Genomic DNA, 60,948 nt, shown 5'->3' with positions numbered 1-60,948 from the left:
GTTTTGTAACATGTATCAGTGATATTGCCACGCGCGTTGCCGAGCAAACGCGTGGCCGCACTTGGCTCTCGCGCGGAGGCTCCGGGTTTGATTCCAGGGAGCGGACTCCTCTTTTATTTATTCTTTCAACTTGACATTCTAGTTACGTCGAAAACCTTGTCGTCTGATTGAGTTACGAATGTTTTGCGCGCCGAACATTCTAAGCCTAATGTTCCAGAAGCCCACGCGGGTACAAAAGGTGCTCCGAGTGGCGGTCCGAAGTCACTCTCGAGTATCGCCCCAGCGCTCGATCCTGGTGTTTCGCCAACATCGACGCCTGCGACGCTAGCCTTGCTCTATTTCGTTTTGGCTACAAGTTTGCCCCATTGAACGTTCAGTTTCTTCAATTATTCGCCGCCTAATCATTTGTCATTCGTTACAATATCCTGCTCCTTATAGTTGGACTGCATAAAAAAGCCCTACGATAATTCCCCCCCCCCCCCCTTTTTGTATTGTTGCATGTTAATAAACCATTCGGATAAGCCAGGTTTGCGCAGCCGTATAATTGTCCTTGTGTCTGACGTCAATGAAAACTACGCAATTCGGAAGTATCCGCAAAAGTAATTGAGTTACATTTCTAAGTATTTGTACTCGACTCAAGATACTTTACAGTGAAAGTAAGTTGGGTAGTATTTTAAATACTTCATGGCGCAGGTATTTAGTAACTTAACTTAAATACTTTTATCGAGTATTTTGTCCAAACTGCATGAAACGCACCCTTGTATCCCAAATATTGGTCACTTAAATGATACAAAAAATTAATCTTTGCCTCTCCCCTTGTCCCCAACCTTCAAACAGAACAACGAATCTTCACTTCACGGAGAAGGACTTGTATTTTTCAAGACTAACCTTCGAAGGTCATACCCTCTTCTTTACTTGCTCGTCTTGCGGACGCCAACATCGAGAAGCAACCGTTGTTAAGTTCGAACAAGGGTCTTTGTTAGATTGAAACGTGTGAGGTTGTTGAAAAAAAGGTCGTGCAATGTGGGCTAACAGTACAGTTGGCTTCTATGAATCGCCCATCCCAAACAGGAATGTGGTAAAACGCTGAGATTTGAAGAGGTGAATATTTCAACAAAAAGAACTCTGCTGTCGTGTGTCTTCGTCTCCTGTTGCCCTGCCATCACTGCATTCAAATTCTGTGCTGGCGTTTAATGGGATAGATTAAAAAAATAAAGCTTTGCTTGATCTAACTAATTATGGTAATCAGAAAAAAATGCGAATGTAACGTATATGTAACGATACGTTTCATTTTTTGAACTGCAACGGGAACGAGTTCCTTTTTCAGAGATGGAACTTGTAACGGGAACGCGTTCCAAAAATCAGAAGGAACGAGGAACGAGCTTTCGTTCCTTTTTTTCAGGAACGTGTACAACACTGGGTGGAACCATAGTTCATCCGAAGTGACTCATCGGCTTGCGACTCCAACCGCGGCCCCCTCCCCGATGTGTACGCGAACTTGCTTAAGTTCGCGTACACATCGCGAACTTAAGCAAGTTCGCGATGTGTACGCTGTTACTGTTTTAGAGTGCAGCTCTTAGGCGCCCGTTTCCAGCCTAAGCGGCGTCGCCGTCGCCGTCAGTGTAACCGAGGTCACCCCCAGGGTCACGTGACCCTCCAAGGTCACCACAAGGTCACGCGACCCCCCAAGGTCACGAGACCACCAAGGTCACGTGACCCCCAGAGGTCACGAGACCCTAAGTCACGTGACACCCTCCCAGGTCACGTGACCTCGGGGGGGGGGGGGGGGTCACGTGACTTGGGGGAGGGGGTCACGTGACCTCAAGGGGGAGGTCACGTGACTCCCCAAGGTCACGTGACACCCAAGGTAACGTGACCCCCCCCCGAGATCACGTGATACCCTCCCCCAAGTCACGTGAAACCCCCCCCCCCCGCGAGGTCACGTGACCCCCTCCCCCCCAGGTCAGGTAACCCCCCCGAAGCATATTCAAGAATGAGAGGAGGAGAAGGAGGAGGAGGGGTCTACCCTTCCCCCAGTACCCTTCCCTCCTCCTCCTCAAGAGCTGCGCTCCAATTCGGCGTTACAGGGAGTTGTAAACGGCTTTCACTTTTTTCGCTCATTCCTGCTTGAAGGTTTCACTGATGACGTTTCCCGTATGGGAGACGAAACGTTTGATTAAATTGTTAATCTTGTTAAGTAAAGTCGGCGCAGTTTTTTGATCATTATGATTCCCGGCTTTTGGAATATTTGCACTCAAAATTATCTTCAGAATATCTGAAAATGCAGACTCGTCGTTGAACTCGCGTCAGCTGCTGTAGTTGCCCTTAAAGCGAGCTGTCTTCTCTTCGTAAAAAAATACCTGGGTCTCATTTTTTTCTTTCACACGCAGATGTGTCAACTCACTTCGGCGTTCCGCTTCAATGTAATTCCAGGCTCGAATGTGGTGCTAGGCTTTGACCGCGGTAATTCCAATTACAGCGTCGCTTACGACAGTCTCAACACTACCATTACGAAGGTAAGTGCCACAAATACTTTCAGCATCTTGTGTTTATTGGTGTTCCGATTGGTTTATTTTTTTATCATATCTGCCCCTTCAATTTAATTGCGAATATATACAGAATTTATATATATATATAATGTGATTGTCGCTAAAGGTCGTACATGATGATTTAATTTTGGATGGGTTTTACTATGAGGCGTGATGGAATGGCGGTTCGACAATGCCCCCAGCCAAAAAGCACGAGCCTTCTGGGTGCGCGTCTTCAGACCGAGCTCTTTGTCTTCCTCTTTTCCTAACATTATCCCCCGGCTTGTGGAGGCGCCGGTCATCCCGCGGCTTCTGATGGGACAAGGGTTGTGCAATTAGCCGTTCGGGCGGTGATAGGGCCGAATTCGTGCGTCGCGTACAATGTCTGACGCGTGCGACCGACGGTCTCGACGGGGCGACAGAGGTGCCACCTCGTAGTTTGTGGTCGACAGTTGGCGGATGACGCGCAGAGGCCCGATGTACTTGTTCTGGAGCTTTCTATATCTTCCAACAGCACAAGAAGGTGACCAGAGGAGTACTTCATCTCCGATGTTGTAAGTCGCTGGGCGGTAAAATGAGTTATAGCGGAGCATATGTTGCTGTTGCAATAGGGACGTGTGGAGGCGGGCGATTTGGCGGGCGTCTGCGGCTTGAGAGACGATATGGGCGGGATAGGGGTCCAAGGGAGGATCGTCTACGTAGGGGACAGTGGTGTCCAGCATTGTGAAAGGTTCTCGGGCGTAGAGACGGTAATATGGGGAGTAGCCAGTAGTTGATTGCGAACCGTATTGTAGGTATATGTGGTGTAGGGCACGACGGTATCCCAAGTAGTTTGGTTGTTACAAACATACATTGAAATCATTTAGGTCGAAGAGTGGTTGAGGCACTCGGTAAGTCCATCAGTTTGCGGATGGTATGCGGTCATGACAATATGAATGGTGGATGCCATTTGCAGAACTTCGCAAAGAAGCTGCGAAACGAAAGCGTACCTCGGTCACCTATAATATATTGCGGCGCGCCGTGGCGGAACAAAACATTCTGCAAGAAGAAGGTGGCAACTTCTTCGGCAGTGGCAGTTGCAACGCATTTGGTTTCAGCGTAGTGGGTGAGGTCGTCAATGGCTACAATAATCCACCTATTGTTCGTTGTTGAAGGAGAAATGGACCCAGCAGGCCGAGCTCTTTGCTTCCTCTTTTCCTAACAAGATATATATATATGGGCGGTTTCATCTCAAATCGTGCAGGCAAAAAGGGTCGAATTTTTAATTTTGATGAAAAAAATATATGTTATGGCGCGGTTTCTAAAACCGCAGTCGACACAAACCGCAAGTTCGTCGGATTTTTCGTTCTCGACTTATGAATTCTTAAAGAGGCCGCGGCGAAAAGCAGTGTTTTTCACACCCGTCGTGGGTCGGATGTTTCGCTTGATCTCCCGCCATGGATTTTCAGTCCACATTATATTATCTTTTTTTAGGCACTCTGTGGGCACATTTAAAAGGCTCCAATGCCATGAAATAATTTTAGGCATTTTGCTTTTTTTCTGTAAAAATGTCAAAAACGCCTCCTCGGTCAATTGTTGACGAACTTTGACAATTAATTACTGGAGATCTACTTGGGTTATACCGATATGTTTTATGTCCACGGAGAGCCCAAAACACACTCTTTCTATTTATTATAAAATTCCTTGGCTGTATAAAATATTCTTCGCGGTACGTTTACGTTAATATTATGCAAAAACCAAAAAGTACCATTTTTGAAATTGATTTTCTCAAAAAACTTATTTTTTATTTTTTTTATTTTTTGTTCAAATGTAGATATGATAGTTGTCTACACGAAAATCAAGCCTAGAGAGTGTATATTTTGTTTGCATGTTTTATATTTAGGCCTCCATATCGGAAAAAGACGTCTTTGTTTTGCAAGACCTAAGTCAGACATAGCGACCCATACGTCTCTATGAATTGCGAAAACGTTTTCTTGAATTTTCTTCTGCATTTTGTAATCAATTATAAACAGATTTTGTGGTATTGAATATTTATGTATGTTTTGATAAGAGCGGGAACCATGAGATACATATCTAACCAAATCAGCAGGCCCAGTAGACTTTCAATAACCAAAAGGCACAGAGGTCGTATTGTTTCGATTTATAAACCTTTCAAAGTAAACTAGCACGACTATCTATTAGCTGTCATATTACTAAGACAAAGAAAGTCACCACATTGTCGATATATACAATTCTTTACGAAACCAAACACTGGGGCTTGTTCACAGCACATCGCACAGGTCACCAGGGAATGTCCTTTCACTTCCGTAATACACAAAAGTGGTTACACAGAAACGGTCCGAAACACACAGAGAGTGTGTCATGGAGAGGGGTAGGAAATAAAAATAAATAAATAGGAATTAAATTGCCCAACTCCCATCTTAACGAAAATTGCGTTAAAAAAAAATAAAGTATTTAGGTTCGAGTGGTGGCAAGGCTATAGGTCCACGGCTGGTGGAGAGTCAGACAAAGAAGTCGACGGCACGTAAAGGTAAAACAAAAAAAAAAAATCAATAATTTAATAAAGAGGGAAAACTCAGCCGCACATGACACGAACAAAAAACAACTCCCCCGGGCATTCCCTAAACGGGACGCAACCAAATGCGTGCGAACAGGCTCTCTACATCACCGCCTGGCCGCTACGCCATGCCGAAATAAACCCAACAACCGAACAGTGCTAACAAAAAGTTAGTAAAAAAACATTGAAAAAAAAAAAACGTTCAGAAAAAACCGCACCCGAGAAACAAAGTTCAGCGGGGCGAAGAAACACGCACGAGTCGGTCCCACGACATTGAAGTCTGCAGGATGACGGCGTCCAGATGATGCTCTAATCTGTTCCTCCCTCTATTACGCACATCCACGACGGCTGTGCGGAACAGTGGCTGTACGAAAGAAAGTGAAGAATAGATTCGAGCAGGCGATGCGCGAGAAGGTAACCGAGACTATGCTTCAAGCTTCATATCGGGAGAGGAGCTTTCGAGGTAGTTTCTGCAGTTACTCAAACTTTCTCTGTCCCCTTTCCTTTTTCAAAAGAACACGTCAGCCGGCGCTAACGTTTCATCTCGGGAGAAGCCCACTCTTCACAAACGGTTATAGTTGACAAGGAGGCTGACTTCGACCCAACTAGTCTCCGGGCAGAATACAAAGACAAGTATATTTACCAACACGCTCGTTTTAATGTCAGTCTCCGGGCTTTGCTGTTTCCAAAAGAGATAACCCTTTATAAGGACAGAACGAGCGGGTTGGTGGGGATAATTAAACTTAAACACTCCCTTCTCGTTTTCTTCCTCAAGTTTAATAGATAACCCTTCGGTGCTATCGGATCTCCCCGGAGAGAGAGAGAGAGCACGGCCGTTTCAAGGTAAGGATAGGGCGCTCGAAGCTAGGGCAAACAGGCGGTATCGTTTCACGCATGCACGGATGACTGGTTTCAAATTCCCCCACATCCCTAACGAAACCGGCCCATCTTCGTGTGTGCGTCTGCGGGATTTCTGTCCCGCGCCGCCGGTTTTAGCGCGCACGTGGCGTTGTTTTGGCTGGCAGAACAGTTGTTGACCGTCGACATTGTAAGGCCCTGGTGTCCTCATCCTTTCAGGCAACGATTCCATTGCTTTCCCTTGTGCAATACTCTGACAGACTCCTCCTGGGTGGCTGTCACTGTTCGCCGCGTCAACGACAGAATCGTACCATTTCCCTCCTCGTGACACAGGGTGCGCTGCTCGCTTTACTGTCACGGGCCGTCCCATCTAACACAACGAGCGCGAAAGGTCGTGGTCATCTGCTGGCTCCGAAAGGGCGGGACGTTCATGCAGGCCAATGAGGGCCCCGAATCAATAAGACGTCTGCCGACTCCTACACGTTAAAAATTTACGACACCTGCTGCTCTGTTAATAAGTGTTGCTTTTTCTTTTTGGAACTCCTCCGATGTAGCTTGCCGCCTATAATAAAATTTAAATAATCAATAAATATATCTGGGTGGAAATACTGTATTTCATTTTTATGTGGGAACGTTTAAAAAAAGAAAAAAAGTATTTCCAAGCTTGTGAAGACGCGCAATTCGCAAGTCCATTTGGAGCCGTAAAAACACTTTTTTGTACGATATTGATGCTTAAATGTAGAACATACAAACAAAATATACACTTTCTAGGCTTGATTTTCGTGTAGACAACTATCATATCTACATTTGAACAAAAAATAAAAAAAATAAAAAATGGGTTTTTTGAGAAAATCAATTTCAAAAATGGTACTTTTTGGTTTTTGCATAATATTAACGTAAACGTACCGCAAAGGATATTTTACACAACCAAAGCATTTTATAATAAATATAAAGAGCGTGTTTTGGGCTCTCCGTGGACATAAAAAATATCGGTGTAACCCAAGTATATCCCCAGTAATTAATTGTCAAAGTTCGTGAACACTTGACCGAGGAGGCGTTTTTGACATTTCTACAGAAAAAAAGCAAAAGGCCTAAAATTATTTCATGGTATTGGAGCCTTTTAAATGTGTCCAAAGAGTGCTTCAAAAAATATATTATAATGTGGACTGAATATCCATGGCGGGAGATCAAGCGAAACATCCGACCCACGACGGGTGTGAAAAACACTGCTTTTCGCCGCGGCCTCTTTAAAAATTCATATGTCGAGAACAAAAAATCCGACGAACTTGCGGTTTGTGGCGACTGCGGTTTTAGAAACGCCGCCATAACATATATTTTTTTCGTCGAAATTAAAAATTCGACCCTTTTTGCCTGCACGATTTGAGATGAAACCACCCATATATATATATATCAGAGTGTCGAACCGGAACCGAACCAAACCGAAAACCGGAACCGAACCGGTATTTTTTCCGGAACTGAACCCGAACTCGAACCGTTATATTGTTAGCGCGATGAACCCGAACCGGAACTGAACCGGAAAAAAAAATAACGGTTACCGGCTCATGTCAAAACGGTTCGGCCACGCGCTGTTGACAATGATTGTGCTATCAATGCCATTTGTTTTTTAAGTGCCGTCAACTGACACACACCTTGCTTACATATTTTTCTTCTCCACTCAGTCTTAGGAATATAAACGCTGCATCCACGAATCTTGACATAGGAACCAGTATTGCGCTGGTCGCGGCTTGCACGGAAAAAAGAAAATCGGAAGGCTGTGCAGAAAAAAAAAAAAATCGCGTCACGGGATTTCATTTTTCTACAATCTCGTAAATCCTAAATGCTGCTGTGTGCTCATTTCATAACACGTTTCTAGAACGCGCGAGTTCTTGAAGCTTGCATCCATCAGAATGAGAAAGGAAAAGGCTGTGGAGTTCGATAATAATGCATCGGGGTTCGTATAGGCACTTAAAAGCTGACATATTTGTGAGACAGCGAACTCTTCTATTTTAATATTCATCCTATTACGGCCTTCTGGCGTTGCGTTCGGTGAAGTGTTTTTCATAGTCCGTATCTTGTTCAATGAAAACTTCTTTAAGGCCACGGTCCCACTGAATCTGGCAATTTAGGTACTTTTTGGCAGGTCATTACTCATCTCCTTTTAAATCCTGTTTTGTGGGATTGATGTCATTCGAAAGGCAATGCAATCCTCTTTCATTTGATATTATGTGTGTATTGGTTTATACTGCTCATGCGCATTTGTAGCGTTGCGAATATGATGGCGCGGACCCTCACTTGCTCCGCTAGTTCATGTTTTACGAACGATCCATTAAAGATAACACGGTTCCAATATAGCAGTTTTGTTAAGATGATGTCGGAGCAGAATGGGACGATACACTTTTTTGGTGTTTGCAGTACTTTGTTTTTTTTCATCCCTCCAAATATTGTCCTAAAATTGACATATTTCAGCACAAATATGTTTTTAATGACAACCGTTAGGACAATGAAATTAGCTACAGATGTAGTGCTTATAATTGGTAATATGCAAAAAAAAATTTAATGTTGTGTAAAATTTTTTTGTTTAGATATTTTATATCAAACGTAGCATTTTTTGTGCTTCGAGTCATGGTACTTTAAATGCCACTTAGGAAATAATTAAACTATGATAAAATCTTTTATAACATTTAGAGCTACAATGGTTGCCCAAGAGATGGAAGATGGCTTTTTTTCATTTTCAAAGTCATAACGCTCCAGGAGCCCTTCAAACTTACCTGTTTTTGACGCATATCTTTTTTAGACATCAAACAGATTTACTGGCATCTAATAATATTTATTGTTTGGAATAGATACACATTCCGATGTACTAAATGTTCACAATGATCTTGCTTTGGTTTTTTAATAGGTGTAGAGCTGAGCTAATTTTAAAAACAATTAAAAACTGTTTGGGTGTTTTGTTGCGCTACCTGGCGGATGGCAGACAAACTGCTGATTTCTAATGTTCAAAAAATTTCCGAGGGCGGCGTTGGCGTCTGTATCATCATCAATCTCCGTGTCTTTTTACCTTCACATTTAAAAAAATATATTGCAAGATTTACTATCGATAAATGAATGGTTTACGTACTGGGTCAGGTTCATAAATCTAAAACAAATAATTAGACAAGCGTAGCGTGATATAATGTGTTCATTATTCGATATGATTGAAATCAATAAACAATAAAGACGAAGAGGAAAAGAATGCACCCGAGTTCACTTCATGCCTAGAGTCACTAAATAAGCTGCGCTTAGAGTATCAGAACTCCGTTCCCAACATTGTTTTGGGGGCCGCCATTTTGGGTCTTGTGCAGAGCAAACGCAACTGCCGATCGTCATGATTCAAAAGTGCGACTTCCTCAGCATTAGATCCGGTGTCAGGAAGCTGATGCAATATTGCTTTGCTCTGTCGTGGAGTGTTTAAATATTTGTGGAGGACGGAAAAGCGTTTTCTGTGATTTTAGATAAAGCTTCAGATAATTGGCAACCGTGATTTTAAGTCACAATATGGCCAAGTGTCGCTACTCTGAAGCGTAGCTAATTTAGTGGCACAAGCGGGAACAATGAGGAAGAAGCAGGCGTCAAAAGGTAGTGGTTTGTGGAACCCACGGGGCTTACGTCATGGCGCCTTCATGTATAACAAGCTCCTTGAACAAGGGCATGAATAGTGTCATTAAATAAGCTACGTTTCAGAGTAACGACACTTAAGCATATTGTGACTTAAAATCATGGTTGCCAGCTATCTGAAGCTTTATCTAAAATCACAAAAACGCTTTTCCGTCCTCCACAAATGTTTAAACAGTCCGCGACAGAGCAAAGCAATATTGCATCAGCTTCCTGACACCGGATCTAATGCTGAGGAAGTCGCACTTTTGAATCATGACGATCGGCAGTTGCGTTTGCTCTGCACAAGACCCATAATGGCGGCCTTCACAACACTGTCGGGGAAGAGTGTGCTGATACTCTAAACGCAGCTCATTTATTGGCTCTTGTTCCCGCGAAACTCATTTTCCCTGACTGAAACTGAAAATAAATATGAACAATACACCATTATTATAGCTTATTTAGTTATAACCAACTACACATAATGAGAGAAGGAAGCGGCTGGATAGGAGAAACGCGGGTTTTATGTGCGACCGTTCTAACCGTCTCAAAAGAGAGAACGCGCGAGCTTTCGCTGGTTTAAAAAAGGCATCCAAAGAAAAGAGGCGGCACGCTGTGTTCTTTGTGTTTATGCGTCTAATTGCAAATTGTTGTGTGTATGTTTATACAGCCGGAAGTTAGTCCGCCTCATTGGGCGTCTAGTGTCTCAGCTGTAGATGAGCAATTTAGCCAGTGCCGTGCAACCGAAAACCTGGGGTCTTTAACGTGCACCACGCAGTAGGGATACACGACCGCACGCCGGTACGATGCTCTTCCAGATCGATACGGGCAGGGGCGGGGAGGGTTCTGCAGTGGTCCGAGCTGGTGTGCGCTAGATCATGCACTCGGCCACCGACCCCCCCCCCCCCCCCCCCCCCGTCTAATTTATATACAGGTATAAGTATTTGAAGATCGACGATGGACGTCGATCGTCTCGAGGTAATGTAACGTAATAACATTACATAAATAATAAGTTTGTTGAAGGACTGAACGACTCAATTTTTCAATTCTTGGATTGTAATATGGCGGTAGCCTATTGTACTTACTGTTGATGAAGAGCAATATGAGGTGACGAGGTAATGATTACATGATGAGGCTCTATTGAGGAGTTTCAGCGACGGTGTCACCGCCCTGGCGGCCGATCGCCGAAAGAGAACGAGGGGGATAGCTTCGCTGGGCGTTGGCTTTGTGTATATGCGTTGGCCGCGTACGTAGGCTTATAAACTTCGGCAGCAAGAATATTACGCGGCTCTAGTGTTTCGGTACGAGCAACAGAGGTGACACGATCTGCTACGACTAGCTACGACCACCCGCCGCAGCGATGCAGGCGTCGGAGGAGCGCAACCTGTGTACTACGCAGTCAGTCGCCGTCGCCGACGCAGGTCGTTTGGCATTCAGGGCTTGCCGCCCCGGGTTCTGCGCTTGTACTTGGAACCGAGTATTATTTCCTGTGCTTGTGTATGTGCTCAGTGGCTGGATATGGAGCTCATAGAGCAGTTCTTCAGACACAACAGCGACTCAAAGTTGACGGCGGAGGGCCTTGCAGCAACGCTTTCGGTTGGTGCACGGGTGTGACCACTACACGGATAAATTTTAAGATTGCAGCTAGCAAGGTGGGCCATAGTCGCTTTATGTTGACACGATTTTGAGTGTAAGTGCTCCGTGCAAAGGCGAATCTATCGCGTTTCTAATCCACCTTTGTTTTTGTTGTTTTTAGTACGCACGACCGACTGCTGCAAATGCTTCTTTACCGATCACGGAGTGAATGTCTTCGGCCTTACATTGCGGAACGCCCAATAAAAAGTCATATTCATTCAGCGAGAAAACTTCCTTTTCGAGTGACCTTCTGATCGATAATTTCTTCCGTACTTAAGTGCTTTAATCAACACGATCGATTAAGTTTGCTTCCCTAGTTAGGACATTTTTGTGCCACATGCGGGCACTAATGCTTGGCACGATCGATGTATGCCACTGGTGGTATTTTGAATTGGTTTACTTCCAAAGCTAACAGTGTGACAGGTGGGACCATTCAATTTGCTAAAAATGTGGCGATATGGGAATTTCGTTGCATAACTAACGTTAAGATTGATAAGAAACATGCTCATGTGATGATGCATGTCTACAGCATAAGCTTTGCAGATCCAGAATGAATGTGCCTCAAGATTTTTAATGGACCAAATTGGTGATTACACGGCAATAAATATTTTGGTGAAAAACTGCCCATTGACTCGGTAAGTTTTGATCGTGACCATGGTGTGCTGTTGACAAATTAGGTAATGGCACACCTTTTCCCTGACCATCTGGCTTCAAGGGACATTGCATCTAGATGTGCTTAAATATCTTTATTTCAAGGTTCAGTGGACCCCTCTGCATCATTACAGGAAGGCAGTCTAAAGCCACAACAAACAGCAGCAGTGAATATACAGTGCATAATAACAGGCACCAGTGTCCAGGCGTAAAGTCCGCAGAAGCCAATTTGAGCATAAAAATGTTTTTGTTTTGTTTAGATAGTTTGCATTTGGTGTATAATCCGCAGGGCCCGATTTCCGCGCCCAGTGCATAGTCCGCCAAGCTGGTGTGTTGCGTCTTCGTGCTTTTTTTCCTGGGTGGCATTTTCTTCAGAAGTTCTTCGGCGAACGCCATTGGGCCTGAAGAACTGCTCTTGAGGCCCATATCTAGCCACTGAGCACACACAAGCACAAGCCGTGAATGCCAAACGAGCAGCGTCAGGTGACGGCGACTGACTGCGTTGCGCCCCTTCGACGCCTGCATCGCTGCGGTGGGTGGTCGTAGCTAGTCGTAGCGAGATGATCTTCACTTCAAGCAAGAAATCTTGCCATACCATAGTCAAGATATGTGTGCAAGTGTTCGACGACGTGGGCTCTCTCATGTTGCTGCAGTTATCAAGAAAGGCACATATCAACAATGTTGCGTGTTTGAGGCTGAAACTATGACGCATACTTATCTAAACCTAATTTTATCGGTCTGCGGCTACAAACATTTTCGTTGACGTTGCTTAGATGATGTAACTGTTCAGGCCTCCATTAAATGGTGTTGCAAACTCTTCGCTTGTGTATGAAAACCTATTTTCGCCCTAATAAAAGACATTTTCAAAAGGACACGTGTCTTCTGCTGATACATATCTTCCAATTTACAATGCAGAGGCAAACAGAAAATCAACTGCATACATCTACCACTTAGCATAAGCACCTTTGGCGTTCATTCTTGAGCACACTCAAATATCAGCTTGGTTTGCTCTTGTTTTAGAAGCTTTGCCCTGTTCTGTAAAAAGAAAACACTTAGAAAAGCTTTACCTTCGTTTTCCTTCTCGCATTTAATAGACTTGTTTGTCAGCAGATATCACCGTGGCACATACAACTCGAATGAGCGATGAGACTATTGCTATTACAATAAAGCTTTCCACAAGAGCCAAAACGAGGCTTGTAGGGGTGCACAAGCACATCGAAATGAGATTGGCGCTTCCGGGGCTTGTTTACATTATGCGTAAAAACGGGACGATCGGCGACCAGCTGATCGCAATATAACACCAAGGATACCGATGTTTCGATACATAGAACGCAGGATAAAGACCTCAATCGTCCCTTGTATGCTGCAGTTGTCATAATTTCCATCCAACCGCTTTTTAGCGCAATTAGCTAGAACAACCGAAGAGTTCCCAACACCTTTTAATGCGAGGCCTGAATGGTTACATCATCTACTCAACGTCAACGAAAATGTTTGTAGCCGCAGACCGATAAGTTTAGTCTTAGATAAAGTACACGTCATAGTTTCAACGCGCGAACATAGTTGATATGTACCTTTCTTTGGACCCACGTACATTCGGTTCAACTTGATGACAGCTGCACCGGCTGCACCAGCGTGAGAGCTCACGTCGAACACTTGCACACATATCTTGATTATGGCAAGATATCTTGCCCTCGACTGGCTTGAACACTTCATTTGTAGCATCACGGTGGGTCTTGGTTGAAGCGATGATCGTCTCGCACACGGCAACAAACAGAGAACGACACGCTTTGTTTAATTTATACTCTGCCAGTCTACGGGCGTCGCAAACCTATCCCCCTCTTGTCCGCCATGTTGGATCGATCGGAGCGCCCCCTATATTCGCTGAAACTCCTCAATAAGGACGACGACATTAGTGGGTGTCGAACCACAACGTTCAGTGCCTGACTTGTTTCAAGTATCGTGTACCCAAAGACTTTCTTCACCCATAACAGGATATGGTAGAATCAATGAGGATGCTGCTTTACAACTGTACGTGGGACAGGAAAACTGCACTGTGCAGAAGCGCGGCTTATTCGTTAATATGAGGGACGGATTTCTAGGAGCATTCCCTGATTGACTACTTGAAACAAATGGCCTCGTTGACGTAAAGTGTCCCCGTTCCAAAAGATTCTTGAAGCATACTTAAACCGCGAAGGAGTATGAGGCGAAAAATAAGAAAAAGGAGCCTGGTGTGAAAGGTCCAAATCACCACCATAGCTTCTACTACCAAATACAAACGCAGTTACACAATACACAAAGAGAGTTTTGTGATTTAGTTATATCTACACTCAAGGGCATTGATATCCAACGTATTCAGAGGGATGACACCTTCTGGTCAACCAACATAGAGCCTTTTCTACTCAAGTTTTACATGGAAGGCCCGACTTCCGCTGAAATTCCTCACGTAGACGAGTTGTCCGACCGAATAAACTGCCATTACACCCGATCTGGGAATCTCTCGATCTTCGTTCGTAGGATCATCAGATCAAGGGGTGTGGCTCTTCGTCCGCCGAATATTGCTTCGGTGGGTGTTTTTACCGTGTAATATGAGACCGTCGCGTGCTGCTGGAACAAGAACCTGGCGATTCTTCACTGAACTGCTTCTTCCGTAAGCTTCAAAAGGGCTTTTTTTCGTTTCGCACACCATCTGTTCTGCTTGCCCGTTAGTTGCAGGATGGTATTGTGAACTAATGTGATGCCTGGTGCCGTTTGTTTTTTTTTTTTTTTTTTTTTTCTTCAAAAACTTGTTTATTTTATTTGAAGCAGGATTTGACGCGTTATTAGAGAAAAGTATTTTCGGTAGGGCAAAAGTGGGTAAAAGAGACCGTAGAACGTCAATGACGTGTTTGGACGTCGTGGCAGGCATCGTGTAAACTTCCAGCCACTTAGAGTACGCATCGACCATGACTCCGCAGATGCGGATACGTTTCGCCACTCACCGACTGAATAGTGGATCGTTTTCAGTTACTGTTCATGATGGCGTTGGACTCAACGAAGACTTCGAGTCTTTCCAGAAAGTTTCTGGGAACTATATCGTAACAACCTTTACAACATCTTCCGGACCCCGTGAAACACAACAGTTCGTGACGTTATTTTAGTCGTCATTAAAATGGTGAGGTATGTACCGTAAATCCCGAAGCAGTTTAGTTGACGTCCGCTTCCACTGGCGTCTTGGAAGATTGAGTCTACTGCGTGCATTCCTGCAGAGGAAATTTGTATTGATAGAATATTGACATGTCAATCAGCATTTGATTCCTTCTTGGTAAGATTTATTGCGAAAGCCCGTTACACCCGCCGAACCGCATCTCCCTATATCAGAGAACAATTTATACCCAGCCTGACATTCTCGCATACATCCGTTTGCTGGGCCACGCTACTTGAGTTAGCTGAGCACAGCTGGCAGCGGCGCGAGAAAGGCCACGAGGGGAACGTGATGGTGCTCGAGCCATCCCACTGTGAACCAATGTTTGGGCCACCCCACGGGTGCGTGTCGCCATCTATTGGTTGAACTAACGCCTTGTTCAAGATGGCTGCCGTGGGACCGCAGCCTTAAGGGTCTAATTTGAGTTACCGAAGGCTAGTTCAAATAAAGAAAGCTGTATTTTCTCCCCACTGTTCCTTCAATTGCTTACACGTTGAGGTGGCGGGATAGCTAGCGAGTTCTACTTGTAAGTGGGTTTGTAAAGAGGTCGCGGATTTTACAGCTACTGCGTCGGACCCACTTAGATGAAGTCCGAACGCGTAAACGTCGGTGAGGTAACCTTTGAGCGCACATAAAGAAACCATTCCTCGTAGAAATCCTGAGCCTTACACTACGATGTATCCCGTTTCGTATAAGCTGATTTCAGATGTTTTATTTGTAACTTATTTTGATGTTGCAATTTCTCATTTATAATTTCCGAACCGGTTCGCGAACCGGTTCAGCGCCCCGAACCGGTTCGCGAACCGGTTCGCGGATCGAATTAATCGAACCGGAACTGAACCGGAACAAAATAAATTTACCTGAACCTGAACCGTAACCGAACCCGTATTTTTTTCGGTTCGACACACTGAGACATACGTATATATATATATATATATATATATATATATATTATATAACCCTTTTACAACCTTTATCTGAAAAGAATATCGGAAGAACTAAATAGAAACTAAAGTGCTTCTGTATCTGAAAAAAAATAAATGTGTGCATTTCGCTTCCGTAATCAGGAATATAAGCAAAGCTTTTTTTTCTACTTCAAACGCAGTGTTGCAATGAAAACACTTCCAAAAGAGCGCTGAAGACGCGCCCTCGTCAGACCTGGTAAAAGGAGGATATATAAAAAAATGCGGCACAAACCCAAGTACCACAACTCGCCGGTTTGGGAACGGGGTGGTACCGGCCTGGCCGGGAATGTCTTACTCGGGCTACGCTAGAAGCACCTTATGGGGCGACAACGGGTCAGTGAGATTGCCAGTCACTGGCCAGTGACTGGAGCTAACTGGGAGTGAGTTCCCAGGATGCTGCCACCGCAATTACCCGGCATATTACCAACAGTACAGCAGATTCCAGCAAGGTCCTAGACAAGCGGCCTCAAGCCTTAGAGTTCCCGGTCTTGTATTGTCCCAGCGAGCTCTTGGGCTACTGCCAACACAAATCGCCGGCGCAGTACCAGCAGTACTGCAAGGTACCAGGAAGACTCCCGGCTAGAGGGCTAAAAGTGTACTGTCCCCGGTCTTGTTTTCTAGGTTAACGTTTGGTTTTTTGTGATATTCACACCTGAATAGAAATTATGTAGTTCGTAATATAGGTAGTTTTAACAAATAATGTGTGTAAACACTTATTTTTCACTCTGCGTGGAAGTACATTTCTGGCATAGGTACACATCTTTTTGGTGGAGCACCTGCCACATTCATCTGTCACTCATAAGTGGGTAGTAAATTAAACATACACAATTGTTACCGTAATAGTTTATTGCCAATTTCAGTGAAGCTACAGCTCGGCTGATAATCATAGGCTTGTCGCCAGAGGAGCGCGCTGGATGAAAAAGGCTGCATGCCACGGGCCTAGAAAATTTTCTTCACACTTGTCATGCAGCTTGTGATGCCAGTCGACCGTGCACCCGGGAAGGCGATTCCTTCCTTACAGCACTTGTCAAGAGAATCAACACCAGAGTAGAATGACAGGTTACATCGTTATCAGCTGCAAATGATAATCCCAGGATTTCAAAGTGGGGTGAGGGGCCTGAGACAACCAGCCTATGTAAAAGGATAACTTTTTGTAGCTAATGCACTAATTGTTTTTATTTTATTGTCAATCTGGAAACTATATTACAACAACAATATTTCGATCACCCCAAGGGACTCGCCTGTAACAACACACTGGATGATCGGGGGGCAAAAATGGCCCAGTTACCTCATAATCATGTTTAGCTATTTGTATGGAAAAGGCACACTTCAGAGAAAGGCTTGTCGAAATCATCTATTTTAATTCAAAAGGGCATGTTGAGAGACGGGCGCGCTTGGCGGAGTAGTAGGCACGTAGTTTAATATTGTCGTTCGTTACAATAGGTGCGCAGTCCCTGATATCCAGGTCCAGCATTTTTAGGTAAATATAGCGATTCATTAGTCTTACTAAGACAATGACACATCATATCCTTGAAATATGCAGCTCATTGTTGTACGTATACTAATGAGATTGGGTAGACACATGTAAACATATAATGTATTTCAGAGTATGATCCCCCGTATTCCCGCATACTGGCACCTTTACGAGTATAACTCATCTCCACACTTAATGAAATAAAAGAGCTACTTAAACACAAACTAGTATATATTAGCAACCTCTATCATTAACTCACGTTGAGTGATTACCTTCGGCATGCCCCATAGCCCCTGAAAATACCCGCAAGCCTCACTTTAAGCATGTGACATTACATGACAAGAAACATTCTCTCGAGATCATAATTAAGATATATAAAGGCACGAATAGTTCAGGCAAATCAACTGAAAATACCAAATCAGTACTGAGGAAGTGTACAGTGGTTGGTAGATGCATGTTATTATGTATGGGACATCGATTTATTAAGTAATATCGTTTATCTGTTCAATTTTCTTCGCAGACGAATCACATAGTGAGACAACGTGCTGAATTTAGTGGAAAACAGGAAGGAGGAGCGCGTTCCAGATTTAGTTTTGAACGATCTATGTGGCAACTGACTTCATCCTCTTAGAATTTATTGGAGTGGATCAGGGTATAATGATATCTGGTCCGACAATACTGCCAGGAGAACATGTCTCAAAACCTGTCAAAAAAGGGTAGAGGAAGTTTGAATCATGATTTCTGTATTACGAAGAGCAGCGGCTCATACTGATAATTGATGTGAGCAATGTCGGCCATCTCTCTGCCTGAAATATCTATGCGTCAGCCGCCCCCTATCAGAAAAAAGTTTTAGTTAAGCACTTTTTACGGCCCGCTCCGCTCAGCCACTGAGCGAGAAAGCCAGCAGGCATGCGCATAACGCTCGGTCGGCAGTGGCCACCAAGGTGCAGGAGTTGTCTGCTCCATCGGCAACTAAGCTCCGATTGGTCGTTGCTGACTGAGCGTTGTGCGCATGCAGGTGCTTTCCTGCTCAGCGGAGCGGGCCGTAAGAATGCTCTACTAAAACAGTCTGATGCCTATCTCGCAGCCACAGCTGCAAAACGTGCAGTCTCTTCCTCCTCGCTTGCACAATACACCAAAATTGCACTGCATACTGCTTCAGAGACTTGCTGGCATGTTTCACACTCGTTTTCTGCAGGCAGCTAGGACTGTCCGTAAACGAGGAAGAAAGTGCGAACACAGAACATGCACGTCGAAACTAAACATCTGTGGGACTAGACGAGACTGCATTAAAGTTGCCAATTGGGCGTGTTTTATAACGCACAGCCAGTGTGTGTACGCAAGTCAACTAAGAGTCGCACTTGCCGAGCTGGAAGTACGGTGGTGTCCTACATGAGGGCGAAGAAGCGATCGCCGACTGCTCAGTACTCGGAGCATCATGCAGCAGCTGACTACTCTCTTTTTAAATGCCTTTCGAACCAAGCGCGGTAAGCCGTCCGATAACAATAGAACATCCCCACGGACATCACTGAGCAGTTGATATCACCTGGTAACCTTTATATAGATCAAGTCTCTACCTGGCCGAAGTAGCCAGTGTGTGTGCAGCAGAAACGGCTGTATTGAAATCTCAAGAAGATAAAAGTTCAGAACAGGCTTGGTAAGGTTTCACATTGCAAGTATGCCCATGCAAATTTCACATCCTAAAACATAAAAATGCATTTCAAATATTCACCCAAGACAAGCTGCTATTACCTATCTGTATATGTAAGGCAGCTTACGATAAACAACTTTTCCAAACTGCCATGGACCTGAACCGCCGCTCAGCTGGTGACGCAGGAACAAATCGACCTTGTCGATGCTAGCTTCTGTTCGGCGAAAGCTGCACTGAGTATAAAGGTGAAAAATCTGCTGTAGATTATGGAAAACAAACAAACAAAAGCAATCCTAGCATACACATTTCGCTAAAGGCACTGACGAATAAAAATGAGAGGTAGGGTCAATTATGTTATCGCAGTATACTTCGGACACGTGCCATGACTGCGGGTGAGATATTTGCTGCCTTCAATCTAGATAAGCTTGCAAATTTGCATAACAAATGAGAAATAACTAAAGAAGCTAAAATATATTTCGATGGGGCTAAAAACACCAAAGCCTAGCTCTGCAAATATGGTGCAATCTGGTACACCAGAGATGAGTAGAAAGGCCGTGGTCGGAGAACGTGAGTTTCAGGAACCGGGGCGTGAGACAAAGATGTCAGGTGGATTGTTTCCCTGACACTCTAGAATTTACAACAGCCTTTCTATGTTGTAAGGTCGTGTGCTAATTCGGATTGAACATCTTGAAAAATAGAGCATAAAAAACAGGGAAGAAAGGAGAGCAATACATACACTACATATGAGCGCAGACTCCCAACTCACATATATTAGAGAAGAAAAAAATAAAGAATGCAAAGGGTGCTTTACCAAAAGTTCAAACAGGCACAAGTGGAACGTGCTAAATCACCAATATGCAAGACTGTAAAAACGATTTCCTTAGCAGTTTAGGTAACAGACGCATGTGCGGACACATTGGTCGCCCATACTACGAGTAATAAAGGCCTAAAATAATCCCTTTGTATGTTTTTCATAGTTTCTGCTATTTATTTATATTTTTTTTTTGTACGGATGACATGCACGAGCAGTGTAAACAGTGCATGTGACAATCCATCGTAGATTTCAGAGAGAGATTGAGCTGTCTTTATGAATTGGCGATCCATCTGAAACCTTAACTGACGAGGATGTTTCGCGCGCTTCTAACTCTGATTCCCTCACACCCTGTTCCCGGAAGAACATGACACGGCATTACTTCGCTCTCGGCAAAAGGGTTTTTTCACTCACTTATTGCGGGGGGGGGGGGGGGGGGGGGGTTCGGGATTGGGAAATGGTCATTAGCGAGGTCGGATCAAAGTCCGCTGCCACTGCAACTGCTCGTAGTCCCAGCGGTGGTCGTCCACACCGCGTCATAGGGACGTCGTCGTCCAGGGCCTTAGTCGAGTCCACAGCTCAACGTCTTGCCCGCACTTTACCCGCGCTATCGTCCGTTCCCCGCCGATTCCCGCGCCAGCGTCTTCTTCTCGTGTCACCGCTGCGCGCTTCTTCGTGTTCACCGCCCGAGAGAGACGCCGTCCGAGAGAGAGTCCTTCTTGCCCCGTGTTCCCTTTCATGCCTTGGCCCCTTTTTTGGGAAACTAGTCGCGTGACGATGATGATGATTGTAGTTTAATGGCGCAAGAGCGGCTATGGCCATATTGCGCCAAGAGACTTAATTTAAAGAGCGTAGCAGTTACGTCTAAACTAAAAAGCCAACTGCATGTAGGAAACTTAAAACACGAGCAAGTGGTACCAAAGGCCTATCGCCAAGCAAACGTAAGGATTAAATGGAAGGTGGTTTCTGAAAAGTTCAGGAAAATATCTTCGACGTGTATGATGAAAAAATTTACAATTCCAAAGGATGTGAAGGACAGTTAACATTTTGCCACACTTTCCACGGAGCTTTACATCTTCACCGCAGAGCAAGTGCAAGTGAGTCAATCGAGAATTACCAATTCTCAAGCGGCACAAAACGACTTCTGAACGGAGGTCCTTATGGGAGAAACTCTCCGATAGTTTTAAGTTGGGTTTAATAATGTGAAGTTTGTTATCAATCTGTGACTCCAAATCCAGCTCCCATAACTTAATAATTGACTTGTTTAAGGCTGGTTGTAGGCCTTGGTGTGGCAGGCCAAAACGTTTCCGTGTAGTTTTTTGCAGAAAGTGCATGGTGATTTGCATTCTCCTTACGTGGAATGCCCACATGACTGGACATCCAGCAGAAGTTGTTCTAGATGGAAAGCTTTGCTTATCTGAAAACGAACATGTTGCACAAGAGCGTTCTTGCTTTCTGCTGAAGATGAAAAAGCTAAGAGAATACTTTTGGGATCAACAAACAGAACTGATTTTTAATGTTATTTTCTAGAACATACCCAACGGCCATCAAGGTACCATACAATTCAGCAGTAATATAGTTGCTAGAGGGTTGAGTTGCCTAACTTAACTGAAAGCGAGAGAACAAACTGCACAGCCTACGCATGTCGATGTTTTCGAGCCATCAGTGGAAAGGTGGAGATAGTCACTATATTCCTGCTCTAGCTCTGCGAACTCCCGCAAGAGAACAAAAGGAGGAACACCCTTTTTGCTGTACTTTGAAACTGACCAATAATAAGAGATCGGCACCAGTCCCAAGATGGAGCCCTATAGGCCTGTCTCAACAAAGGAGGCTTATTAAAAGAGAGGTGCAGCGACCTTGCCATTCTCTCAGCCCGAAGGCTCAAGGGTCGAACAATACTGGGTTTATTCTCAAAAAGGCGCAATGATGCAGAGGTTTGCAGTGCGGATAATGAAGGGTGGTGCGGATCACTATAAACTTTGTAAACAAAAGAGAGACTAAGATATTGTCTGCTTCGCTCAAGGGACATCTGATTCGTTTCAGCATACAGACTCAGCACGGGCCACGTGCGAAAAGCCGCTGTGGCTATACGCAGCCCCAGGTGATGAATTGGGTCTAACATCTTCAAAGCAGTTGGTCGTGCCGACGCATATACCGGTGCACCGTAATCCAACCGGGACCGCACTAGAGAGTTATAAATTCGCAGCAGGCATTGTCTGTCAGACCCCCAAGTTGTCTACGAGAGCACCTTAAGAATATTGGAAGATCGCAGGCATTTTTGTTTTAGTTGTTTGAAGTGGTGTACGAATATGAGCGTTTTGTCGAATATCACGCCTAGAAACGTATGCGCCTTCTTTTTGTTATGGTAAGGTTATTCAAATGCAAGGTAGGGTCCGGTGACAACCTTCGACGCAGCGAAAAAGTAACGCACACGGTTTTGTCACGGGAGAAATGAAACCCATTTTCGGCTGCCCACTTGGTCCTCCCGTTGATTGTAAGTTGCAGTTGACGTTCGCAACTACGCAGATTGCAAAAGAAACAGAAATTTGCACATCATCCACATACAAAGAATAAGATACTGCCGGTGGCATTACCTTAGCCAGGCTATTAATTTTAACTGCAAAGAGTGTGACACTAGCGCCACTCCCTGATGGACACCACTTTCTTGAGGAAGCACATCCGATAAGGTGGAGCCAGACGGACTTGGAAAGTACGTCCTATTAACAAGCTTTGTATCCATCGCAACATCCGACCCAGAAAACGGTAACCGTACAGATACCGTAAGATCCCATGGCGCGACGTCGTATCGTACGCCTTTTGCGGATCAAAAAACACAGAGACAAACCTGGCGGTGTACAAATGCCTCACGAATAGAGATTTCAAGGCGGACTAAGTAGTCCAGGGTGGAGCGACCAGTTCGAAAACCGCACTGATTAATATCAAACACATTCTTAGTCTCCAAGAAAAAAAAAAGATATTGGTTAATCATTCTTTCGTAAGTTTTCCCAAGCAGCTTGTGAGCGTAATCGGTCAGTAGCTAGCTAGTTGAGAAGAATCTTTGCCCAGCTTGAGAAGAGCGATTACATGAGCTCTTTTCCGAATCTCGGGGAATGACGAGCAGTGCCACAATGAGTTATAACAGTTCAACAAATTGCCTAGAGAATCAAGTGACAGATGCCTTAGCATCTCATAATGAATATTGCCTGGTCTACGAGCAGACTGTTACTTTACACCGAAAGCCACCTCGAGCTCAGAGACTTTAAAAAGCCTGTTGTACGAAGCATCACGAGCACCAGACAGAATGATTGGTTTTCTCTACTGTCGAAGTGAACCTTTTAAAGGCTTCCCTTCAGCTGCATAATCCAGAAACGTCCTGAAAACGCTTCCCAAGAACATTTGCTTGATATTTCAGAGACGTTGATGATGATGCAGTGAAAAGGGAAATTCTTAAGGATAAATAGTGACCCCTAATCTTTCTAAGCCGATCCCATGCTTTTTCTGTAGATACAGAACTACTCAAGGACGTCAAATACTTCCTACAAAAGCTTCCCTTCGCTTGGAGTCTTGGCCAGCGAGCTTTAGCTCTTTTTTTTTAAACACAAGTAAGTTGCTAGAAGTTGGACATCTACGAAAGATGCACCAAGCTTTGTTGTGGGACTTTCGTGTTGTTTTACAGTCATCATTCCGCTATGGCTTGCATCTCTTAGCAAGACGAACAGATGTTTGAGGAATACTCCGTGTGGCAGCACTTATTATAACCTCTGTGAGATACAGTGTTGCTTCATCTGGGTTCACGTTTGAGGTTATAAAAAAATCAACCAGTGTCTCTAATTGAAAAATGGACCAATTTGCCTTGTCTAGTTTCCATCGGGGCGTTCGTGCTAAAAGTGTCGGAAGAAAGGCAGTACTCTCTAAAACAATAGGAAAGTGATCGCCCTGAAAAATATCATTAAAAAACAATGGCCGCATCTCCATGTGGTGAATGATGTTGATTGGGGCGAAGCTCTGATGGTGCTGATGATACCGATTTTGTTCATAGGTAGTGTTGATCTCAGAAAGAGAATGTGTGGTATGGAACGTGGTTATATACGTATGTGAGCATTCGACCGCAGCGTCCTCTCGTCTAAAAACATTGAGGCAATGCATGCAAAGTTTAACGCGATTAGATAAGCATTCGACCGCAGCGCCCTGTCATGTATAGACGTTGCGCGGCTACATGCAACGTTTCATCCATGACATCCCGGGCTTTTGCGTTACTACCACATCTCAGAGCCCCCTACTCGTCCCGCAGTCGTGGCCGAGTCGTTAAGGCGATGGACTAGAAATCCATTGGGGTCTCCCCGCTCTGGTTCGAATTGTGTCGACTGCGCGAACATTTTTTTTCTTTTTTTAATAAGACAGATGGGATGGCAATGGATGTGAGCACGGACGCTGGAAAAGATTAGACCCTAATCACCTCCGCCCCTAAAACCTTCCATGAAAAGCATGGGAGTAATGAAGGTGAAGTAAGAGAAAGGTCAATAGATGTAAATTAGTTGTGAGCAGAGCTAAAAAAGTAGGTTCTCTACTGTTAAAAATACACAAGTTAGAAGATAATAAAGACCGGTCAATCACTCAGCCTCGAGAATCGAGGCGAGTACTGCCCCACATGGGGTGATGGGGATTAAAATCTCCTAAAATCATGAAGGGTTAAGGAAGTTGCCCTACAAGCCATTGCAGTTCGTGAAGTTGCAATGGAACATTTGGTGGCAAATAAATGGACACAATTGTTATGAGGCAGTCTAAAAGAAGGCGTACCGCTAAAGCTTCAAGCGGTATGCAGAGAAGAACCTCCAAGCAGGCAACCGTACTGTACACGGCCACTGCTACGCCACCAGAACTGGAATTCAGACGATCTTTGCGGAACACTTGATAACGTCCCAAAATCTGTGTATGATGTGTTTCAAGATGCGTTTCTTGTAAAGAGAGGGCAATAGGTTGAAGCTCATCCATAAAATAAGTAACATCATCGATGTTGGATAAAAGACCTCGACAGTTCCATTGCATAAAATGCAAGTTTCCTATTTAGGGGAAAAAGTACACGAATAAATTAAAAAAAGGGAGAGAGAAAAAAAAATAATGCTCGCGATTGAAGGGGTAAATTGATCTAATTTATTTGGAAACAGTCACAGGTTTCTTGCCTTTAGATTCACGGCTTGGGATTTGCCACTCCAGGCAGGAGTAGGCGATTCAGTAGCCTCGTCCATCGCCTCTAACTTCTCAGACGGGACTTTTCCTGGAGGTCTGGGTAGGTGCGCACCAAGGGGTGGATTACCCCGTCCAAGACCGCCCCCCCCCCCCTCCCCCCTGAAGAGGCAGGTTAGATACTGGGCGTGATATTGCCCGAGTCCCTCTGGTCCTGTCCCTGAGATCCTGAAGGGGCAGCCCGATACTGCCCTCTGGATGAAGAGGACCTCTCCAGCGAGTTTCGGCGGGAGTGCCGCTCCTCACCAGAGGAAGTCCTCGAACCACGGACAGGCATTGCCTGCCTGTTCGGACACTGGGAGCCAGCTGGTGTGCTCCCTCCTGAAGCTGAAGGCTTCTTGGGTGGGGAAGTCCTCTTCTGAGAGGACGAGCGAGAATCTCGCTCTCTTTCTTCCGAGGACGACCTGCGAAGTGTGGGCAATGGAGTCACCTACATTGCCTCGGCTGTACTCGAGTCTTTGGAACAACTGGGTGCCTCGGTTGCCTTTGCAGCCGAGAGGGAATGCCCAAGGAGAGATAACTCCAACCTGGGCGTAGACGACTGGAGGGTTTCCCAGGGTTCCCAAGAGACACCTGTGTTGCCACCAACACCTTGGACGGAGCAGGTCCCTTAATGGACACCGCCTCTGCAAAGGAGCCCCTCTGGAAAGCGGAGAGGCGTCGCTTTGCATCTTGGTAGGTTATGTTCTCTTTAACCTTGAGTGCAAGAATTTCTTTTTCCTCTTTGAAGTGCTCTCATGGTTTAGAGTAGGCAGGATGGTATCCACTGCAATTGGAACATTTGTATTCAGCTCTTCAGCCATCAGCGGCATGGTACTTCCCACCACACCTGGCGCATGTCTCTCGACCGCACCAAGTGCGTGAACCGTGACCGTACCGCTGGCACCGAAAGCAGCGGAGTGGATTTGGGAAGTGAGGTCGCACCTTCCAATTAATTTACCGTGTCCTACCTTAATAGACGGAGGCAAAGTGTGCCTCTCGAAGGTCAAAATGACAGACCTACAATTTCTTTCTCGGTACTGTCAATCAAATCGTCTTCCGAGATCACGCCGCGGGTGGTGTTCAGTGTTCGATGAGCTGACACTGTAACCTTGAGATCTTGGATCATTTGGAGATTCATTAGAGTCGTAGCTCGGTATTTCTCCTTTTTGGCGTTATACTTCAAGGCACGCTCCTAGCGTGCCTTGAAGCACTTCGGCAACAAGAAACGTAGGCATTTTTTAAAGCGGTTTGGATGAATATTCAGAGTGGAGAACAAAAAATGTTATAAAATGATCATTTACATTGTCCGTCAAAAGAAATGTTGGTAGTGCTTCGGTGCGGGTCCTTTTCAGGGCCCGATCAGGTAGCTTACTTTGGGAAACCATGCAGATGAGAAGAAAATTCAGTGCCCGGGTGCACCGCCCACCACGGAGCCCAACCAGGGGGTAAGTAATGTGCCATAGCAAGAAAGGCTTGGCTGACACAATTAAAGGGCAACTCCGCTTCTTTTCCAGTAGTGCAAAACTATACAGTTCCCTTTGTTATCATCTACAAAACCCCCGTGGCAAATATTAAGACGGAATTCCGCCTAGAAGTTCGTTAAAATCGCTGTCAAAGTTTAACAAGCACGAATCCGCTGGTTTTGGATGAGACGTGCGGGCCAGACAACACTGCCCGGCTGCATTTCCGCTTCCTCCAAATTCCTTCTACCGGCACGTCCGTTACGTCATCAAGCATGTACAGCTTCTTTTTTTCCTTTTTTTTTCAATTTTGTTTTCTATCCCGGGGAGAGCACGGGTGGCGCCAACGCCGTGCTCTCCCCGGAGAGGGAAGCTGCTTTTGTAAGAATTTTGAGTGACAGGTTAATCCTCTATAATATTCTGGGAGGAGAATAGCGACGCCTGTGCTAATCCAGGAGGCACAAAGGAGGATCCTGATAATAGGGGAGCTCCTTCTTCCACTTGTATATCACGTGGGTGTACATGCTTAGTGATGCCGAATATACAATGTTGTCCGGCTTTGCCACCGTTTCGGTTTCGGTTTGTGATCATGGCTAGAGTAAAATTACACGAAAAATATATTATTTTTCGCGAAACAAAGGATTGGGGATTGTTTTTGAGTGCTTCAAAAAGCAAAATCGGCCACTATCTCAAAATTTTTGAAATTAAGCGGAGTTGCCCTTTAAGGCCGGTTCTCACATGCAGCGAAGCGCTGATGTAGCGCTACTCACGTGCCGTCAGCTACTTATTGTCTGCCATGAGCAACACTTTTGGCGGTACGATACAAAGCTGGTGAACGCTCCCGTCAGCACGCGCTTAGCGCGAGGTCAGCGCTATGGTTGTAGCGCTCCGCTGAATGTGTGAACAGGCCTTTACCAGTACTTCCCCAAGCAGCACAGAGTTGGCCAGTCATCGGCCAATGGCTGGAAATGGTCCTTGGCCAAGTGGCCAGACAGTGGCCAGAGACTGGCCGGTGACTGGCCTTTATCTGGCCATTGGCCAATGGCCACAGGCCATCAGCCATCGGCCAAGCATTGGCCATTGCATGGCCACTCTCTGGCCACTGGCCAAAAGACCATCGGCAGACATTGGCCATTGCTTGGCCAAAATCCGTGCTGCTTGGGTCCCGTGCACTATACCATAATGTGGTTGCAGGGGCAGGACCTGTTTCCACTCAAGGTTGTCCCTTGCCACCTAAGAGGGTGTAAAAGGAAGAGAGTGTAGAGGAAGAGAGAAAGAGGTGGGAGGAAAAGTGAAAGAAGGAAGAAGAGGGTAGAAGAGGAGACTGGCTGAATCATCCTAGTCGGGCAAACCCAGGACACCCGTCTACGAGAAGCAGAGACCGAAGCGGTGTATTGCCTCGCCCAGGGGGCCCTGAAGGGTCAAAACATACCCCGGGATCAGCACAACCACAAGGGTTCTCTTTTCCCCGGACACGGGTTAAGCCACTCACAACGAGACGTGGGTGGGCGAACCCACATGGCTCGGGGTTCGTAGTGACACAATTCACCAAGCACCTGCTATAAAGTAAGTGCCCCCCGTGTGCGGGTATCGTGGCCCATGTGGCTGGGGCCCGTGGTGACGCTACTCACAAAGCACCTAGCACACAAGCTGCAGACGCCTCCTGCGGGGCTCGGGGTCCATGGGGACGCCACTCTCCTAAAACCTGCTTTCCCAGTTACCCCCTGCGGGGAGTCGCGTGACATCAGTTGGCTTAGGGAGCTGCGTAGCCGGATCTGGTGGTGCGCGAGGCCATCGCCGCTCCCCCGAGGCATGACGTATCTCGGAGAAATCAAGCGTTAAGCTTCTGCCAGGCCCGTGATGAAGTCCTAGTGGCTAGAGTCTGGGGCCCGGAGGGTCAGCGCCGGAGGAGGGAAGCCAGATCTCCACACCTCCCTTCCCCTCAAGGCTCTGACTCGGGGGGGGGGGGGGGGGGGGGGTGCTGAGGTTGCGTGGTCCAATGGACCTACGACAGGGAACTCCCTCAGCTGAGCGTCACCGATGATAACGAGCACCCTCGATGATAATGTTGGCGGCATCAAACCAGGCAAGCCGGCTACCGACGGAGCACGTCCACGAACCGGTTCGGAGCACCGCCGCTCACAACACGCACGGGCACTCAGGCACACACAACATGCAGGCTCTTAAAGTTCGCTTCCGTCCTCAATATTTCAGAAAGCGAATCGCGCAAACACGAATACAGGCACGCTAAATTAGACAGCGCGACGAATCCAAAATCTTTCGATCGTTGGATATGCCACGAAGTAAAAACAAAACTCTTAATTTCAATACCAACATGCAGGCAATCATCAAGAACGTCACGGTGCACAATCGAGGGGTACCTAAAAGGAAAACTATTTTTCAACTAAAAGTATGAGCGCTCTCATTACACTCAAATCGTACGTACGCCCCCTATACAACGTTTGTCCCTATACAACTCAAGCATGTTCTTTTAAAACGGAAAACAATCTACCCGAACGGCAGAACGGCACACCTCTGACAACAATACTAATCTGCAACAGACTCGCGAGCAAAGCATAAAACCTAAAAAAACTTCCAATAACCTCCGGTAAAACAGAAACGGCCACAAACCCTGCACCGTTCGCGAGGTGCAACGCGAAATAGCTACGAAAAGAAAAAAAAACCCGCTTCCAACAGTAGCAATTGCCCAAGACGGGCACTCATGCACTCGGCGTTCCTGACTCGCGAGCTACTGCGAACACGCTACGGCCAAGCTACGCAGCACATTATCAGCAGAAGGAATAATCACCTTACTGAGAGGCTGATGTTCCGTTGTATCGGGCACTTATACCAGTACGAAGGGAACAGTATTTAGATCCTTCGAACAGCAGATCTACTCGGACAGTAGATCTGCTGCTCGCAGCCGGTAACGTCTGGACATGTACTAGACGTTACCGGCTCACTGCTCGGAGGTGACCTCCCAACAGGGGCGACGAGCTCGTAACGGCGGTCCGCACCGAACCCCGCACGGGCTCGACAGCCGCGATGAAGGATCGACGTAGGTTCGAATTCTCCCCCAGCCAAACCCCGACACCGCATGACTGAAAACTCTTGATTGCTTATGTCAAGTCCGGCCGGGATCGAGCAATAAAAGTACGTCGACAGCGCGGCGCGCGACTCTCACGTTCTCGATACGAGCAACGTGCCCTCATACAAACGCGGTAGGGTACGCACAAAGCAAACACCCAAACCAAGTAAATACGTCGCATAACTGAAATTTCTACTTGCGACTGTAAAGACAAGCAGGGTTCGAACAATGTAAGTATCCCACACGCGCACCTTTCATGTTCCGCGCAACGAGCGGGACACCGAAATGCCAAATGATTTAACCGGCCGGACTTGAAAATAGGCGAGTTGATAAAGTAGATTTGCTCTGCACAAACAGATTCCGCAGCATCGAAGTGTCTACCGCATTTACCGCCGGATTCCAACACCCGCTACCCATTCATGCAAAGGCGGCAGTTTTTACAGCGACGGGCTGACCCAACTCACAAAAGTTAGAGGCCGTCGATGGCCATCCCGCTGCCAGATTTCTAGGCTTCCGGGGCACCCGCTAACGTGAACCGTACGTTTTCCCGGGCCTCCCGCGCAGCTGTGCAGGATAAAACTATGAACAACTTGTCACGTTCTCAAAGTCCGCCAATTCCGTCGTGCAGCTTTTCGCTGCATGAGCACAGCTCTTAACCCCGCCACCTCCCTCCCTCCCCTCCCCAAGCTGTCGTTTATCCCCAAAATTATAATTTCACTCTAATCGAGGTCTCTGCACGACCAATTCCGCTCTCTACGCCCTCGCGTCCTAACGCGAACACAAACACGGCTGAGAACCCGTACTGTTTCCGGTGGCAGTGCAAAGCGCGGGCTTGCCGCCGCTCTTCCGGAGGCGGAGAAAGCAAAATGAAAGAGTAACTCCCGCCGCGAGGCCCTACCATCGATATGGCGGTGTGAGGCTTTGGAAGCAACTGTGCGCACAATTAACCGGGATCAACCTCACGAGGCTACAAGCAGAAACGCACGGATGATCTCCATCGCGTCAGACTGGACTCCAAGGAAGCATTACACACTGCCACTGATAAAGTGAACATGGAAACTCGGTGGTTTTCGGGATTCCGATGTCTACGCACCAGACATCGCGTATCCAGCAACATTTGTGGGCTTAGCCCTTAAGTGTAGCCTCTGGCCACAAGGTACTCGTTCAAACCGATCTTGGTCGGAACCACAAGAGCGCATCCGTACCTTAAAACGCTGTCACACAACGAATCTCAAAACCGCGCAGACAGCTCAAGCAAGGCCAACCGAGAACTAGCATATGGTCACACTGGGACTATACCCTTTTGAAAAATCCATCAATGTAACCCTGTTTGGCAGTCAATGTTTTCTAGTGGACCACTCACTGTGTCAAGCATGTCTGATTGGCCAATAAGTTACTCTGAGCGACAGTCAAACTCCAGTCAGACTCCACTTGTCGGCTTTCTGATGGTTTCCTGGTGCAGTCGGCCTCCGCGAAATGCCATCAAGATGTCTTGGTGGCGATTCTGATTGTACATCGATTGTCTCTGACTGTACGTCAAAAAGCTTTGACGTGCAGACAGACGTACAGTCAAAGGACGTAAAGTTCGTTCGGATACCACTATTTCGTCGGATCTATGAATACGAAAAATAATCTATGCACAAGAAAACAATTTCGGGACGTGAGACCATAAAACCGCTGATGTTAGAGATATGACACGCAGCCGACCGACAACCTTGATCAGACGAAACGCCGAACACGCCACTTTCGCTTCGCCCAAAGGGGCTTCGCCGAGCTTCCATGAAAGATCGCTCTCGACTTGTCTTGTTTGGCCGCTTGCTCCAACCTGTCGATCCTGCCCGGGCTCTACAATGTCTTATGTTTTAGTAGAATTTCTACTCGACAAGACCCAGCCTGTTGTGAGTTCCAACGACGTAAGGGACTTTAGCGGTGTCTACTGGGCCGGAGACGCGTGAACAAAAGGATCGTTCTACGACGCGAAAGTACTTTACATGGCAGGTGAGTAGAACTGAAGTACGGCGAGTGATGTACGAGTGCTTTGCATGACATGCTGAAGGCTTAACTGCATACGCAGCCGAAGCATTCTTTAGAGCGATGCGCTCATTGTCGCAATCTTGCGCTGCAATACTAAAATGCTCCTGACTCGGTCCGAGAGGTTTGGGCTAGAAAGTTTATACCTTTCTATCTGGCATGGGCTATTGGCCTTACCGCTGTGTCGCACCTCATTATTATTGTTTCATGAAGAGTGCAGACAAAAAGCATCCGCGAGCGTAGCTCAGATATGTCTGCTGCTCGCGTTCGTCCGTGGAAGCCAGGGCTGTCTGTCGTAGCATGCATGCTTGCTCTCTAGCTCCAACGGAGTCGCATAGGTTTTGTGACCCTACTGAAAAAAACCATTTGAAATTCAAACGGGTGGCAAACTGGTAAATCAAACGGGTGCAAACTTGTCGACCCGTTTGGATGAAACGTGATTATGGGATAGAGGTAGCCGTTTGAAACAGTACCCATTTGAAACGGTACCCGCTCGAAACGGTACCCATTTGATACAGGTGCCCGCTTGATACGAATGCCCGTTCGACCTTGCACGTGACCACACGTTTGAACGTGTCATTCGAATCGGGAAAGTATGCGCTAGCCCTAAATGGGAATCGTCTGGTAGGTTGGTTATCTTAAACTTATTTAAGACGTTCCGAAACTCATAAACCTATTTATAAAATGGAGGAAACACGTAGAACAAATGTGCTCACGTAGGTGCTTGCAAATGAACAGGAAAACAGACAAAAAAAAATTGCTTTCAATTCTCCTCAAAGTTTATTACGTCTTCTGTAGACAAGTACAAACGTGTAAGCGATCTGTGAAATGAGAGAGGCACTCTAAGCTTTTATACAACTGAGAAGATAGCAAACCAAACAAGAACCGAGGTAATTCTAGACTATGAAGGTAGACTTTCGGGAAATTATTCGCCCGGCTGCCGCGAGAATAGCGGCTGCATAATTATATAGATAATCTGGAAGAGCACGAGTAGAAGAACGGTCAATAGTTGCCAAGAAGTAGGTTGCAGCGCACTTACCATAAAAATAGCGGACTTGAAAGATGTAATCCGTGATATTTGTCGACACGGTCAAAGCAGGACAACCACACAGACACAAACGAGAGGGAACGGCTCCTTGGAATTTTCAACACGATGTGGCGTACAAGCTGTCATTTGCCGAACCCAACCAAACCGCAAGAATTCCTGACTTCTTTGAAGAATCGCTTGTTGCCGTTATAGGCGTAGGACTTTTCAAACACTGAGAGCTTTGGTGCACATCCGATACGTTTTCGAGAGATATCCTAATAAGACCGCAGGGTTAGGCGACAGATCAAAGCAGGTGGACGCGCGAAGTTCGAGCTGGAAATGACAACAAGCAGACAAAAAAAAAAAAAAGCGGCGGTCAGGCGCACCCTTCCGGATCTCGGTGCTTATCAGCGTGTAGCTCGCGCCCGGCTGCGGGTCACGTGACGGGTGACAAGAGAGGAGGGAGGGGGCGAGTACCACAGAGGGGAGGGGGCGAGGACAGCCCCTCTCCCTCTCCGCAGGCATTCCAGTGAGATGTGCTTTTGTAACCTCGAAAAAAAAAAAACACGCGTGCGCGCGCGCATTTTAGCACGGTCGAACCTTGGAAATGGCGGCGGGGTGGCCAGAAGCTCGGCTTGCGCCCGAGCGAAGAAAGTAGTCAGCGCGAGCTCGTAGTTTGACTGCTGCAACGGCGGGCGTGCTCTCGCAATGCTCGATGTTCTTGCAGCCGCGTGTACGCGTGCTACCTTCGCTGCGTCTTGAATTAAAGTGAAACGGAGTCTAGACGTACATTCTTTCACGCGGTCGCGTCTTCTGCGAGAGAGATTCGAGCTGAGTAAGTAAATGGAGGCAACAAAGATGGACAAAGTTTTAAATATCTGTCAAAAATATCGGCTCACCAACGTCGCGCGTTTACGTAAAACAGCAATGAAAAAGGTGTTAGTTTTAGTTGCAGTATAAGCGAACATCAGCGCAATTGAAATATAAATATAATTACTTGCATTACGCGGACGATCTGAAATCGATGAACCGGCGCTCCCAGCCTTCCGGAAAAATTGGCTGTCACGGCTGAAACGCTAAGCGTGCCCACGCCGCCGATCTGTACGTTCAATATCAAACGGGCTCCGGAGAGCCGTTTGATTAAACCGGTACAGTTTGCAACATGGTCACCGGTTTGAGCAAACGTGCGACAACTTTGCCCAAACGTGTTGCCCATTTGCCCAGACGAGCGACCGATTTGCCCGGACAAGCGACCCGTTTGCCAAAGGAGTGACCTGTTTGTCCAAATAGGTGACCGTTATGGCTCATACGGGCGACCCCTTTGACAAACTGGTGACCGGTATGGTTAAACTGTTACCGTTATGGACCCGTTTATTTTCATATAGACGCCAAATGGTATTTTTCAGTAGGGGAATTAAAGTGTATACGGTCGTCCCGAAAGGTTCAGACATCGAGGGCGTTTCTTGGAAACATGCTTACGGCGCATGTGGTCCCGTTTGTAAACGAATAACCCTTTTGCCCGAAAAACGCAAATTTCGAAAGGGGAAGAAAAGGATCGGTACACACTTTTCCTGATTTTTGATGTCATGAATCACATGGCTGTGAACCGTTTGTTTCACAGCCATGCAAAGATGGCCACCTCGGCTTGTGAACCGTGTCATAGCCATCCAAGATTTCCACCTCGGAATTTGAGCTTTATAGAAAGAGTACAGCTATACGCACTCCGGAGTGCACTTCGGACGGAAATAGCTATACGCAATCCACTAAACTCGTATATAAACGAATGGTCAAATGGAGTTTCCTAAGCGGTGGCATAGCATAGGGATTAAAGTGTCCGCTTTGTACGCAAGTAGACGCGGGTTCGATCCGCGGAGGACTCTTTTTTTTTTCTTTTTTTTCTTGAACATTTTGTTTTGTCGAGGCATTTGGCGATATTACGAGTGCGTATAGCTTTACTCTTATATAAATGCTGCCCTTGTTGATGAAATTCCCTTAGCAGTGGCTGTCAGACGCCATCTGATGGACCATCAGGGCACGTTCCACCAAGGCTGCTGACTGGCAGTCACTGTCCCAAATTACGTATCTTGATGGAATTTTCAATAGGGTAGGCTTCTCCCGGACAAAATGCAATTCGGGAATAATCTTCAAACACAGTCCGTGCAACCCCCCTCCGCTATAGGGGCCAGAGTGTGGAAACGACATTTTTATCGGTTAGGTTCCGGTTCAGGTTCACGGCTTTCGGTTCGGTTCCGTTTCAGTTCCGGGGAGCGAACGATAACCTATTCGAACCGGTTTGAACCAGTTTGAACCGCTATATAGAGAATATATTTTCCGCGTTGTTCTGGCAATAGACACTATTTACTAGTGATGGGCCGAACTTTTGCGGAATCAAAAGTCCGGCGCCGAATAGCCGAACTTTTATAAAGATTCGGCATAAATACATTTTTACCAGACCTAACATTGATATTCAGTTTTTCTTTTTTCCTTTTTTTTTGGCGAGAAAAGGTTTTACGTTTTTTTTTTTCTTATCTTAAATGCAACACCTAATGCCTATTGACACAGTTATAACTATATAAGGTGATAGTATACATTTTTCTTGTATTGCATGGTGTCGTTTTTGTGTGTTTACTGGCAATTTTAGTGACTTCTTGAAGAAGTGGCGTGACGACAAGGCTGGGTAGAAGCGAGCGTGGCGCAGTCACAAATCACGCTACGAGAGTTTCGGTTTCGAGGCATTATCATTGCAAGCCTGCATATGGGTGTAAATGAATGAAATGAAGGCAATAACGCTCCATTCTTACTTTTTCTGGGAGTCATTGTTTTCTGCGCGAAAACGAATGCAACGGTTGCTGAGCCTTCACCAGAAGTGATGATACTATTATTGTAAATATGCATGTTTTTTACATGAGTCATTTGACGTAAGATTTGCATGAATGTGTCCGTCTTATATGTGCAACGTCTCATTTCTATCCTTTAAAATACCATTTTCTGGTGTTAGGACAAGTTCAGAAAGATAGGGAGACTTAGGAATGTCGGAAGTGCAACGTCGAGCATTATAGTTTTGTGTTTAGTTTCATGCGGATACATGAAAAACCCGAAATGACGCTAATTGAAAAAAAAAATATTCATTTGCTTTGGCACACACTACTTCTGAGCCGAAAACAAAATTGTTAACAGGCTGTAGTAGAGCCTTGTTGGTGCATAATACTAAAAAAGGCCAACTGAACTTAAGAAAATAGAATATAGAGAGAGAAAGAGACAGGCATACCGCTGGACAACCAACTGTGGTTTAAAACTTCCTCCTGTTTCTGAACCTTGACTTTGTGCTTTTTTCTTTTTTCTTTTTCTTTTTGTTTTAAAACCCACGTAAAAACACCGCTCATATCCGAATCCTAACTAAACTAAAATTTGAATCACCCGCACTTAACCGGGTCATAAAACACCGCAAATATTGTTCTTCTTTGGTATTGAGCTTGATCGAGGGCTCGCTGACGCACGTGGCTTCATTATGCACGTATGCACGAGGGATGCTCGAGACCTTGGCCATCGAGCAAAACGAAGCCACGTGCGTCAGCGAGCCCTTAATCGAGCTCAATACCAAATAAAAACAATATTTGCGGTGTTTTATGACCCGATAAAGTGTGGGTAATTCAAATTTTAGTTTAGTTAGGTTTCGGATATAAGCGGAGTTTTTATGTAAGTTTAAAAAAAAAAAAACACAAAGTCAAGGCTTTGAAAGAGGGGGAAGTGTTGAACCACAGTTGGTAGTCCAGCGGTATGCCTGCCTCCTTCTCTCTCTATATTCTATTTCCTAAGTTCAGGTGGCCTTTTTTATTTACCAAATTGTTATAAATGCGAGGAGTGCTTTAAAGTAATTGTCGGCCAATTTTTCAACTACCTCGTTGCATCACTGTAAATGTTAAATGAAAACCACGTTATCCAGAATGTACCGCATCACTTGTCACTTGCGCAGTGCACTGCGTAACTTTCTGGTCGATCTTCGATTCTTTATGCAGAAAATATTAAAGAGAACCACACTCCCTCACAAACGCCGTTACCATGTTGCCTACTCCACACCTCGCCGCAATGGCTATTGTTCTACACTGCACGATGGTAGCCGCATGACTGCACGGCGTCTGTTTGCAATCCATGGCCCCGTCGCGTTCTCGTGTGTGCACAGAGATTTGCCGAATTTTTCCCTATTCTTTGCCAAACTTTCCTTCAAAAGTGCGGCATTTGCCGAACTTTGCCGAATCGGAATTTTGGCTGATTCGGTCCGTCACTAATATTTACGCCGTGAAACAATTAACTATATAGTTTCTTCTTTCGTTTGTGCAATTCACTTTTGTTTTCAGGTATCAAAATTTTTAATTCAGTTATTTAATTTCGACGCAACAGTAGAAAAACATCTACGTTAACGTACATATCGTCGTGTTCATACGACTCAACACCCCTTTGTTTACCAGTCATACATTTTACCTGCCTCCAAATGTTTGAGCACTTCAGTAAAGAGTTGAGCTTGCTGGTGCATACCTGTAAATAAATCAGCTTGATATTTAGAACTTGTAGGGTTCGGTGCTACTGCTCACCCGAAAGGAGGACCAACGAGGCAGATATCAGAAAACACACCTTTAGTTTATGCTTGCGGTGGATGATCTCTGGCAGCCGGAGCCTCGACCGTGGCTCGCGCGCAAGTTGCGCGCCGTGCGCGGAGCGCGAGTTCTTTTGCGCGGTGATGAGCCGCAAAGCCCACAAACTCCCCCCCCCCCCCCCCCCTACCCCCTTCTCTGTCGTCTGGCTCCGTGGCTGTCCTCTCTAATTGGTGGTGGTAGTGGAGGAGTGGGTTGTGAAGATGCATAGGCGGCTGGATGCGGTTCTTAGAGGCCGCCTCAGGATTGGTGATGCGGTTATTCCAGTTGCCCATGAAGTCCTTGAAGGACGACGTACTCTCAGGAAGCTTGAAGTGCCGTGCTCACTCCTTGGCAAGGTAATCCTGCATCTGCGCGCTGGCACGGCCGTTCTTGTTCTTCGAAAACTTGATCTTGACGACATCGTCATACAGGCAGAGCAGATTGAGGAGCTTCTCGGTGTTCATCTTGTCAGAGTTGAGGCCGTACAACAGCAGCAGGGACCCCTGATGCGGGTTCGCCGCCTGAGGACGAGTGGGCACCCCCGGGGCCGTGGCTGGCAACGTAACGCTCAGGTGGACTTTCGTATCGGCCCTCGTCTTCTTTCTTGTGCCTCGTAGCCGTCGTTGTAGCCGCTGCCCGGCTGCTGATCTGGCTCTCTCAGGTCCCGACGTGATCGCAGTTTTTGCGTCTGGCGACGTAGCTAGGGCCGGTAGAGGGTCATCGGCTGCCCACTGCGTTGCCGTAGTCACCGAAACCACGTGGCTCATTAAGGAGGTTGAGAGAACCTCCGGCTACGGTTGGGGCGGTAGCGGGACATGTCGAAGGTTCAAAAAGAACGAAAAAAAGAATGAACAGTTGTCTTCGGGAAAGGCTTCTACAAAAAATCATTGGTAACGTTGGGCGCAGCAATGGAATAGCTAAATTTGCAAGCAGACTATCGGCGTATATCGAACAGAACTATTGCAACGCGCAACTTCTATGTCTTCGTCTTCGTCTTCGTCACCAACATCAAAAACAGCCCTCGCAGAATTAAGTTTATTTTTAAGTAAATCCCGGATCGGCATCACTCTCCACCTGCGAGAGAAGTTTGTCATCCAATTCATAATACCGTTTGAGGTTAATGACATGAACACGTCCAGCGAGTCGTCCAGCCTCACAATGAACGAGCGTGTACGTGAGGCGTGAGGCCTTGTCTCGCACACGATAAGGACCATCCCACCTGTTCGCTAGGGAAGTTGTGAAACCTCTGGAGGCTTCGCTAAGTGGGTCTGTCCGTCGGAGTACAAGGTCTCCAACTTCAAATTGCACGTCCCGGTGGCCACGATTGTACTGCTCAGCCTGCTGAAGCCGTGCGACGTCCAAGCTCTCCCCGGCATCACGAACGATGTCCATGAGTCTGCGTCGTAGGCTTCGAGCCAACTGAACGTATGAGCGGGCAGCGCCAGGGTTGTTGCTCTTGCAAGTGTTTTCCAGTGGGAAAGTCAGCTCCTTTCCGAAATTAAGGCAAGCTGGCGTAAAACCAGTCGGCCGGTTAACGGTTGTGCGTGTTGCAAACGCGAGTTCTTGTAGCCTTGCGTTCCAGTCGTGGTGACGTTCGGTGTGAGCTATTAACATCGATCTTAAGTTCCAGTTCACCCGCTCTGTGATGTTAGCTTGTGGATGATAAGGAGACGTCCGCCTGTGTTGAATGCCCAATGCGGCACATGAGTCTCGGAACACTTTGCTGGCAAAATATGTAGCGCTATCGCTAATGAATGCCGCCGAAAATCCGAACCGTGTGAATGTCTCCATCAGACAAGTCCAAATTTTCTTGGACGTCAGCGATCGCAATGCAAATAGCTCAATCCACTTGCTAAAGTGATCCGTGAGAACCAACATGTACTGGTTGCCACGCGGACTGCGTGGGAAATGGCCCATGACGTCGACAGCAACGCATCCCCATGGGGATCGACTTACGACTTGCTGCATAAGACCAGGGGGTTGACCACCCCGTGGTTTGGCTTTCTGACAAACCGGGCATGAACGAGCGTACCTCAGCACGTCCTGACGAATTCCTGGCCAAGTTGCAGTACGGCTTAACTTTTCAGGTCTTGCAGCCACTAGTGTGACCAGCCAAAGCAGAGTCATGGTAGCATCTAATGAACGACGTGCGAAGTCGGTGAGGTATCACGGCTCGAAATGGAGTGTCTGTTGAGCCACCCTCCTCGTCGTCGATCTGAGGTATGTACCGGAGGAGCAGACCGTCTTCGGCCAGCAACTACGAGTCAAAACCCATGTCAGCGCCTCTGTTGCCACGTCGATTACGTGAAGATATCCACTCAGAGACTCTGCGACAAAGTCCATCGTTCTGCCGTGCTGCATGAAGCTCATTTCAGCTAATCAAAGTACCCCAGCGCGAGCCAACATCTATCGCAGCCGCAACATCGGCATCCTCGGGCACGTGCTCTTCGCCGAGCGGAGTGCGCGACAAAGCGTCTGCAACTTTGTTTTGTGAGCCTGGCGTGTGCACAATGGTATAGTCATATTTCTGAAGCGTGAGTGCCCTGCGTGCTAATCGTCCTGCCGGATTTTCCAGCCGCTGAAGCCAATACAAGGCGGCATTATCCGACTGGATCACAAAGCGCGCGCCATCAAGATACATGTTGAATTTCCGCAGGGCGAATATGATGGCTAGGCACTCAAACTCGCAAACGTTGTAATTCCGTTGAGCTGGTGTCAGCGTATGGCTAGCAAACGCTACGGGTCGAAAGATACCATCAAAGTCTTGAAGCAGCACAGCACCTAAACCGTAGCCGCACGCATCGGTTTGCAGCACAAACGGACGGTTGAGGTCTGGAAGCTTCAACGATGCTGCCTCAGCAATAGCTCTGGACAGTTGAAGGAAAGCATTTTGCTGTGCTTCTGTCCAACGCCATTTCAGGCCTTTGCGCAGCAGTTCGTTCAGAGGCCGCGTTGTCTCTGCACAGTGGTGGATAAACTGGCGGTAAAATCCAACCATTCCGAGAAATCGTTGCAAACTATTTGCATCATGTGGGGGAGGAAACTCAGTTATGGCCCTCAGCTTGTCCTCGTTGGGGTGAAGGGCTCCATCGTCGATTACGAAACGGAGCAAATTTATTTTAGATGTTGCCAGTTGCATTTTTCCCGGGTGAACTGTCAAACCAGCATTCCGCATGCGCTCGAGAATAGTCCGAAGGTGCACAAGATGTTCTTCAAACGTGCGTGAGAAGACTACTACGTCATCCATATACGCCATGTCGTAGTTGTGCCGTGCGTCTCCAAGCACAATGTCCACTAGACGCTGGAATGTGGCAGGAGAGTTGCTCAAGCCGAAAGGCATGCGCGAAAACTCGCACAATCCTCTGTAGCATGTGAATGCTGTTTTCTCGATGTCAGCGGGTTCGACCTCTATCTGGAGGAAACCGCGACTGCAGTCAAGAGTCGTGAAAAAACTCGCGTTTCCCAAGTTGTGCATGATCGACTCAATCGACGGGTACGGGTACGCGTCACGAACAGTTACCGCATTCAGGCGTCGATAGTCGACGCAAAGCCGAGCCGTTCCATCCATCTTGGGGGCAAGGACGATCGGGAAGGCCCAAGGGCTCTGTGACTCACGTACTGCACCAGTGTCGATCATCTCTGGGAGCGCCTTGTCCAGCAGGGCTCGCTTGTGTACGCTGATTGGTCGAGGGTTGCAGCGTAATTGAATGCTTTAGGACGCCGGTTCTGCCAGGGTTCTCCGTGAACATCGGCGAAAACTCCTCCAGGAGTCTTTGGAAACGTCGCTTTTGCTGGTCCGTAGCAGGACACTTCTGCAAAGAATCGCTTAGCGCACATGGGAGTCGCAAAGCAGGCGTTCTAACGCCAACGTTATCGACACTGACGATACAATCCTCTCGTCTGGTGAAAGGGATCAGTCTCAAGTCCCTACCTAACCGGTAGCCTTTGTTCGGAAAGTCAAGAACCAGGTTCTCCCCGAAAATGAAATCTCGCCCCAAAATGATCGGTACCGTGAGAACCAGGTAAGCAAACGAAATGCTGACGGCGTTTTTTCTCGTTTAACCCGATCTGTAACCTCACGGCTTGACTCGCGAGCATTTCTGGTCCTGACGCTAGCTGTAAGCGCACGTTAGTCTCGCGCAGGTTGGCTTTCTGCTCTTTGCAGCGTTCAATCAGGTAGTCCCCAAAAAGCGACAGACTCGCACCGATATCAATCAGCGCTGCCACAGCTAGTCTGAGCCCTGTATTTGTCATACGAGGCTCAATCAGCTCAAGGTCAGGCTGAATTCGACATACCGATGGAAGTTTTGCCGGGTTGTCCATGGTCATCGCGGCCGACAGGCGTTCAGGGGTCAACTCGTTTCTCGAGACTGCAGGACGGTTGCGTCGCAGGTTGGGGCAGTCACGCCGGAAGTGGCCATGGCGACCACAGCCGAAGCACCGCACCGAGTTGCGCTGGTCAGGGCCGCGCGTCGGGCTTGCCTGCGCTTGTCGTTGCGGCCTTTCTTAGTGTCCCACGTTGGACCAGCGATCAGCACCCCGGTTGGCGTTGCAGGGGAAGGACCTTAAACGGCTTTCACCCTGCCGTAATCTCGATCCAGCCGGCCGGGCACGTAGCCGGGGGTCCGAACCATCGAGTGGTCTCCCGCGCTTCCATTGCCCGAAGGCGAGGAGTCTAGCGCAGGCGGGGGGGGGGGGGGGATTTCTTCTGGGCCCGGGTGGTCGCCAGGCACAGGACGGCTCGAGAGCTTCTTCAGGCGGTGGCGGGGCCGACACTGCAGCTCGGCCAGGAGCGTCTCTTGTATGCCGTGGGCGTCCCGGGCCAGGTGCCCCAGGGTGGAATACGTGCGGCCATGCAGTTTGGGCCGGAAACTTGGGTTGCTCTGCTGCATCACTCGAGCAGCCCTGTCCGACTCCGGCGCCGTTGGGCAGGCTCTGTCATAGAGCTCCTGCATCACCGTACATATTCGAGGAGGGTTTCGTCCGCGTGCTGGGTCCGGCGCTCCAGTTCTCGCTGGACTCGAGACTGGTACCCAGGTCGAAGAAATTCATCTTGAAACTTCCGCCAAAAGTCTTCCCAGGTGAGGAAGGGGGCCACGATGCGCCACCAGCGCGCGGCGCTCGCCTGGAACGCCACGGGCAGAACCCGCGCAAGGATGTACTCATCCGAGGCTCCCGTGGCGAGCTTATAAGCCGCCAGCTCGGCCAGGAAGTCGGCCACAGACTTCCGGTCGTCGTAGCCCGCGTACAACGGGACCGGCACCTGGGCCGTGGACCTTGCCCTTGGAGTCCGTGGTGAACCAGGACCAGGCGTTGCGCGACCGTGCCGCAGAGGTTGGCCACCCGAGCCATCAGGACCAGGGACGTCGCGTCAGGCCCCTCTCCAGTCTTGCCTTGGTCTGCGATGGCTCTTTGGAGGGTCTGCAACGTAGAAGCAACCGCAGAAAAACAGCCCAACACAAAAACAGAACAAAACACGAAAGAACAGAAGAAGAACACGCAATATACTAAAATATGCACACTATTCACAACCGCCAAGCCCCGATGGCAAAGGTGGCGTCCGGTAGCCGAAGCCTAGTCGAACGTCCACGTAGGCCTATCGAGGATGGCTAAAACAAGAAAATACAGGCTAAAGGGCCGCCCACACTAGCGAGAAAACGCGCGTGGCACGCCGATCGCGGGAAGACGCGTCCCGCATCCTGAAGACCACACTAGATAGAGTTCTGCCGCCGCGAATGTCACGTGACAGCACAGGAGGCCTCGCGCACTCTTGAAGCATTCGATTTTGCGGAACGCGTTTTCAACGCGATCGGCGCGCCGCGCGCGTTTTCTCGCTAGTGTGGGCGGCCCTTTACACGCCTAAAACGGACTAAGGGCTCATTCACATTGGAAGCGGATCCGCGTTCGCAAAGCGGTTGCGAACGCGGTTGTATAAGGATTCAGTACAATAGCACGCGCACACGATGACATCAAATGCGCGTGCAATTGCACTGGATCTTTATACAACCGCTTTCGCAACCGCTTCGCGAACGCGGATCCGCTTCCAGTGTGAATGGGGGGTAAAAGCCTGCGCTCCAACTCGCGAGGGCGCAGTAGGCCTCGCGTGGAGCGCCGAATGTAGGGTTCGGTCCTACTGCTCACCCGAAAGAAGGACCAACGAGGGAGATCTCAGAAAACACACCTTTAGTTTATGCTTGCGGTGGGTGATCTCTGGCAGCCCGAGCCTCGACCGTGGCTCGCGCGCACGTTGCGCGCCGGGCGCGGAGCGCGAGCTCTTTTCCGCAGTGATGACCCGCAAAGCCCAGAAACTATACTGTCGTTTCCCCTCCTTTCTTTGTGTTTAAGTAAAATTTTGAAGTTCAAGCTGATCAATTTCCACGGTACAAATTGTTATAGCGAGGTGTGGTAGGTCGCATAAAACACCCATTAATGGCACAACTTTGTGTCGCAATATGAAAAGTTAAATTCGTGATTGTGTCGTGGAACTAAGGAATTAATTACAAAACATAAAATATTGAAATGGGCACCTCGTGTACATATATGTCATGAAATGTAGTTTACGAAATACGCTTCAATATGTATTGTTACGTTTCTAATTTACAAGAGGAGGTCCATAGCCAAATTAGACCAGATTAAAAGTGTGTCACGCGCCGTCTGCTCGCGCTTCGTCGTCGTCTTCGGTGGTTCCCGGCACGCGCCTTAGCACGCCGCTACACTATTCCCCCTAAGGACTTGTTTTCTTGGAGAGATGATCTTTGGATCGTTTTCCTGCTACACAAGCTCGCCCCATTGCTTTGGTGTTAGATAGTTTGCTTGAACTTGTTTGTTCCGAAAAGTTTATCTTGAGTGAAGTCCTTTCAGCATGCAGATTCTTGACATGAAACTTCGTGCTCATTTGCACACAATCTAAAGTTCAGGCCGACCTCACAGTCCGCCTGCAGCACCAAAGTCCAGCACGTTAGCGCTTTTGGAAGATTGATGCGAAGAGTCCTGATACCAGGGGGTCAAGTGGTTCACTTATTGTCACCCCTGGCGACATGTCAGAGAACAAATCTGATGCCGGCACAGATGTCGGTGCCTAAGTTCACAGCTCATTTGCGCCTTTTGAAAAGTTAACACCGACAACGATATGCATCGGCAATGCCTAATACAGGAGACACCATGATTTTTCGTGAATGCTTTCAACCGCAAAACTGCCACAACCTGTCCGAAAACCATTGAAGCCTAGCGCGCACTTACGCGCTTTTGTGGCGTGGGCTCTCGGGAGACCGTGACAGTCGGCTAGCGTTGCTTCAGTGATGGAACATGGAGAAGGAAGCTGGTCTGGTCGGTGGTAATCCAGGCAGGGCCGCGCCACTCAACAAGGTGCTGACACTCGCGCAGAGAATGTCCTTGCTCCTTGTAGAATGATATCTTGGGCCGTCAGGAAAAAGGCCGGGAATCCCACTTCTGACACCAAATGTTACTTTTCTAATTTACAAGAGGACGTCCATAGCCAAATTAGACCACATTAAAAGTGTGTCACGCGCCGTCTGTTCGCGCTTCGTCGTCGTCTTCGGTGGTTCCCGGCACGCGCCTTAGCTCGCCGCTACAATTTATATATATATATATATACAACGGGCATGGTGGCAGGAGGCCGAAGGCGTGGGTATCTAACTGAGAAGAAAAAAACCTTAGTGAAAATAGCTACAACGGACGATTTATTCTTCGAAGTTTCGGCCGCCATTACTTGATGGCGACGGCGATGAGGCTGGGGTTCCTACGCTGTTGCACCGATGTGCTCTAGCTCTTGGCTTGATAACGCACTGCTGCAGACTATTTAAAGTCAAAGCTGTCTTTTTTTTTCTTCTTTTGTCGGTTGTCATTTTATCAGTACGTTACGACGACAACGACGGTACGCGGGCTCTTTGCGCATGGCACGATGGCACCGCCAAGCAAAACTCTACTAACGTTTTTATCCTTACAAGATAAAGATCGCATCCTGGCCGAAGTTGCAAGTGGAGAGAAGAAAGCTGTCATCCCCGGAATGTTGGGAATTTCTTTGAGTTCGTTGTCGATGAACTTAAAGTCGAAAGATGCAATCAAAAAGGCTCTTGCATCGGGGACATCGGCGAAGCGAAATAAATTGACACCGTTGGCGCACGAAGAGCTTGACAAGGCTGTGTACGCATGGTTTGTGGAGACGAGGGCAAAGAAGATACCCATCAGCGGAAGCGTCGTACAGCATAAGGCCTTAAATTTCGCTTGCCTGCTGGGAATCGACAAGTTCAAAGCTAGCACCGCCTGGCTCAACAGGTTCAAGGCCGCCATGACATTGTCGGCAAGACGCTTAGTGGTGAGTTAACATCGGCAGACACAGGCAGTGCTTCCCCTTGGATGTCAACAAACGTTTCTGCGTTGTTGAATGACTACGAGAGGTCTGGCATTTACAACGCCGACGAGACAGGACTTTTATATGAGATGCTGCCGTCGAAAGCTCTGGAAATGAAAGGTCAGCGCGGCCAGGGTAGAAAACACAGTAAAAAGCGCGTGACCATACTGCTGTGCACCAACGCGGACGGTTCCGACAAGCGTCACCGCTGGTTATCGGCAAGAGTGCAAGGACCCGTTGTTTGAAAGGGAACAGGAGCCTTCCCGTCAAGTATGTGGACAACAGCCGGTCTTGAATGACACGGGCCATTTTTTCGGAATGGGTCGAAAGACTCGACTGCGACATGAGGAGGAAGGGCCGGCGGGTTTGCTTGTTGCTGGACAATCGCTCCGCTCACTAAATTCCGGATGCTAAGCTCACAAATGTGGAGCTTAAGTACTTTCCGCCTACTGCACTTCAGTAATCCAGGCCCTTTACCAAGGTGTCATTAGAAGCCTAAAGTGCGCCTACCGCCAGCGAGTGATGCAGCGCCTCCTACTGAACGTGCACGCAGGTCGAGACACCAAGTTGGATCTCTGCATCGCGCTGCAGATGATGGCTGCTGCATGGACTGCAACCAAACATTCAGTCATCGGGAACTGTTTCACGCTCGTGGGCTTCCAGCTCGGAGACCCAGACGCCGACTCTGCTGAGGATAACGAAATAGTGCGTCCGCCGGGAGAGGCCGTTACTTCTTGGGCTGCGCTTCAGGATGCCGGAACTGCGCCGTCCGGTGTCGCGCTGGAAGATTTCATCGACGCTGACATGGATGTTATCGCTCATGAAGAAGTGAGTGACGAGGACATCATACGAAGTTTCCGTGACGAGGCGCAGTCAGATGAAGACGACGTGCCGCACCTGCAGCCTCCGCCGCCCATGGCGCGCGTACTGGATGCGTTCGACGTTCTCAAAAACTACGTGGCTGCGCATGATGACGATTTCGCCATGAGCCTAGTCGCCGATTGCGAAAACTGCGTCACGGAGCTCCTAACAAGGAAAGGGAAGCAGGCGTCTTCATGGTCGAATTGTTGACATTTCATCCAAGGTAGCAGCTGCTCGTCAAGCACATCGTTAGCCCTACAATGCGACAGTGTGGGCCTTGATATTCACATTTTACACCATTACAGCGTGTTCAGTTGCGAACCGTCAGAAAACTACTTTTGTAGGATTATTCATATTTACTCAATGGACTTTCCATGCATTCTCTCATTTCACACAGGTAAAAGGTTGGCTTTCTGCAGCTTGTATGCCGATATGTAAACATCTCGCACGGTAGTCACCAGAAGATTTTGTACCAGCGAAACTGGTAGACAGTAGGGAAAAGCTTGGCCGATGTCGATCAGTGGACAAAGTGCTTTTTCACAGCACTTGCGATTGAATATTCCCTTCGGTGTGACAGGCCACGCGAGCTATCTCGTTCGGAAAACAATCTCAGAGGCTACGCTAACATTTATACGAATATGGCTGGCAGTAGTATTGGCAGAGAAACATGCAACGGTGTTGTAAGGGATTGATATCTGGTACCAGTTGTGCTGAGTTAAGTTTTAAGTTAAGTTAGACGACTTTTTAGGAATAGAAACGTTTTACTACTTGTTATTCTACTGTACTTTTCTTTCATATTCCACAATCCAAAATTGCAAGCTATCTTGCTCATAAATGTACAAGCTGGTGCAATATCACTTGCAAAGTAATTATCGAGCCTCAGTCTGCTTTACTTTTACGCAAACCACCGGCAAAAAGCATTGTATCAAAAACAGTGGACCAAAATAAATGCAGAGCAATGCAACCAAGCAAATAGGCATTACTTTGCGTCTGCTTTGGTTCTCCTCTCTTCGCTCACTCTCTTTTGCGTTATGCTTCTCCGAAGTACCTACTGGACCGAGGGACGTGTGCATCTCAGTCCAGTACAAACAATTACAAGCACCTTGTAGAATATAGCAGCTGAAGGTTATCGTCCTTCAGCAGGCCGACCCCCAAGGAACTCTGGAAGGTTTCCTTCCCTTTTCTCTGGCATGTCGATGACGGTGTCGTCGTTGTGGGCGTCAGGGTGGATGGCGCTGCAGGGCAGACTGGCGTAAAAGGTCCAGTCGGCGCCGCTAGACGAGCGCGAGGCGCGTTCGCGGTCGCGCTCGCCTACTTTGTTCAACGGTTGACTGACAGAGGTGTAATTCTCGAGCAAGGTCCAAATAGCGCCAGTCCGTTGTGGCCACCCGCTGTATTGCCGTTAGGGTCCGCGGGGCCGTCCTGTAGAGGGTACCACAAATCCTGGCACATGAAGAAATCACTGATGCCGCTTCTTTCCATTACGCAAAGTTTGCAGCCCCACGGCTCCTCCAGCTGTCATGAATGTACCAGAAGCTACCTGCAAATGCGTTTCGCATTCCCGGAGGCTTATCTTCTTTGCTTCGCAGATTTCAATCAATAAATCAATCAATCATTTTATTTTTCTTTCACAGGAAAGAAGGTAGCTGGGGCAAAAAGCTGCAACATGTGCAGCTTGACAAGGCCCCAGCTCCAAGACAGCAGCGCGGGTAGAGGGCTTTGTTCAAAAATCAAATCTAAAATGAAAACATTCTTGAAGTTCAGAAAAGCAAAAAAAAAGAAGACAGTAACAAGATTCTAATGTAACATGATATCAATTGACAAAGTACACATACAATACGAAGCCTGAAATTCACAACATCGATAGTATAAACATTAAAGCTTCAAATGGTAAACTATGGCTAAGATCTGTTTCAACATTCAGCTTGTTCAAAAAAGATGGAAGTATGTATGTAAACGATGTCAGTCCATAATCTGTCTGGGGGTGGGTACAGTCCACTCTTCACTTCGCCGTGTGTTATAAACACTAGTATTTTTATTTAAATTTGCTACTTGTAGAAAACAACTGTTTATTTTTTGTGCTGTTTTATAAGATACTAGAAGGCGGTAATAATGTAGGTGTGTTATTCTGACAACATTAAAACGGACAAAAAGAGCATCTGTATGGTAAAAATAGGACAGATTTGCAACCACTCTTAGAGATTTTTTTTTGCAGAGTTAGAAGTTTGTTTATATTTTGAATGGTAGTGGCACCCCATACCAGGTGACAATATTGAAAATATGAGTGCACGAGGCCGTGAAAAATTATTAACTTAACAAATGAAGTGAAAACTGTACGGTACCGGCATAGAGTACCAACAGCTTTTCTGTTTTTTTTTTATGTATGTATTTTATGTGCTCATTCCACGATAAATTATCTGAAAAGATTACACCTAATATCTTGAATGATTTTACTATTTCGACTGCTTCCACGGCTATGGTGATATATGTGTTAGAATGAACAGTCACGTATTTGGCTCGAAACAGCATGCACTTAGTTTTGTTTACGTTAATACGTAATCTATTTATTTCCGTACTACTATGAAGCTGCGAGAGCATCTGATTCGCCCTTTTTTTCGATATCGTCGCAAGTAGTGCCTTCCAAAAATAATGTAGTGTCATCGGCGTAAGCTATTACTCTGCGATCTGGAACACTGTGCTCAATGTCATTAGAAAATAAATAATAGAGGACCTAAAACACTCCCTTGAAGGACTCCTCTATGTACTGTTTTTATAGTTAAGACTAAATTATTGATTTTAACAAATTGTCTCTGTTCTGCCAGATATGACTTAAATTAATGTACATGACCCCGAATACCATAGCATTCTAACTTTTTCAGAAGTATACTGTGGTTGACTAAGTCAAATGCCTTAGAACGTCAATATATATGGCTAAAGTCAGTAGTTTATGTCCTATATTATTTATGATTACTTCTTTCTGGGCCAATAGAGCGGATTCAGTGGACCTTCCTCTTCTGAAGCCGTGTTGACTGTTCGTTAACAAGGAAAATTGCTCCAAATATGGTGACAGTTTATGATACAGTATTTTTTCGAATCCCTTAGAAAAATTGGAAAGTATTGATATTGGCTTATAATTCCCCAACAAGTTAATATCGTCACCCTTAAATAACAAAACAACCTTAGCAATTTGCATAAGTGTTGGAAATACGCCTAAAGACATTGAGAGATTAAATATAAATGTGAGTGGTGTAGCTAGGAAGTCAATAACAAATTTAAATGGTTAAATATTCAAGTCATTTACATCATCTTCTTTCTATTTTTTATGCTTCAAAATGCCAGCATTACCTCATTTTCATCAGTTGGGCTTAAAGGAAAAATCCCGCTTATAAGGGATTTCGAAAACAAAATCTCCTATAAGCGAGATAGCGGCCCCCAAATCCAGAAGTGCGACAATGGGAACATCAAGCAGTGAAATCCTCATAGCGGTTCAATGATGTTAGGCTTGGGCTGGATTCAACATACTGATGGAATCTGTGCCGCGGCCTCTCTGCCCCCAGGGACTGTAACGGCCGTCGGCGAGTGGATGTCTGGTTTCAGCGTCGCCGGCCGTAGTAGTTTCCCTGGTTGTTCTGGTTCCGGCCCTTTGCCGCCATCTCGTGCCACCTCTTGTTTGTGGTGTCCAGAAGTCTTGGGAAATGGTTTCGGTGATAGCCGGGCTGCTCGCACTCATAGCAGCAGTCCGACGACAACAGTTGCCTGCTTAGACCACTCGCACCAAGGTGCCCGTCCGACCGCCTTCAGTGATCGGGTAAGGGACCAGTATGGGAGGGCCTCCACTAGGCTTGCGAACGGCTGTCGTGGGGAGGGATTATTCCGTTGTGGCTGGGGTCAATGCTGCTTGGCTGCGGGATTTCGACTGCAGCGTGCCAGTGTTTCCCAGCACTTGCAGGAGCAGACTTATTAAGACGGTTCGCTTGGGTGGTGATCTTCGTTGAGCCCCAGCTTTCGATAGGGTGCGGCTGACGACATCCCACCTGTCATGGCAACCCCCGCTCGGGACTTTTATGGGCCCCGCTGTGACCTCAGGGGACCCCTCGATGAAGGCAAACATCCGCTTACCCTACACGGTAGAATGCCATGCATGCCACACCAACCCTCCTGGTTCACGTGGTGGGGAAGGGAGGTCTCGTTCGGACAGTCCACTTACGTAGATGCCTCGGGGCCCCGCCATGCCGGTTCCAGCGCCTGCATGGCTGGTGGAAGTGGCACAGTTCTGTTCGGCATGAATAGCTTCCACGATGAGGCAGGCAATTCGGGCTAGCGTTTCAAAAGTCTCGGATGTGCGGCTGATGAGGTAGACGTGGTATCTTGGGTGGTACTGTTTTCAGACCTGAGCTACTCTATCCGACTCTGGTGAATTCAGGTTCGCCCTTTTGATGAGGGAGCTACGTCCTTGCCTTGAGGTCTCGGAGAATCTGCGTTCCGTACCCTGCGGGCAGAAACTCTTCTTGAAGCTTTGTCTGGAAGTCCGCCAGGCTGGGTTTCCTGCGCCGCTGCACGACTCCTGCACTGCTCCTACACTTTTCTGAACTCGCACTGGACTAGTTCGGAACTTTCTAGTGGAAACCAACAGACCTAATGTTAACCTCATACTGTTATTCCTCATACTCCCAACTGAAAAATCGTATTGGTACCGGCTGGGTTTGCGGAGAAAATACTAAGGACCAATTAGAACCAGTTTCAATCAGAACTCATGTTAATGTTGAGTTTTTGTTAGAGTTGATTTTTTTTATTAGAAAAATTTTGCCAGCTGGAACCAACTAAATCACATAGGTTCCAGTTAATACCGCTTAGAAATCCAAGAGGGTTTAAAGGAAAGTTTTCACTGGATAGCCATTATCTACGTTACAAATAAACGACCTAACGCGACGTAACTATTCGCATAGTAATAACACACGCACAGACGACGGCACCACTGCAATGAGGGATCGGCGCCTCTCGGATTTCACTAGTACCTATAGTTACCGATAGCAAAGGTTCTCGCGTAACACTAGATAACTGAATCAGACACTGCCGATTTGCAGCTGACAGCACGTAAAATAAACCCTGAAACGAACAGAACACGAAACGAAGTTAAGACAGAAAGCTCTTAACACAGTCTCCTCTTGATTCAGGGTTTATGACGATCAGCTTAAACCTGCTCACACGCACTCCTCTTTCAACGTAGTCATAAAAAGCAAACTCACCTGTTGCAATGCGGTCTCTGCTGTCGGACGATACCTCCTTTTCCCATTTTGTATTCAAGTTATCCCAGCACTTCTTTAGTTGTATGAAATCGCGTGCTCGGACCCCGTGGTTCCTGTTGTACTCGATCGTGAGGAGCCCCCACGCCTTCGCCCTTGCCTCTGCGGACAACTTGTTAGTACATCGGTTTTCGATGACGGGATACCTCGGCACCATATTCGCGAGAAAAAACTTCTCATTTTCAAAAAAAGATACCTTCTTCGGCTCGGCCATGGCCCTCAACGTAAATGCAAAATTTAAAGCAAACACAAGACTGGAAAAAAAGAAATAAAAACAGCAGGAAGAGCACCGAAGAAACGAAATCGACCAGCAATTAAAGGACCGCGATAGCGAGAGTAAAAGGCGCGACGCTGAGCTGTGCTCTGCTTTGCCAGACGAGACGACGACATGGTCAAAAGCCGCTAAACATTTACGTCTTGAAATTATTAGACTCGCATTTTAACGTACGTCGAACCCCAGAAAAAATTATGCTACAAATTATTTTATATTGTAGTTTCTTTCAGCACGGATTTTAGAGTACTAACAATAAAATGTACTGCAATCTCTATCCTAGACGTGCTCAAGGTATCCTTGGACGACGAAGGAGCCTTTCGTCTGCTCCTTACGTAAGGAAAGGGCGGGACGCCTTTCTGACAAGAAATGGCACCTTTCCTTTCCTTTTCCCATTTCCTTTCCTTACGTAAGGTAAGGAAAGGCGGAAAGTGAAGTGGGCGTTTTTGAATTCGGGCGTAAGCCTTCCACTCCTTTGTGAGCGCCGGAAAATAGCTCGATAAGAATTCCTATTCCTGTTGAGAAATCAAATGTTTAACCTTAATACAAGTAACTACATAACGCCCCGTGTATCTGGGCCTCTAAGAAGTACTCATTCATGTCAAATTAATCAGATATATTTCTTTCCAAGAATTATATCAGAGTGGAATAACCTCCCCGAAGGAATATTATTAAGTGATACCCTAGCTTCTTTTGAAACATGCACATCTAAATCCTATAACCGGTATTAACGAACCTTTCCCTACTGCAGTGAATAATTTCGTATATATGTTTTTAAAATTTGAATGGATTGGGACTTCTGTGACTTCATATATTATCTGCTCATGTGTTCTTGTCTTTTTTTTATCTGCCTTGCTCGATGTTGTTTTTGCGCGCTTAGCAGCGTACGCTCTTGTAAATTTTAACCGTGAGAAGTTATTATACGTAAAAATGTTTTTGTTGTGTATTCAGTGTGATTTACCAAAATAGTGTACTCTTGTATTTCGTGATATGTAGTTTTCAAAAATGTGCCTTCATATGTATTACCTAGTGTTCTATTTTGTGTACTGTTGCACTCCTGTAACAACCCCTACAAGCTAACAGTATAAAAAAATAAAAATAAAAATAAAAAAAAACATTCACAGTGCCATATTACTTCACTTTAAAGACATTTGTGAAAATAAATAATGATTATATCATGAAAATACTTGAGCATAACAGAAAAAAAATGCAGGATATCTTCGAAAGCACGATCTTAATTACGTTATCTCTTTTAGCTTTTTATTGCTTTGAAAAGTGTGGCGTGCAGGTGGCGTGCAGGTTGGTCTGAGCGGGTGGCGGGAGGGATGTGTCTAGTTAACGTGACAGGGGCATCACAAAATTTAAAAAAAATAAAATCACTACATAGTTTAAAACAGACTAGGACGTCGACGGACTGCCAGGAATATGTTTAGGCTGACCACTGAATGTTCTCAACGTGCTCAAACGTAAGAGCTTTGCTTCGGAATACGTCGTCTACTGAGGGGTTGACAGAGGTTGTACACCGATTCCGGCGGTCTGATCGACGATGAGCTCTAGAAGCGGCTACCACGTGTCTTCTGAATTGGTGGATGCTGGATCAATTTACACCTCGAAAGATCCCGGTTTGTGTTGTGCGGGAATATTTTGCATGGCCACCGTGCGGTGAGCGGAGTGTATGTAGTCTGCACCACAACACCCTCCGTAGCTTGACTTTCAACAAGAAGGGCCTTCTGCACCATCTTGGCCTTGTGGGCGATGTCATGTGGGTCGTACGGAGGGGGCTGTTCTAAAGCCCCTCGATCTGTTTGCGTTTGTCTTTCAAGTAGCGTCAAATTCGACAGTCGACAAGGCCCGGGTTGTGAGCGGCCCTTGGAAGAAAATCGCGGTGGAGCACTGAATTGAGAGGCTATTCGAAGCGAATGGCGGTGGAGCAACCGCTCCTGGCACGTGTCCGGTACTTCTAAAAAATGCCTTTTTCAAAGTACTTTACGTTCCACTTGTGATTCGGCGTATAGCGACGGAGGGTTCTGTATCGCTGCTCGTGCTGCCTGGCGGGTCCGGTAGTTTTCTGGCATACCGGCTTGTCCAGTGATCCAGTGGATCCAACTTTTGATTTTATGTGTATGGAAGGGTCTGTCGAGTGTCTTGATGTGCCTCACGGTGAGACTGTTTGTGAGATGACACTTGCAGGAATATTAAAAATATCTAGGCAGTGACTGGCCGTAACCATGTGCAAAACAATTAAATAAAGGCTAGGGGCCACAAGAACTGACCAAATATAAAAATACCACAGCAGCATTCGCTAGGGCTTGCTGTGAGACTAGTAAATCTCCCCACGCTACGATGGAGGAAGCCTGCCGTACACCAGGCGTCCCCTGTGTCGTCCAACATGGAAGCTTCCTGGGGCCTCTCTTTTAAACGTCTACACACCATCTCACTCTACTCGTTTACACCCAACGTTACTAGAACAACTCAGTTTGGAAACTGCCATAGAGCCCACTTTGTAAAAGTGGCCCCCCAATCCGTACTCGATATAAGCGAACTAAAGCCAATCGGAAGGCCGCCATTTTTCCGCAGCAGCCTGTCCAGGAACTGCACGGCTGCATGTATTGGTTCAGGTCGAGTCGCCCAAAGGCCGGTGACGCTAGCCGGCTGTGCCATTTCGTCGTAGCTATATAAATCATCTTTCATGTTTTGACTCGACACTAAAGAGGGGCGCTGTTTTCATATATAGCTTGGTCTCGGTGGACGCGTGCTGTCTGGGTTTGAAGAGTTAGTTTCCCAAGTGAGTGTTTCAGTCACTTTTTTTAACCTCACGAAAAGATGTTTTGGGCATTTTTTCAGATGCTGCGCGATGTAGTTCTTACTAGATTTGGTCGTCGTAGAAAGGAGCGATGTCTTTGGCGCGCGAAATGAGTACGTCTTGATAACAGAACATAACTAATCTAAAATGCACCTACATATATCTTAATTATCTACACAAAGAGAGAAATAAGTAATGCTCCGTGAGGAGCCGGACGTTTTTTACTACGGTTCTTGAGGTGACAACGTGTATACTTATGGGCATTACTACCAGGTGTTACGCTAGCATTTGAGGAAGACGGCAAGGAGCAAAGCCCCCCTCTTATTCCAACGCACTATTGTATACCCCCTCCTCCCCGTCTCTTCTCTCCTCCGTAAAGATTAGTCTGTCACTCCAGGCTCGTACAGAAAGATTTCCTTTCCTTCCCACCCGTGGCTTTCGCAGTGAGATAATAAATCCAATGCACGATGGCAGACGACAACCGGACATACATTTCGGGTCTTGTGCCTGTTGCACGAGTGGTAATATTAGCGCACTTTTTGCGCTTTATAATTTTTTTTTAAATATACTGATTTGGTTTTCGATGGAGGTCAGCAAGTTTTTAATTGTATTCATGTTTTTAGTCACTAATTAAAAAGCTAATCAACACGTTTCTTATGCTGTAAAGGACTACGTATGTGAGCTCGTGTAACCCGTGCACCTCTGTTCCCGGCAGTTTCCTTGATGCTTGGGTAATTTGAGAAAAAGTTTATCGGGTTTTTGTAAACTTGCATTGCAAGAGAAAATGCTCTCATTGGATCAAAGAAAAAAATTGCACAACTAGGCTTTGGATGTAGAGTCAGTGGGTGTTGGCGTGCGCTGTTAGAGTGATGGTGCTCTTGGTTGATTTCAGATCTGCAACAGCACCAAGGAGTATCCTGACCTCCATTTGGGCGTGGCATTGTTTTCTCTCGAGTTAGAAGATGGAAACAAGGAGTGTCTCAAGAGTGGGCACCTGAATGAAGTCGCAGGATATTGGCGCACAAGCGGAGTGTCATCATATGTGAAGAATGTCATTAGAGATGCCAATTTTTTAACCACGCAACCAGAATGTGATCTATACAAGAAAATAAGAAAAACAATCTGAGAAGACGATTTTGACTTCTCGATTTTCTCTATTAAAAACAAAAACGTCTCGGTCAGCCTTTGAAGGATGGCGTACGGTACGAGGAGTCATAAATACCTTTTGCCTCCTAGGTAGTAACTTTTTGTTAATTTATTGAATTGAACGTCGTTCATCCGAATTAAAGTTTGTTTCCTTCTTATTTCGAGGAGCACATAACTTATCAATGTGTAGACCCCACCTGTGGCGATGCCCTTCTGCTATCGTTGCGCTACTCTCCGCATGCCGTCGTAGATGACTGAGGACGGCTGTTGATGACACTAAATGCGCACTGCATCACTAACCTCGTAATCGCACACAAACACTGCACACTTCAGATGTTTTTTGTCCCGTAAAGCAAGCAAAAGTTTGATACCGCGAGGCCCGAGCTGTGAGGTGAATGAGGCAAGACATTTTGGAACTGCAGCTCCTCCAGCACGGCGTTGGCCTCGTCACCAACCGCCTTCAGTCATCTACGACGGGATGCGGAGGGTAGTGCAAAGATAGCGGAGGTGCATCGCCGCCGTTTGGGACTATATTGAAAAAAGTTATCTGCTCCTGGGAAAGAAGACACTTTGAATTTATTCTAAATGCAACTTTTTTTTAATTCTCTCACTGAATAAAAACGTTGCGGCCGAGGAAGCAAAAACTTGTTGATAACCCCCCCCCCCCCCCCCACCCTTTCCCGCGCCTTTCTTACAACATTCTCGCGCCGATTTTTTTCCCCCAATATATTGCTACCTTGAAGAAAAGTTAAAGGTGTGTCTAACTAAATTTCTTAGGCCATCGACTATATTCACCTAGAGTGAGAGAGGTTATTTTTGTGTGTGTGTGTGTGTGTGTATGCGTTCCTCTGTGTGGTGTGTGGGCGTTTCTGTGTGTTTCTTTAAATTTTTTTTATTTTTCCAAAACACTGGAAAGACACTGCAATAATACTTAAGAAACAAGCGAGCTGGTGATTATTCATGGTAATAAAACCCGAGACTCAGGAACACAGAAGGGGACGAACACAACACGACGTCTCAAACACAGTTGAAGGTTTATTTGTCAGACACTCGTTTGAAAAGGCGAGTCCCCCCCCCCCCCCCCCCGGTGCCCCAACCGACATCCACAGTCCCGAAGGTCAAGCCGCTTCCTCCCGTCCAGTCCACGTCAGCAGCCCTCCTCGCACACACAGCCATCCACATGCGCCAGGCGCCATAGAGTCCATGAAAACGTCCACGCAGTTGACTTATCACCCTCCACAGCCACCAATGCTAATCCCCAACTTCCTCGCAACGCTTCCTTGCCCCCCGCCGTCGAATCACAAGCACACCACTCAGATATACCCCCTTTCCGTCCCCCACCCCCCTTTACAATTGCCGCTGTAAACGTAAACCTCGAAAACACATGGGGAGGGCCACCGAGTGAGCCAAAACGCCGCAAAGTAATCTCAAAGCCTTAAGGCCCGTTCACACAGTTGCGTTCGGAGCGACCACTACGCTTACGAACGAATGCAACCGGTTGGAGCGACAAGTTACTATAGCAACGAAGCGCCAAACGGTCGTTTCGTTCGTGTTCGTTCGCAACGCAAGGAGTTGAGCCGGGCTGAACTTTTTCGTTACGTTCGGGAACGACGGGAGCGACAGACCAATCACAGGTCAAGGAGCTCGGTCGCGCGCGTTGCATGCCGGTCGTTCCAGGCCCCTTCTATTTGCAAACATGGCGTCGGTGGTGATCGTCGGCAGGACGGTGTGGTGAAGGCTCATCGTTCCCCGTAAAAGGGCTATCCTTGACTGTGAATTTTCGTCGTGTGTCGTTAGGATAACCCAGCACGTACTAGAAGGGAAGATCCACCTACTTGTGCGGCGATCTCGTGGCGGCACTCTCAAGACAGCAGAAACGCCCGTGCCGTCGTGTTCGTTTACTTCGACTACAGTGGTGCTTTCTTAGCATTTGTGTCCTCAAACATCACCCGGATTTCTTTTTTGGCGCATTCCTTGCGTGTGCTCAAGTTCAAGGTATTACTGGTGCGTACCGTACAAAGGATGCGAATTTTTTACTTGTTTTCATCGCCCGAAAAAGGTGATTAGTGTTAGCAATCCTGAACGCTCGCATCGTCTGTCAAATTATATTTCTACGTTGCTATATCGTTGCTAAGATTACATCGTCTTTTATAATCGTAAAAAAGGCGTGTGGCGAGATTTTTACTGTTGGCAAAGTTGTGTATTAAAGTCGTGATCGTCCAAGACGGCGTACTGCATCTTTTTCTTTTTTTAATGCACTACCCTGCAAGCGTGTCCTGAAATAAAGAGTAATAAAGCTTGAGGTCATAGAAGACGGTCTGTCTATTTTCTGTTACGCAAGTGAGTGGCAGCGCGTCCCCTTCTTTTTGGAGGCACCGCTGAAACAGCTGACGGCAACGGAGAGGCGGTCGCCGTTCTGCCGACCCGCTGCGCTTGTTGCAGTGGTAGCAGGAGTGTACGCGCGGCGCAGAGCGATCGTTCCGGTCGCTCTGGTCACAACGGACGCAGTCGCGGATAACGGGTTCGTTTTAGATGTCTGAACCAGCCTTTACACAGCTATTGTAGGCGCACAGCAGATCTTCGTGACTGTACGCCGTAGCCGAACCCTCGGGCTGCTCCGGTGAGGACCCCGCTACCCCGCGTCGGGCACGAAACCGTCCGCCATGTTTGTAAGCGTAGCTGGGTCGCTTCCTATTGGCTAGGAGCAATAGCTGAAGCTCGTTTCTCATTGGCTGTTGCTTCGTATGGTTGCATGCGGTTGCATGTGTGTGTACACGTCGCGCACAGTCGTCGTTGAAGTCGCAGCGGTTGCATTCGTTCGTAAGCATAGTGGTCGCTCCGAACGCAAATGTGTGAACGGGCCTTTACAGTTGGTGCCGCTATCCGTCGTCCCCCCTTCTATGTACTTCCTCATGTATAATTACGTTACCAACACGCTCGACCTTCCCAAAAACCTACCCCCCTTCCCTTTATTTCCGTCTCCTTCCAATGCCCCCGCCCCCCCCCCCCACCCCCCCCCCCCCCCCAAAAAAAAAAAAAGGTCAATTTTATTTAATCTTTCGGCTGGATCTCACCCGTCAGGGAGACGAAAACTCCGTTTCTGATATAGGACAAGGTTAGGTTGTTTAAAGAAACGGAAGAATTGCCTATGCAGTTCCCTATACTCCCTATTCTAATGGTCTCCCTGAATATACTTTTAGTCGCATCTTTTTCTCTGTAGATAACTTCTGTTCTGGCCCACTCCGGGTTACACCCATTGCAGTCCTCAATATGTCTGGCTATTTCTGAATTTTAAGCCCTGAATTCTACTGCCCTTTTGTGCTCTAATAACCGATCGTTTACACATCTTCCTGTTTGGCGAACGTAAGTAAAACCACATGTCAATGGTATACCATAAACTACCCCCTCCATACACTCGAACTCTATTTCTGTGTTTGTTTGGGCTCCCGCTCACCCCTCCCGTGAATGGGGTTAGTCTGCTGAGTTTAAAGTGCGGTCTGAAAACCAGTTACCTTGAATTTTTTAGCAAGAGCCTTCAAATTATGGGAAACCGAATGGTAAAAGGGAATGCAAACTACATTGTTCATTTTTCTTTCACTCTGGCCGTACCCGCCAAACGCTGTAAGCCCCTCGCGGCTACGCTCTCCACAAGCTCCCTTTTGTATCCTGCCGCTAACAACCTAGACACTTTCGCCTGCACAGCCTCTGCAACCTTATGCACACAAGATTTACTGAGCGCACTATTCAGCCGTGAAGCGGCAACACTTCTCTTGACCGTCTTGGCATGAGAACTCATGTAGGGCAACAATGGCCTGGGTTCATCCCTGCCGTACCTCCAGCACAAGCCGTTCGTCAAACTTAACATCCAGAAGCTGTAGTGATCCATTTTTTTAGAAATTCTGTTACAAAGGCCAGCTCAGGCGCCGTGTTTCGGATGAAATCCACAAGCATCGCCAAGTCACTGCCTCTCGTCGTACAAACCAAAATGTCATCGACATAGCGTTTCAATAAAGCGGTCCCACACGACATCGACGTCAACACCGTTTCCACTTTCAGATCTAAAACCCTTAAATAAATTTCAGAAAGAATGGGTGCCAATTGCGAACCAATACACACATCTTTTTTCTGAACCAATTCCCTTCCTTCAAAACCCACAGCAGTGCCCGACAAATACCTCTCCAATAACATCAAGAAGTCACTAAGGCTTATGCCGTAACTTGACTGAAATTTCACTAAACCTAACTCGAGCCAATCCCTCACACGTTGCAACAACACACCCTGGTCCAATGAATAGCACAAATCTTTGATATTCAATGACCCCACTCTGCAACCTTTCTGGTGGAACACCCCCAAGAGCTCCAACACCTCTTCCGAATTCCTGAGCGAGAGGGTTTTGCAACGGCAAGACCAACAAAAATTTAGAAAGTACCTTTTGCCACGTCCCACCCTCATTGATGACAACCCTCAGAGACATTCCAACTTTATGGTCCTTCAGAAAAAACTTTACCGACAGCGTGCCTTTTCTTGCATCCCTTATTCGTTCAGCAGTCCCCTCAAACTCCCATTCGTTCAAAACCTCAATGACACTCTATTTCGTTTTCCTCAAATTTAACATGCACGGCTGAAACAAGCCGTCTAGATCCACGTCTACCTTTCCTTTATAGTCACTCAGGGAAAAAGCACCGAATTTCCCACTTTTGTCAGTTTGCAATAACGCTAAATTCTTCCGTTCCAACTCTCTTCTGATCCCCAGAACCTGACGAAAGTCTCTTCTGTCATAGTCTACCCT

The 60,948-nt window shown here is 47.0% G+C and overlaps 1 long non-coding RNA gene across 1 annotated transcript; it reads left to right on the top strand.

Moving 5' to 3' along the window:
• Positions 1–2,393: 2,393 nt before the first annotated feature.
• LOC121836193 lies at positions 2,394–56,194 on the top strand. The gene is made up of 2 exons (XR_006077825.1): positions 2,394–2,516; positions 55,906–56,194. It is a non-coding gene; the product is annotated as an uncharacterized LOC121836193 (long non-coding RNA).
• The last annotated feature ends 4,754 nt before the right edge of the window (positions 56,195–60,948 follow it).

This window comes from Ixodes scapularis, unplaced genomic scaffold (genome assembly GCF_016920785.2).
Source record: "Ixodes scapularis isolate PalLabHiFi unplaced genomic scaffold, ASM1692078v2 PGA_scaffold1__304_contigs__length_218370807, whole genome shotgun sequence".
Classification (NCBI taxonomy): Eukaryota; Metazoa; Arthropoda; class Arachnida; order Ixodida; family Ixodidae; genus Ixodes; species Ixodes scapularis.
This window is presented reverse-complemented; position numbering and strand designations above follow the sequence as displayed.